General features: G+C 36.9%; 2 protein-coding genes across 2 annotated transcripts; one reads left to right on the top strand and one right to left on the bottom strand.

The window, feature by feature from the left end:
• Positions 1-935: 935 nt before the first annotated feature.
• Positions 936-10516, top strand: LOC110876917. The gene is made up of 15 exons (XM_035982126.1): positions 936-1106; positions 1778-2071; positions 2183-2515; positions 2594-2731; positions 3272-3385; positions 3498-3593; positions 3684-3801; positions 4841-4906; positions 5315-5566; positions 5663-5899; positions 6017-6455; positions 6535-6649; positions 6692-7478; positions 7549-8769; positions 8856-10516. The coding sequence occupies exons 1-15, from the start codon at positions 936-938 to the stop codon at positions 10514-10516; spliced, it is 6042 nt and encodes a 2013-aa protein (XP_035838019.1).
• Positions 10517-11051: 535 nt separating this feature from the next.
• Positions 11052-13038, bottom strand: LOC110876916. The gene is made up of 8 exons (XM_022125074.2): positions 12977-13038; positions 12610-12903; positions 12181-12507; positions 12063-12107; positions 11863-11979; positions 11627-11752; positions 11399-11530; positions 11052-11312 (listed from the first exon to the last, which is right to left on the bottom strand). Exons 1-8 carry the CDS (start codon positions 13025-13027, stop codon positions 11052-11054), a joined length of 1353 nt encoding a protein of 450 aa, XP_021980766.1. The 5' UTR covers positions 13028-13038.
• Positions 13039-61657: the final 48619 nt, after the last annotated feature.

Genomic DNA, 61657 nt, shown 5'->3' with positions numbered 1-61657 from the left:
GAACATTTGATTTCATCGGCTGTTTTTTCTTAAGTATTTGCTATTTTTTTTATTTTGACAATGGTTTTAACTGTGTGGTTGATTTTTATGAACATGGTTGTCTTATTGTTTAGTTGTTTGTTTTGAATATCAATTGTTATTTTGCTAATTTATTTTTCTAATCCCACTTTTTGTTTCTTATACATATGACATCATTATTCTTTTTGGTAACTAACATTTTAATATTATATTGTTTGAGTATTGATATTTTTATTTAAAATATAAGACTAATATCATTTTGTGTACATAACTCATTTTAAGAACGTATCATTTAATATTTATGTATTTATTAATCAGGTATTTAGAAAAAATTACACAGTAATATGATAACAACTTTTTAACGTTATTTAAATAATAAAAAAAATAATCCGTGCTTTAAATAATGAATCTTACTTAAAATTTAGTACCCAATATGATAATTCGTTAATATGGCACACTTAGATATCCATATTTTTTTATTATATAAAATTTTAATATTATTTGTTACTTTATGTAAATAAAACGTAAAATATAATTATTGGTTGATATTTGAATTCAATTTAATTATACATGTAATGTAATGTATTTAAGGAATGTAGTTAATACATTATCAATTTTTAATATAACAGTTACCATAAATTATTCTAAATATATATATTAATTAGAATAATATATATTGTTTATACTATTATTTTTATTTTTATATACATATTTTTACCAAGGAATTACCACAATTACTTAGCTGATTTCAACTGACCCTCTTCTTGTATGGGTAACAAATACATGGTAACAGTATTTAACCCTTAGTGGAACATAAAGGGTTGTTGTGGTAATTTATGTTTAAATCCATTTTATTTTTGTCAGAAATCAAACTATAGGGGATGTATATGTAAATTTCATTATGGCGGTTCTAAATAATGACTTTGTCCTTACCATACTCTACCATCAAATCATCCTTCTTATCATTCTTATCATCCCTAGGAGAACGCAAATCGGCGACCGGATCTTATCATCGGATTATCGCCGGAAGCATCCTTCATTTAGGTTTCCGGCAAACGAAACTAGGGTTTCTAAATCTTCACTTAAAGGTAACAACATTTATGTTTCCTGTGATCAGTCATAAACTTTACTTTTAATCGTTTATATATTTGATTTTAGACCACTACATTGATGTACTTCTAAAGTTAACCATTAATATTGTTGTTTTTTTGTAAGATTTGAGTCTTTAATTGTTTGAAAAATAGTGTTGTAGTTTAGTTTATTATGCTATGTCAAAAGGTGTTTATATACCGGTCCTAAATTTTTCATAAACGTTTGTTGATGAATCTGTATTTAATAGTTTACTTAAAATTTGTTAGATACTGGTATTAAACTTTAATTGCTGATGCATTAATTTATTTATAATATTGTATGTATATTCATATAAAATTTTAATTTGTTAAGCATATAACTTGGGGTTTTTCATTATTTAAGTCGTCGTTTTTTGTAGTCCAATCAGTGGTATGTATATATTGTTTTTTGTTGTATACTGTATATATTAGTGTTTGGTAAAGTATGAGAATTTGAAAAGAATTTATTGTTGCAGGTTTCAAAATGTATACTTCATTTGTAAAGTATCTTCTAAACCCATCTTCATTGAGTATAGTAGTATTCTTTATGTAATCTATAAATCCGCTTTTAGAGTAATATAATTTATAATTTTGATCTTTGAAACTTATAATACTAAATATAGTTAATATTAATATTAGTATATATACAGGATGTCCCTATCAGCTTTGTTACTCAATTCTACGGAGAGGATTGGGCCGATAGGAAGATGCGTATATATCACTCAAGTGGGAAAATTTGGGTCGTAATGTTGAAACGATTAAAATGTATGCCAGTCTTAACTGACGGCTGGGGAACAGTTGTTTCAGATCTCAAACTTCAGAAAGATTGTCTCCTGTCATTTCGTCCCATGAACCATTTTGGTCTCTATCTTTCATCTTATGTTAATGGCGTATGTGAGCAATCTTATTTCACGATTAATCGTCATCTAAGATTGGGTTTTACGGTACGTAATTTTATTTAAATTTCCTTAAAATTTATATGTAACATGTATTTCACTTTTTATAATATAACGTACATAGTCAACATTCAATTTGTTATGTTTCATATTATGTAGATGATTGAAGATTCTTTTGTCCAACAATGTTTTGGAGACGATGTAATGGCTGGCTCATATGAAGTTAATTATAAGGGTTCCCCGTGGACGGTGTCAACAAGTAAGGTTAATTCAAACTATGTATTTTCAGAAGGTTGGACTCAACTTTGCAACGATCTTGGCGTTCTAGAAGATGATTTATTGGTTTTTGAAAAACTTAATGATGTTATGTTTGGTTTAACGGTGTATCGAGACGAGGTTGAGATAAGGTTGAGCAAGAAGGTTGAATCTGATGATGATGATGATGATGTAATTCAGATATCTTGGGCCGATTACGATAAAGCGCTTTTTAAGGTTCGAATCTATTAGGTATTATACTTTGTATCCAGTTTTATTCTTCTTTTAATCTTTTTTTTAATATGATTTTTTCAGGACATAGAGGTAGATGATAACCAGCCCACATCTGTTAAAAGTCCATCAGGAACAGTCCTGACAAGTACACCGAAGAATGTTCATGTTAAAGAGACGTTGAAAGTAGGTGATGGTTTACATTTCACGACAAGACAAGATGTAAGTTTACAGACTCTATTATATTGTTATATTAATTTATTTATGACAATTGCCTATTATAACTCAATTTTTTTTAATTCAACCTACAATTAACCCATACGAGCATTAGTACTGATAATAAACCAATGGTTGCATCTATATTATTACTTTTATAGTTCTTTTGTTTGTTTGTTTGTACAAACACATAGTTTAATCAATTTGCCTTATCAGTAATACCATGGAATAGTTTCAATCATCATAATAGTTGTATTCGAGTTGTTGGAACTTCATTATTTATTTCTTTGGTTTACAAGTCAAATATTAATTAAATAAACATGACAATGTACAATTAATTTAACAACTTTATTATGTCTGAAAAATAACCTCCAACTTTATTAGATCAATTAGAAGGTGAGTCTTGGATGTATTTTTTCCTTTTTTTTTCTTAAAAATTAGTACATTTTGTATATGTAATTTGTTGTTGACAAATTTTTGCTTTAAATTTAAAAAACATATAAGATGTAAAATATTTCATGTGCTAACTCTTTTATTTCACAACAGCTCAAAGGAAAGGGAAAATGTAAACTTTCTGTCGACCGATCCGTCACATTTGATAATTTCAACAAACAATGCAAAGGCCGAAAACGTTATACAACATCTGATCAAACTGTCAAGGTATTAAATAATTTATGTATTTTATTTTAAGTGTACTAATATCCGTTTGTATTGTACATTATTTTCCTTATCAAAGGCAAAGAAATGCTTAACTGTTGTTAAAAATGGGTAGCATCCAAAGAAGGTTTCAAGGAATGCAAACAAAGTTTCCCGTATCGGCATTGATCCAGAATTTTTCGAATTTAGCCGTAAAGCTGAATATAGGCTGGTACTTTTTCTTTTATACCTGATCAACCATTAAAAATTTTATAATTGTTTATATTTGCTTATAGTTTTTTGTTATTTTCAACGCATTTAGCGGCTTCCGGTTGAGGTTGTTAATAGAGCCGGCCTGTCTGAAAGATTGCAACCTATATCTGTCCAGAACTTGAATGGTGATGTTGAAGTTTATGACACAAAGACAGAGTTAAACAGTGGTACGTTACGTTACGCTGTGGATGGATTGAGGAAATTTATGGATGATAACCAGTTGCAGTTTGGACACATGTTGCACTTCACATATGTAACTTCACAGAGGAAGATTGTGTTGAACGGTGTAACTTCAATCTAATGAAGACTGCTATAAAGTGTGTTTAAAACAGCTATGGTTTGGTTAGTTTGTTTGTTAGTCTTTTGAATAGATTAATTTTTTGGTTGTGGTTATGAACATGAAAAATTTGCGTCCTTTCCCATGGTTGACTTTATTTAGATCTTTTGTAATGATACTAATGTGACTTATTTTGTAATAGTTTTTAGATTTTGTTAGTGTTTTATATGTCTATTATAGTAAGTAATTACAATCTTCATATTTACACAGTTCATATCTTTTATGTATTTGGAAAGATGTTATAAATCTCAATTTCCTAAAAAAAATTTTAATACAAGGTAAGCAAATTCATTTATGGAAACATATATTACAATTTAAAAACTTATAAAATTAACGTATTACATAAATATATTTCCATTTTTTGTATATTCTATCTCTATATATTGTCATAGACTTCTTCCAATTTGTGATTTCTATATCCCCCTTTCATTTCGTATTGGATGATTCAATAAGAATTGATCAAAACACTCATTTTCCCTTGATAATTTCATCCTCGGTATTCAACCAAGCAACTCGGTTAGTTTGTTCAGTTTGTATTTTTATCTATTGTTATTTAATCATTTAGCCTTTTATTTGAATCTGTATGTATTTTTGGTTTTCACAATATTTGTTTTCGCATAGTATCATTCATTTAAGTTGTGCGCTGTCATTATAATGTATCTTTATATTTATATATTTATACATATATAATACACAAATTTTATGATTTAACACTCCGTATAAAATATAGACCATTGTACACAATTACGACCTTATTGTTTTGTTAAATTGTTTATATGAATCTTTATTGATGATTGATTAAATATTACTTAACATGTGTTCTAACATACCAACTATGTAATTTAACAATTCTTTTTCTAAATTCATAGCAATGCCTAAACGACCAAAAATTGTCTCCGTATACAATGACATTGATAAAGAAAACACTCAGGATGGTAAGTTATTTAAAGTTTTACAGTTTTTTTTACCTTCTTAGTTATTTGATTATATAGATAGAGATGTATATTTTTTTTTATCCGCAGTTCACCGGAATGAAAACACATCCTCCGACATTGTTAATGGTATAGCACTAATTATTTCATTGTCCATTTATATTATTTTAGACCTACTTACTTAGCTCACTATTACGCTAGAATTTTTTATTAATTCTTCCATTTTTTTTTTGTCTCTTTAAAGTTCGACGAGGCAGAAGACCTTTATCAAGCATAACGAATGGTATTATTTTAAGTATATATTTTTTTAACAAAATTAGAAATATTTTTTCCTTATCTACAACTAACTATTTTGATTTGTTATTGTTTGTTCATTATAATTTTTTCAATTTGTCTACGATTTTATAATAGCTGTCCTCCCAATTGTTACTCGAGACGAGGCATCTCATAGAAGAAAATTAAGAAAATTATACTTGGATAATAAGAAATCAAATGTGGGAACTACATCGTCATCCCTCAATATTGATTCCACTAATATTAATTCCACTTCCACTCCGTGTGTTACATCGGATAACATAGTCAACAAAATTGGTTTTCACAATTTTGAATCCACTCCTAAGGTGACTAATAATGTTAATCCAAGTCCTTCAAGTATTGTAACAAGTAAGTATTTCTTTATTTTAATGTTTATATATTTGGGAATATGTTCTTATTGTTTTGCATCGATATTTTTAATATGCTATTTGTCAATTGTAGCAGGTAACATTATTTGTAGTACCAGCAATCGTACAACGAGAAAAAATGATATTGGGAATAATATTTCAACTGGCATCACATCAACCACCTGCACATCATCATTGAACCGTAATTTGAAAAGGCTATCATCTGGGAAACGTAAGTTGGTATCCAAAGCACGTATTTCGTCTCCTATACCAATGATCGACTTGACCACAGACGAAACCGTAGAGCGAGATCCTTATAAAGGTGTTTCTACAGGTTAGGTTTGTTGATAAGTAGCGCTACATATTGTAAAAATACTAAGTCTTAAATACGTATATCTTATTATTGTAATGAATGTTGTATATATAACTATAATGTTGTATGTTTTAACAGATTATTTGGATTACGGTGATCAAGTTATTACTTGTGAAGTTTGTTATGCAAAGTTATGGGACGCAGAGAAAGGAAGCGGAAGAAAAGAGGGTGGCAAAATATGTCATATGTTATGTTGTGGTTATGCCAAAGTTGTCTTAACGGATTACAAAACCGCGACACCTTATTATAAAAGTCTATTCATGTCCAATGACAATGAAAGCAAGCACTTTTTGAAGAACATTCGACGTTACAATTCTATGTTCGCGTTTACCTCAATGGGTGGTAAGGTTGACCAAACCGTGAATACTGGTAATGCTCCTTTTTGCTACAGAATTAGTGGTGAAAATTACCATTCTATTGGTAGTCTTGTGCCACCAAACGGAGGGAAGCCTAAATTTTGTCAGTTATACATATACGATACTGAAAATGAGTTGGCAAACAAGCAATCAGTTTTTAGGTACCATTCATGAACTAATTTTATTAATAACATTTATTTTAAGTATATATTTACTTAATATTTCAATTTGATGAAACAGGTCTTCAGACAATGCTTCCTCATCATCCACTTCAGATGAAACTGATAATAAGCTGATACAACAAATCAAAGCAATGTTTGATGCCGAAAATGTGCTTGTGAAAATTTATAGGATGGTTAGAGATTGCTTCTAACAAAATCCTAATACCACTTTAAAGCTTCGCCTAATTGGCAAAAGAGAACAAGATGGTCGGACTTATAACTTACCTACTTCCTCAGAGGTTGCTGCTCTTATTGTTGGAGATATCGATAACGCACTTGAGAAAAGAGATATCGTTGTCGAGACACAAACAGGTTCATTAAAAAGAATAAGTGAATTGCATCCTTCCTATCTTGCACTTCAGTATCCTATTTTGTTCCCATATGGAGACGACGGTTACAGAATTGACATACCACATAGGGGTGTCATTGATGTTACTAACAAGAAACGTCCGAATTGTACAATGAGAGAGTTTTTTGCGTATCGTGTACAAGATCGTAGTAACCAGTTTTCATTGATTCTAAATTCTCGACGGTTATTCCAACAGTTCTTGGTTGATGCTTATACGATGATTGAGAGCGAGCGACTTAACTTTATAAGATTTCAGCAACAAGATCTCAGGTCTAATACATATGAGAATATCCGGAAACTAAGATATAACGGCCAACAAGATTTGTCTAAGGTTGGAAAACGTATTTTCCTTCCATCTTCCTATACAGGCGGGTCACGATATATGATGCAAAACTATCTTGACGCAATGGCAATTTGTAAATGGTATGGTTATCCAGACTTTTTTATAACCATTACCTGCAATCCCAAATGGCCGGAGGTTCAAAGGTTTCTTAAGGACACAAATCTTAATCCGGAGGATAGGCCTGATATTTTATCTCGAATTTTTAAAATAAAGCTGGATGCAATTTGTAAAGATTTGAAAGACCGTGATTTGTTTGGAAAAGCTTCTGCTGGTATGTTTATAAATTTACTTTTTAAAAATAACCTTAATTATAATTACAAGGTTCTTAATTTTTTTTGTAGTTGTTTACACTATTGAGTTTCAGAAGCGAGGATTGCCTCATGCGCATATGTGCTTATTCATGGAGAATGATTACAAACTTCCAACTGTAGACCATGTTGATCAGTTTATTTCTGCAGAAATCCCTGATTTAAACCAAGACCCGGAACTATATACGCTTGTGAAAGACCATATGATTCACGGTCCATGTGGTAATGCTAGAATGAGCTCTCCATGTATGGTTGATAGAAAATGTTCAAAAGGTTTTCCCAAGAAATTTCAAGATCACTCAACCTTGGATTCTAACGGATTTCCCTTATACAGAAGAAGAGATGACGGTTCCTTCGTTTTAAAAAATAAAATTGAGTTAGACAACAGAAGTGTTGTACCTTATAACAAAAAGCTTTTGAAAAGATATCGGGCGCATATAAACGTTGAATGGTGCAACCAAGCGGCGTCAATAAAGTATTTGTTCAAGTATATTAATAAAGGTCCTGATAGAGCAACAGTTGCTGTGGTTCCGAGCAATAATGAAAACGAGCAAGCAGAAAATGATGAAATTAAAGAGTATTATGACTGTAGGTATATATCTGCGTGTGAAGCCTCTTGGAGGATTTTTTCTAATGAAGTTAATTATAGGAGTCCTTCTGTTATGCGTCTTCCTTTCCATCTTCCTGGACAACAAACAGTTTGTTTCGGTCCTAATGAAGATATTAATCAAGTGCTAAACAAACCATCGGTGAACTCATCAATGTTTTTATCTTCGATGCAACATAATCAAGATCCTAACGACCATGTTGCACGTACACTAACATATGTACAGTTTCCGCGTTTTTATGTGTGGAAGCTTGACAAGCGTATATGGGTTCCGAGAATAAAAGGAAAAACAATTGGAAGAATTCATTCCGTTTCTCCTTCTACCGGTGAAGCGTACTATTTAAGAATTCTTCTTAACAAAGTTAAAGGACCAACATCGTTTGATGATATTAAAACAGTTAATGGTCGAGTGTACGATACTTTTAGAGATGCTTGCTATGCGCTTGGTTTGTTGGATGACGACTCGGAGTACATTGAGGCCATCAAAGAAGCAAATATATCAGGTAGTGCAGCTTATATTCGCAATTTATTCGCCACCATGTTACTGTCAAGCACATTATCTAGACCTGAAGTTGTCTGGGAAAGCACATGGAAGTATATGACAGATGATTTTCTGTACAGATTTTCAAAGTATCATCGTGTTTCAGGTAAAATTATAAATTTCATATTATGTTTTTGTGACAGTTACAAAAAATTTACCATTAAATTTATATGTGGTTTTGATTTTTCACAGGTTTATCAATTCCTGATGAGCAACTAAAGAACTACGTTTTATGCGAAATCGAGAAGTTTTTAACTCGGAATAATTCATCGCTTCGGAGATTTTTATCAATGCCTTACCCGGATACTTCATCTTTAGATAACTTTCGCTGCCGATTGATTAACGAAGAGCTTGCTTATGACAGAACAGAGTTACAAAATGTTTATCAAGGTCAGGTGAATTTGTTAACGGATGAACAACGTGCAGTATATGAAGAAATTATGAACGCAGTTCATGGAGACAATGGAGGAGTATTTTTTGTTTACGGTTATGGCGAGACCGGTAAAACATTTTTATGGAAAACATTGTCTGCTGCAATTAGGTCAAAAGGTGAGATTGTATTAAACGTTGCATCTAGCGGAATTGCATCATTGCTGTTGGAGGGAGGAAGAACGGCTCATTCTAGGTTTCATATACCTTTGAATCTTAATGAGGATTCCGTTTGTCATATCAAACCAGACGATGATGTAGCTAAATTACTACAGCAGACCAAACTCATTATATGGGATGAAGCTCCTATGGTTCATAAACATGCATTTGAGGCTTTGGATAGAACTATGCATGACATTTTCAATATATCTAATCCATCCAGGTCTGATGTTTTATTTGGAGGAAAGGTAATTGTATTTGGTGGTGATTTTAGGCAAATACTACCTGTTGTTCCAAACGGTGGACGTCAAGAAATTGTGAATGCCTCATTATGTTCTTCTTATTTGTGGAGTATGTGTAAGTTGTTGACGTTATCTAGAAACATGAGGTTAACTGTTGGAAGACCATCATCTGAAGTTGAAGAGATCAGTAATTTTGCAAAATGGTTGTTGGACGTTGGTGAGGGAAATGTTGGTGGTTCCAATGATGGAGAAGCAATAATTGAAATACCACCTGAGCTTTTAATTGATAGCATATCTGATCCAATTTCTAGCCTGATTGATTTTGTTTATCCGTTAATTTTGGAGAATTACAATGATCGTAATTACTTTAGTACCAGAGCTATACTTGCGCCTAAGAATGAGGTTGTTCACGAGATTAACGACAGACTGTTGGCAGTATTCCCTGGTGAAGAAAAAAAGTATCTTAGTTCTGACAGTCTATGCCCTACTGAAGATGGCAATGTTGATCAGCAAAAAATATACTCCCCCGACGTGCTCAATGGTCTCAAAGTGTCTGGTTTACCAAATCATAGGTTAGTGCTTAAAGTTGGTGTTCCAGTAATGTTGTTGCGAAATATTGACCAACGAAATGGTTTGTGTAACGGTACAAGGTTAAAGGTCACAAAACTTTACAGCCGTGTTATTGAAGCTGAGATAATTTCTGGTGGTAATATTGGTTCTCGGACATTCATACCTAGAATGAATTTGGTACATTCGGACCGAAAGATTCCTTTTGCATTTCAAAGGAGGCAATTTCCAATAACTGTATGTTTTGCAATGACGATTAACAAAAGCCAGGGACAGTCGCTATCTAAGGTTGGGTTGTACCTAAGACAACCAGTTTTCACACATGGTCAATTGTACGTAGCTTTATCCAGGGTTACAAGACGAGATGGAATCAAGTTACTAATACTTGACAATGATGGCAGGCCTACAAATAAAACAACCAATGTTGTATATAAAGAGATATTCAATGGATTGTGACTTTTTTATGTTTGTCATTTTTTTTTCGTACTTCATGTTATTTGTATCGTTTTTTATTATATGCGAAGAAACTTATAACGAAGTATTTACGCATTAAAGTATATTCACATTCTTATGTATTATTGAATCAATAGTTATTTCTGGTAATAATATTGGGACATGAACTTTTATTCCAAGGATCCATATTTCTCCGTCCGACAAATTAATTACTTTCAAATTATATAAAGTAACCGATTCACATATAAACAACAATAACTTATTATGTTAATATATATACATACACATATTAATCAACAACCTTTTATAGATGATACCAACATTACTTACATTCCAAAATATGGTTTTTTTTTTCATGATATATAACTAATTGTCCTTAAGGTTAACCACTTACTACATGTCCATAACAAAAGTAAACATAACATCATAACCACTGATTACATGTCCAAAACAAAAGTAAACATAACATAACTAGCATAATATAGTCCTGAATTCGAGTACACAAAAAACCTTCTTCATTAGCTTATACATTTACCTTTCAACCTGCATTAACTTCATCCACGTCTGATAAGATCAGCAGATTTCCTGTGCTTATGAATTTGAAATGCATTTTGTCACCCAGACGAAGCCCATTCTCTTTCATGAACATTGGCCAACCTTCGATTGCATACCTCACATCATATCCATTCTTTTGGCGCCTAACATTCATATCGACTGTTTTTCCCTTCATGTTCCTCACTTTTAACACATGCACTTTGTTTTTTAATCCGCCAATTCTTACAACATTAGCAGGCAATCTCTGCATGAATATGATAATTAACAATTAAACCAGCCTTATGAATGTTATAGTCTTACCGTTTATCAATTAGTGTTGAAAAAACATACCATTCTGTTACCTCCCTTTTGTGTAAATTCACAGTTACCATCTTTATCAACAGATTTCTTCCTTGCAACACGTTTTGGTGCAACATCTAATATCTTCAATTTACTGCCCGATATCTTTCTAATGTCTTTTTCCTAATTATTACAGAAACACATAATGTTTATAATAAAATATATATTATATATTTTAATCTCTTTGAGTTAATCATAAAAAAATGTTGTTATACGTACCAACCGACTGCGTGTTCTTTTTCCAACTGTTGAAACGGTTTGCATTTCCACTTCTGTTCCGCATATCAGCGCCTTACCTTCGTCTGCCTTACAATATCCCTCAATATGTTTTCCTTTTTTCTTAACCTGTTTACACAATTTCTTATTTTAGACATCAATAACCAAGAAGTAAAAAATAAATATGGCTATACATATTAAAAGTACTACTCATGTATTATTATGATTAAAATTCTTACATCTTCTTTTGGCAGTTGGTTTATCTCTTCTCTCATCACACACTTTGTTTCCACGTTCAAGACTTCTTCTCCACCAACGTTCTTACTCCCCTCATCTTTGTAACCACTTTCATTCATCTATTTATCATACATTTATACTTAGTAAAATCCCAAAAGCTAATTGTAATTTATATTTATCTACATAAATGGATGCTTATTACCTCACACATAAACAGATCAACTGAATCATCATCTTCACAGAAAGGCTGTCATACAATAGCATACGTAAGTAAGTCGGATTTTTTACTAAACTCTTATAATTTAGTATAAAATACTTACAAAGTCAACGTTTTTGTAGTATGTGTCTTTAGGTATTTCCAGCACAGATTCATCATCACTTTCTTCTTTGATGTTCACATCTAACTCAACTCCTCTACGATATATCTTTATCTCAAATGTGGCGTTGTCAGTTTTCGTCAACAACAGTAAATCATCCTCTTCTATTCCAAGATCATGAAATAACTTCGGACAACCTTTTGTAAAAACATAGTTATCATTTATTTTTTCCGTCTCAACTTTCCAACTATGACCTGCTGCATTTATGTTGTAACAGTCGTTCACTGGTACGTACGAGTAACATTTTGTGACATAAGCTTCTGGAAGCACCTAAAAAGTAATGTAACAGTTTATTGATATATATTTATGTAAATCATCTATATTTCAAGTATGACAAAATAAAAAATCATTAACAAATAATAGTATACTTACTATTATCTTTAAAACGTTGTAACGATTGAATGTTACAAAAGATTCACCACTTATGTTTTCAACGAAGCAACTGATTTCCATACTTTTGTCCTCCATTATCCTTAATCGCAATATCGTCCTCTTTGTCAATTCAAGATCCCTTACTAAATTACTCCATCCGTCGGTTATAACAGATTCCCCACTTACACTTCTTAAAGAAACTGGCCAACTTCTACGACTTTCATGATTTATCATTATTTTTTTCCTTTGCCAATATTCTCCGTATACATTCTTAACAAAATCAATTGGCAGCACCTGCGGTTAAAGTTAGTCTTTACATAATTTGTAATACAGGTTATATATATTATTTTTTAAGCTTTATACATACAAGTTTTAACGACGATGGCTCTTCTAAGATTGCAATGCATGAGGGACTCATTTTTTAAACCTGCATTATACCAACATATGGTATAAACATTTAGTGTTGAACTTCAATGGATACATATATGTTCATATCAATAAGAAAATAATTTTTTAAACAGATTTTCACACACATTTTGCTGATACAATTAATATCTACAATATACATATAAACAAGACTAAAGCAACTTTTCCTGATCATTACATTTATATAGATTATTAGAAATAAATAAATGAGTCAATTATTTTTTACCAAAAATTATCATTTTATAGTGTTCAAGATGAGTTAAATATAATCTTACTTTGAATACAATTCAACAAAAAAAATTCTGGATCATAAATTTAAGATGATAATCATATCTATTCAATCATCCAAATCACACTATTAACTAACATTTTTTCTTCATAACAATATCATCAAAATCTATCAACCAAATCAAAGTATTAACCGAAATTATATACACTCAAAGACATGCAATACATATACTCCTTCTTAAACACAGATAACATACAAAACTTTCGAATTAATGAAAACCTAACTCTGATTTCACGTCTAATTCTTCAATAATCGATGGAAATAAACACAATTCTTGAGTTGTTTGTAATACCGTTGATAATTTTAGTTGGTAAATGAAAGTAACCATGTTCTTACAACTGATCGGAGATGAAGTCGGAACTTACCTTTACCAATTTTTAGAACCGCCGGTGAAGTTTTTCTTGAAGCATGTGAAGAAGGTAAGCTTATTTTCAAGAAGTTGATTTGATATATTTGCAATGATGATGATGATTGTTTTGTTAAAAGATATTATCATATATTTTTGCCGAAAATATTTATTAAAAAAAAAGTAATTGGACGGTAACTTTGGTAAGAATTTTTTACTTTTATATATTTTACTCAAAAAATTTTAATACCTATTGTTTTGTTTATTTTAGGATATAAATTTCTTATTAGATTATTAGATGTTCAATTTTTTTACAACTAATTGTAAATAGATTTACAAGTTTAGTAATGTACAACTGATTGTTTTTTCAATTGGTCTAAACCGAATTTGAAGTTATTTGTTACGAAACTCCATGAACCATACGTTTTAGAGTAACAAATTTTAAATATATATTGACATCCGAGAATCATATTTCTTACATACACATCATCTATCCACTTTTTTTACATTTGTAGTACGATGAATATGTTCTTTTTTATATTATAACTTCAAATTGATATGATAACAACGTATTCTGTTTTCAAAAAGTAAGAAACATATCATTGTTCAACACTGCAATATTCGCGGGTATTATCAATAGGCATCATTGATCATAATGTTCTGAGGTACTAACTTTACATTTATGTAGATTAAAATACATCATAATATTCGAACGAAGCTGTAATAAAGAATTTACGTTTCAAAGTATAATTTATTTGTTCTTTAGTCACCCGTGTATTACACGGGTACTTAGACTAGTGTATATATATATATATATATATATATATATATATATATATATATAGGGGAGGTTCATTTGAGAAGAAAATTTAATTGGGAAGAAAAAGAACAAAGGGTATAATTGTAAAATGTTAAGTAGTTTTTCATTAATCTCATTTATTACTATCTTTAAATAATTAATTACTCATAAAGATTATTATTTCTTTACACTAATTGTTTTTTGCCTACACACATAAAAAGTTATCCTACACATTTCGAAATTTATCTTACACAACTTGTAATTTATCCTACACGCCTACTAATTTGTCCTACACTCTAAATTAATTTTTTTTTATTTTTGAAAAAATATATATTTTGAAAAATATATTACAAATTTAATGTAGTTAGCTATTAAAGAGGAAGACTACAAATTAATGATCTATGTAAGTTTACAAATATACCCTTATATTAAAATTAAATGAAAATATTAAATGAAATAAAATGAAGCATTCTTATTGGTTGAAACTTCTTTTTTATTCTTACAAAAAATTTCTTCTCATTTGAACCCACCACTATATATATATATATATATATATATATATATATATATATATATATATATATGTATATATATATATGTATATATATATATGTATATATATATATATATGTATATATATATATATGTAGGGAGCCGCTAGAATGAAAACCACCTCGAGTTGTAAGAACCGCGAGAACTACACCCCACGGAGCGCCGTTCGTCATGATTTTTTTTTTACAAGTAGATGTGTATATTATAAACACAGCCGTAAAAAATCATGGCGAACGGCGCTCCGTGGGGTGTAGTTTTTTACACCACAAGTTTGGTGAAAAAAAAAAGAAAAAAGAAAAAAAATTAAAAAACACCAAACTTGTGGTGTAAAAAACTACACCCCACGGAGCGCCGTTCGCCATGATTTTTTACGGCTGTGTTTATAATACACACATCTACTTGTAAAAAAAAATCATGGCGAACGGCGCTCCGTGGGGTGTAGTTCTCGCGATTCTTACAACTCGAGGTGGTTCTCATTCTAGCAGCCCCCTATATATGTATATATATATATATATATATATATATATATATATATTCATTCCTTTACGTTCCACATAAGCTACAACAGTATATTACCATATCATATACAAGATTACGAATACGCCACATCTTTACATATATATATATATACACACATATGTACATGAATATATACTTTTATCATACGTAAGCTACAACGAGACACACCTTTATTCGGTTACGTATTTCTATTCGCCACAACTAACACGACGCCGTTAGTATATTTATATTTAAACACACACACACACACACACACATATATATTCTCTAAACCATTTGAAAAGTAGTTTAATCCCGATTAAAAATGGGATCAAATAACCATAGATTCGTTATTCTAAGTCCAAATAACAACGCCTTCGTAGAGTCGTTTTATTTACGACTCGGTAGAGCTCGGACACGTAGTTTAGCTACGTTTAAATTAGAAAACTTATAAGTATTCATTCGTAGGAATGTCATAGTTGCACGCTAGCTAATTCACGTTCTTGGAACGGCACTACGGAATCACACTAAGCTACCTTTGCACAGGAATATCCAGGTGAGTTCATAACCCCCACTTTTTACGGTTTTACATTTTTATAAATATTTTCGGGAGTGGAAAGACATGCAAGTTTCACAAAGTAAACAACATTTCAATGAATGAAAAACTCGGATTTCTAAACCATGTTGCGAATGGATTTCAATGAACTCAAATGGTTTATGAAAGATCTATACTAAACATCCCGGCTTTACAAAACACACGCGTATTTTCAAAACGCGCATGAGTTTCACGACTAGTGACGGGAAGGTCCTAGTTATAATGGGACTGGTTGGTCCTACATACAAGTAAGAGGACTGGTTGGTCCTGATTACAGACTCAGGGACTGGGTTGTCCTACATACAAATAAGGGGACTAGTTGGTCATGCTTATAGACACAAACGGGCTAGGCCTATTCCACTTGTGTGAGGCACAAGGACTCTCATGGACTAGGCTCACACTTACTCGTGCGAGGCACGAAGAACTCAAGGAGTGGATTTTCCAACACTCAACTAAGGGTCGTAGGGTCGCTTACAATTGTACAATGAAGTCCTCGCTACTCATTGGAACTATAACCGCCTGCTAGTTTACCGCCTTGAGTAAGCGGTTTTGCGAGGCACTTTCTAGCACGGGGTGGGTTATAGGCTCATGCGGGCATGTTGTCTTTGTCGTACGTGGACATTAAGGGTTATACAATTTTTTTGCAAACACAAGGTTTTCATATAACATGCCAAAGAAAATGGTTTTATTACATCCTCTCAACATTACTTAAACCGGTTATAAAAAAAGATTCATTTTAAATCTTTTTCAAAATAAACTATGAAGTCGCTCAACTTTATGTTGATTTTGCTCGCATGTTCTTTCTCAGGTCACAATTTCAAACTATGGAACGGTTGGAGTAGGAGAACCCATGGGGATTCGAGTACTTAGTAGGCGTTCAACCTTCTAGAAGTCCTAGTTCAAATACTTCCGCTATGCAATGAAGATACCATTCGGATCACACCCGGCTCTGATGTAATGGATTTATCGGGGTGTGACAGATTGGTATCAGAGCTATAGGTTTCTGTAGAGATACCTAGGCTCTAACCTCACTTTCCTCTGGGAACTTAGATTATTAAGACTTGAACACATACAGAATGCCTAGGACTCGAATGTAGGTTCCAACCATTGTCGAAACAATGAGTCAACTGTTTTGATTTTGTGACACCCCAGGAAAACCAGTGAACTATACAGCTTACCTAGCTTCCTCAGTGAGTGCATACCAAATTTCGGGACGAAATTTCTAATTAGTTGGGGATAATGTGACAACTCGTACTTCGAACCCGTCTTTGTAACGTATGTAACGTATGTGAACTTAATTGACGTATGGAATGTTATGACATTACGATATGTGACTATGTGAATTTACGTGAACGTTATGTGATTATGTGCTATGTATAATAAGTGTTTGAATGTTAATCGAGCCCAACCTGAAACGCGCAACGTAGAACCCGATCGCACAAGCCCAAGTGGTCGTATGCTTGTAACCGAGCTTAGTGGACAGCCCAAATGGAGGATCGGCCCACTCCTCTCATTCGTTCAACCCACGCAATAGGAAGGGTTATTCCTCATTGTTACTAAACACAATACACACGCAAGTTGAAAACCCTAAAGCTCATACTCCCTCTCTAGAAGCCGGCGATAATCAGATTTTATCTCAAAGCCTTCCTTGATTTCGTTTCTCTTCTTAATCGGTTAGTGTGCTTACAATGTTTCATGATTGATTGGTTATGTAGTTAAATGATTTGTTATACTAATAAGTGGCCGCATGTATGTGTTGAATGATTTCTTGTAAATTGATTTGAATGACAGTCGGTCCAATCATGTTTGGGCGGCTATTTTTGTCTTCAGTGTATATGCATAGCCATATTTAATCATATAATTGAACTAAATGAGATCCATGGTAAATTACATACAAATGGTCGGCTAGATTGTTGGGAACCGATCACCTTTATATATATCGGTCCAATTAAAAATCATTCTCTGAATGTTCAAACAAGTCATCGGCCATTATTGTAATTATTGATAATGGTAAATTGATTAGCATGTGATGGATATGATGTCTAGTAGATGCTTGTGTCAGATCCACTAAGGAAGTGTAGGTCCAATAAGCATTAGAGCCTTTACTAATTGTTGCCATATCTATACATGATGATATGATGACCATGTGAGGATGTTTTATTTTCTTTTGTGAATTGAATGTTCCGATAAATGACGGTCATGATGGGCTATGAACTTATATGAGGTTTGTTAGATGATAATGAGTAATCGCACATGTTAACTGCCATTTAACTATTTTTATGACCACAAATGAATGAGAATTAAGTTTGTAGTTCCTATTTGTAACATGAACTAGTATTGGGCCGCACAGGTTTGAATTATCGGGGTGGGTTGATTTAGTTGTTGTTGGCCCTGTATGCTAGTGGTACGAGACTGTAGTTAGCCACATGAATATTGTGAATTAAGTGATGATTTTATGATTTACAATCGGCTGAGCAATAACTGTTAACGGTAGTGGACCCGGTTATAATCGGTTGGTTTGTGTATATTAAGGGAGAGGGCCATAAGCAGATCATGATGTGTATAATATTATCACAGGAGACACCATGCCTAGGAGAAACATTAACTTGTGAATTATGAATCTGATTAGTTGGCGTGTTCTTGTGTTGAAGAGTTAAGTGCTAAATGTCTTATGTGAGACCATGAGATGATTTCTCTTATGAACCGAGTTCGTGTTAAGTGATTAATTGTCGACACTAGATTGATAGATTAACAATTATGACACGAATTACACGTGTGTGCTACATGCAACTTAAATGACGTGTTATGTGAATAGGGGATGCATGAACTATTTGTACGCGTTGGGTGTGGAATATGGAGACCCGAAACTGATTGTGTCGGTAACTGTGCTAGGACGTGTTTGATCAACTGGTAAACAAGTAATTAATCACACCGAGCAAACCAAGGTGAGTTCACTACATTCGAGCATGCGTCCCAGTGGTTGGGGACAGTCAGTGGGTATTCCATGGGGGATAAGGCTTTGGGTAAAAACGGGTATATTGGTTAATAATCTCACCTATCATCTTTTGTAAGTCCCTCATCGGGTATTAGTTAGTAGCGCTACTTAGGTTTGGCACCCTCACCCCGTGCCTGTAGAGGACGGAGGTGAACTAATGACCCAGTCTGGCCCAGTACTAGATAGGAGTACGTGGGAAGGGCAGTCGTGTATTTCAGGAGCCGTCATTGTTCGGAAATGAGATATTAACAATATTACTTGCATTGGTTATGAACTGTTTTACATACAACTGGTAACAAACGTTTTCTAAAACTGTGAACTCGCCAGCTTTGTCTGATACACTTGTTACATGCTCGCAGGTCGTTAGGTACTTGGGAACAGGAACTTGCTGGCTGGAGAGCGTGAGTGGCCATGGTTGCATTGATGGGTTTATTTATCAAACATTTAATTACTAAGGTTGTTTGGAAAGTATTTACATTATGTTACGTTAACGCTTCCGCTGAACTTGATGATTTCTGAATTACTTATGTTCGGATTTTATTATTATTAAATGATGAAACTTTATCTTAAATTTATGGATTCAATGTAATTGGTGGCTCATTACTAGTGGTCACACGCCTAACAGGGACACTCCCTAGGTGGTAATTTGAGGGTCTGACAGTTTGGTATCAGAGCCACTGGTTATAGTGAACTTGGTTTTAAAACGTTTTCATAAAACGAGACTATAACCGGATAGTTCTGAGATCGACCATGACACTCAGCTCCAGACTGCAAGGTTAGTCTCTTGTATACTCATTGTACTGAATAACTAGTGAACGCTTACATATGATATTGCATGCGAACGCACGTTTAGCACAACAGTATGAATTCATGTATTAGTTGCATGTGTTATGTGACTGATAGGGTGATATTTCCCTAAACATTCATGACTTACGTTTCGTGATGCTCTTTGTTTGTTACTTAAGTTTGAGGAACCACTTGACATGAGTTAGGGGGAGCTGAGATGAGCATGCTAATCACAATATTATTGTGGGTGCACACATAATAATAATGTGGGGTGCATGCGAGTCCTAGCGAGGCTTAACAAGTGAAAAAGGGGTTCCGTTCCGTTATTTGATCGATGTGAAACATAACAGTCTATAGGAGTCATAGCAGTGATTGTTTCTTACTCGAACACGATCCTTTCACTCCTTTCTGAACCCTTACGAGTCTCGATGCTATCGAGTATTACTTGAACATACATCTGAACGCCTAGCGAAACGCGTAAAATGTTAGGTGCTTGCACGAACGTCTTTGAGTTGGTTTATACCTTTCTCGCTTCTCTTCGTTTGATGGAACTCTATGTATTGACGTCTTAGACTCCGAATTGTGATCACTTCTACAACACTCTCGTAGCATATCGCGTATTACTCAATCGACTTAATAGATCAATGGACAAAAGGGTGAGTGTAGTGTTTTACCGACCTCAGTAATTGGACAACCCTGATTACCGGCAACGAATGCCATCTAAGTGACTACAATCGAATCTCCAACCCTAGTCAGCGACTGATGGGAGTCAACCTTTACGAACAAATCAGGACATAAACAATGACAACTGACTGTAGAATGGAATGTGAAACTCCCCGCACAGTGGGTAGTGCCTTAGCACGTACCACGGGATGTGAAGAGGTGGACCCTGTTGGTGAAAGATCGTAGAGCACCGTTTCAAACAACAGCATTAGAGGCAACAGTCACAACAACATCAAGGTATATGTAAGGGTAAGCAACAGTATGGAAAATGAAGGTGCCTACGACATGGAGTGGCCGTTGTTAAATCAAATGACAACAACCAAGGGAACGGCGGCCGTACTAGAAATCCTCGCAACGAGTACAACAACACGGGAAATGATGCTCATGGAGGGACATTTAGGATTGGCGTGGGCGACGCCAGGATAGTAGCAACATGATAGCTTGTATGGGTAGCAAATTGCTTCGTCACCATTCTGCTTAACCCGGATGTTTATTGAAACCAAACCTGTTGTGGAATCAACTAAGGGCAGGACAAATGAAACCTTATATGTTCCTTGGGATGTAAACTCGACCTTATGGGACAAGTGTTCGATGTCGACCTTCTTTCTGCCATCTTCGATAGTTCGATGCAGTGGTTAGTATGAATTGGTTATCTAGATATCGCGCAGTTATGTGTGGTGTGAAGGTTAGCATCATATCAGCACAGGAAGGCCAGAAAGCGTCTACGGAGGGACTACCCCTCTATGTTGGCAACCGTTACTAATGTTTGGGCTAAGAACAGAGAATCGAGGATCCACCAATTGTTCATGATTCCACTCAGCATTCTACGGGAAGAATTATCTGGTTTACTTCCACAACTATTAAACAGACTCAGTTTGATCTCATGCCAGAGGCAGCCCTAATTCTTCGTATCTATTACCGTTTTGCACCAGGAGGGTTACTAGAGTTGTCAAATCAATAACAGGGACTGTTGGACGGGAGCTTTCTCGGACCTAGTTTTTATTTTACTTTGGGGAGCCCTAGTTATATCCAGGAAGATAGGTTGTATCGTTGGATATGTGTACTTATTATCGAGAACTTAACAAAGTGACAGTTAAGAACCGTTTGCCTCGACTATGTATTGACAACCTGTCGATTAGTTGCGAGGGACAAGCTTCCATTCGAGGATTGATTAACGAACCAGCTATTATCAGGTGGAAGTCCAAGGGGAGAATGTTCCTGGAACGTCATATCGAATGCAATATGGCCAGTGCAACTTTGTACACCATAATCATCGAGTTAATTAACACATCAGCAGCTTTATGGACCACATGAATCGATCGTATTTACTAACGACATTCGGATCATCACTAACTTACCAGGAGAAAGGAACAACATGGACGGCGTTTGTAACATATCTTATAGCTCCCGAGCGAGCGGCCACTACATGCGAAGTCTGGTGAAGTCTAACTTTTGGATTCGAGAGGTACATTTTGGTCAGGTAATCGACGAAGTGGGAATACACACGGATATCGCTAAGATCCATTTCATTTGAAACTGATCGACACCAAAGAGTCCTTCAGGGATACATCAATCCCTTGGGTTCGCTGGATACTATCGCAGATTCAACATGGGATTTTCGAAACCCAACCTCCTTAGCACAACGGGGAGCTGTGAATTCATGGGAAATAAAACAGGGGAACGTCTTTTCAACTTTTGAAACCCAACCCTGCAAAGCACTGAGCATCACTTCTATCCGAGTGTACCAATGATCTGGCGGTATATCATGATGGTTCGAATCAGAGTCCCAGTTACACAACGATGCAACATGAGAACGAGATAACTCACGTGGTGGACTTATAGGAACAACTGCACGAGTCATGACCTGCGGTGGAAGCCTTAGCTTTTGGATTTAAATTGGAGGCATTACTTGGACGGTACCGAATGCACCACTTAGATCAATCACAAGTGCCTCCCATGTACCCTTGTTCAAGAGGACTAAACATGTGATAGAAACGCTGGATGGAACTTTTGAAAGAATACAACCGTGAAACCTGGACGTGCACGAGCTTTGCAGCTCGCTATCCACTCTAACATACCTGATCAGATTCGCCTTTTTCAAACTGAAGAACTGAAGGAATAGAGTTCTCCAGATTGACCCATGCGGGGCATGGGGAAGCAACCATTATCGGACAATATTTGCTACTTCATGGAACAGATATGAACCTCACTATACAGCAACCTTACGGAACTTGTGCAGGCGAAGCACACGGGTCTCGATATCCTATTTATCGAAGTTTTGATAGGATGTACTAAAACCTGAAGACCATGTGTAGGTGACCGGGCCTGAAGGCCCACATAGGCACACATGGGGATGATGATTGACTTGTGCTAAAGTCAAGGTGGAATATCAGAAACCCTCGGGTCTACTTCAGCAGCCCAGGATACCACAGTGGAAATGGGAAGAAATTTCCATGGATTTCGTTACGGGCTTACCTAGATCTCAGCGTGGAAACGATACCATATGGGTGATCGTGGACCGACTCACTAAGTCTGCACACTTCCTACCTATAAAGGAAACGGATAAGTTCTCCACTCTCGCAGACATCTACCTTAGAGAAGTTGTTTCGAGGCACGGGGTGCCCATCTCCATCATTTCGGATCGCGATGCACGATTCACGTCAGAACTATGGCAAGCAATGCACAAATCTTTCGGCTCAAAGTTAGACATGAGCACGGCATATCACCCTCAGACGGATGGGCAGTCTGAACGCACGATCCAAACTCTCGAAGACATGCTTAGAGCATGCGTTATTGACTTCGGCAACGGCTGGGAAAAGCATCTCCCTTTGGTGGAGTTCTCTTACAATAATAGTTATCACACCAGCATTCAAGCCGCTCCATTCGAGGCATTGTACGGGCGTAAATGCCGGTCACCTCTCTGTTGGGCAGAGGTGGGGGATAGTCAGATCACGGGTCCAGAGATCGTAGTGGACGCCACGGAAAAGATTGCTCAGATACGACAACGTATGGCGGCAGCACGCGACCGTCAGAAAGCTTACGCGGATAAGCGTAAAAGGCCTTTGGAATTTCAGGTCGGGGACCGGGTATTGTTGAAAGTCTCACCCTGGAAGGGTGTGGTTCGTTTTGGCAAACGGGGCAAGCTAAACCCGCGATACGTCGGACCATTCGAAATTATAGAAAAGATTGGCAAGGTAGCATACAAGTTGAACCTACCAGCTGAACTCGGGGCAGTTCACAATGTCTTTCATATATCGAATTTAAAGAAGTGCCTATCGGATGAAAACCTCATTATTCCTTTTAAGGAGCTCACTATCGACGAGCGGTTGCAGTTCGTCGAGGAACCAGTAGAAATCACGGACCGGGAAGTGAAGGTCCTCAAACACAAGAGAATCCCTCTTGTTCGAGTTCGTTGGAACTCCAAACGTGGCCCAGAGTACACCTGGGAACGCGAAGACAGGATGACAGAAAAGTACCCCCAGTTATTCGAAACCAATGCTACCACTACTGAGGCTGAAGCTACTACTTCGGAATTTCGGGACGAAATTCCAGATCAACGGGGGGAGGATGTGACACCCCAGGAAAACCAGTGAACTATACAGCTTACCTAGCTTCCTCAGTGAGTGCATACCAAATTTCGGGACGAAATTTCTAATTAGTTGGGGATAATGTGACAACTCGTACTTCGAACCCGTCTTTGTAACGTATGTAACGTATGTGAACTTAATTGACGTATGGAATGTTATGACATTACGATATGTGACTATGTGAATTTACGTGAACGTTATGTGATTATGTGCTATGTATAATAAGTGTTTGAATGTTAATCGAGCCCAACCTGAAACGCGCAACGTAGAACCCGATCGCACAAGCCCAAGTGGTCGTATGCTTGTAACCGAGCTTAGTGGACAGCCCAAATGGAGGATCGGCCCACTCCTCTCATTCGTTCAACCCACGCAATAGGAAGGGTTATTCCTCATTGTTACTAAACACAATACACACGCAAGTTGAAAACCCTAAAGCTCATACTCCCTCTCTAGAAGCCGGCGATAATCAGATTTTATCTCAAAGCCTTCCTTGATTTCGTTTCTCTTCTTAATCGGTTAGTGTGCTTACAATGTTTCATGATTGATTGGTTATGTAGTTAAATGATTTGTTATACTAATAAGTGGCCGCATGTATGTGTTGAATGATTTCTTGTAAATTGATTTGAATGACAGTCGGTCCAATCATGTTTGGGCGGCTATTTTTGTCTTCAGTGTATATGCATAGCCATATTTAATCATATAATTGAACTAAATGAGATCCATGGTAAATTACATACAAATGGTCGGCTAGATTGTTGGGAACCGATCACCTTTATATATATCGGTCCAATTAAAAATCATTCTCTGAATGTTCAAACAAGTCATCGGCCATTATTGTAATTATTGATAATGGTAAATTGATTAGCATGTGATGGATATGATGTCTAGTAGATGCTTGTGTCAGATCCACTAAGGAAGTGTAGGTCCAATAAGCATTAGAGCCTTTACTAATTGTTGCCATATCTATACATGATGATATGATGACCATGTGAGGATGTTTTATTTTCTTTTGTGAATTGAATGTTCCGATAAATGACGGTCATGATGGGCTATGAACTTATATGAGGTTTGTTAGATGATAATGAGTAATCGCACATGTTAACTGCCATTTAACTATTTTTATGACCACAAATGAATGAGAATTAAGTTTGTAGTTCCTATTTGTAACATGAACTAGTATTGGGCCGCACAGGTTTGAATTATCGGGGTGGGTTGATTTAGTTGTTGTTGGCCCTGTATGCTAGTGGTACGAGACTGTAGTTAGCCACATGAATATTGTGAATTAAGTGATGATTTTATGATTTACAATCGGCTGAGCAATAACTGTTAACGGTAGTGGACCCGGTTATAATCGGTTGGTTTGTGTATATTAAGGGAGAGGGCCATAAGCAGATCATGATGTGTATAATATTATCACAGGAGACACCATGCCTAGGAGAAACATTAACTTGTGAATTATGAATCTGATTAGTTGGCGTGTTCTTGTGTTGAAGAGTTAAGTGCTAAATGTCTTATGTGAGACCATGAGATGATTTCTCTTATGAACCGAGTTCGTGTTAAGTGATTAATTGTCGACACTAGATTGATAGATTAACAATTATGACACGAATTACACGTGTGTGCTACATGCAACTTAAATGACGTGTTATGTGAATAGGGGATGCATGAACTATTTGTACGCGTTGGGTGTGGAATATGGAGACCCGAAACTGATTGTGTCGGTAACTGTGCTAGGACGTGTTTGATCAACTGGTAAACAAGTAATTAATCACACCGAGCAAACCAAGGTGAGTTCACTACATTCGAGCATGCGTCCCAGTGGTTGGGGACAGTCAGTGGGTATTCCATGGGGGATAAGGCTTTGGGTAAAAACGGGTATATTGGTTAATAATCTCACCTATCATCTTTTGTAAGTCCCTCATCGGGTATTAGTTAGTAGCGCTACTTAGGTTTGGCACCCTCACCCCGTGCCTGTAGAGGACGGAGGTGAACTAATGACCCAGTCTGGCCCAGTACTAGATAGGAGTACGTGGGAAGGGCAGTCGTGTATTTCAGGAGCCGTCATTGTTCGGAAATGAGATATTAACAATATTACTTGCATTGGTTATGAACTGTTTTACATACAACTGGTAACAAACGTTTTCTAAAACTGTGAACTCGCCAGCTTTGTCTGATACACTTGTTACATGCTCGCAGGTCGTTAGGTACTTGGGAACAGGAACTTGCTGGCTGGAGAGCGTGAGTGGCCATGGTTGCATTGATGGGTTTATTTATCAAACATTTAATTACTAAGGTTGTTTGGAAAGTATTTACATTATGTTACGTTAACGCTTCCGCTGAACTTGATGATTTCTGAATTACTTATGTTCGGATTTTATTATTATTAAATGATGAAACTTTATCTTAAATTTATGGATTCAATGTAATTGGTGGCTCATTACTAGTGGTCACACGCCTAACAGGGACACTCCCTAGGTGGTAATTTGAGGGTGTGACAGATTTTTAATGTACACAAGTGTTGTGTTGGATACACGGTACACGAAGCGATTACATACACTAAGCAAAACATTGAGAATTTTGATAACATGCATTTTGGACTTTGGAAAACTTATGTCGAAATTCATTAAAGGTCCTCCTGTAGGAGCCGCGACCATTACCTCGGGCACACACCATTACACTATCTCGACTATGCCATTTTACTTACCCGAGTAGGTAACCTACGCGGAACAAAATGCTAGTGCGTGAATACACGTGAAACTTAAACTATACGTCAGCGGACGTCGAAGTACATTACTCACAAATTTTGAGGCAAGCCCTTTGGAAAACATGATTGGACATGACAACAACGGTGCTAACCCCCTCAACGGGAGAACTACGGATCGAAATGCGGCAGTTTACCACGTGATCCTGCAAATGACATGAATCGCGCTAAGGTACGTTTAAACAAGATTTCATAACGGTCGGTACTTAGTCTGATGAGACTCACAAATTATTGGCGCTGCAAAAGAAGTCACATGTCTTCGCATTCCCCCTATTTCATTTACGGCGAATACGCTATGTACGACATTCCATGGTAATGCCATCTAACAACCGGTCATCACACGAAATTCCAGGTAAAGTCCTTAAATTTCTTTTATTGAAATTCTGACTTTTCCATATAGTGAGTGGATTTTCGCATTTCTACTCTCCCTAGTGGTCATTGTATCATGAAGGTTTTATTTCATGATAGCGAATAATCAATTGCTTCATTTCTTGACAGCTTCATAGGTTACGCATGTTTTGTTTGTTACACATGCGGTTAAATTGATTCGTGAAGACCATCGGTGGCTTCACTCTAAATCGTTGCTTTATCAACGTTCAATATTGTTTCGCTATGTTCGAATTTCACATTGTGAATTGATGACTACATTATTGCAAAGTGTTGACTCCTTGATATCGATTCAATGAAACTCATTGAAACTTCTTTCCTCTTTCAAGCTACACACATGGTTTTTCGTTGTAACCATGTCGAAATTTCGTATCGATACATGCATTCATTGTTGGAATGTGAATAAACCAAGTTCAATTGTTTGAACTTTCTCATGATATATATTCAATTGAAGGTCTAATATGATGGATTGAATTTATCATATTCAACATAATCCTAACAAGCACTTCATTTGTTTCGAACCGTAATAGGCTTGTTTGGTCTTCGACTTCATTGAATCGCTTCTTTGATCACGATCACCTTGTGGTGGCGTTTTCACAAATTTGAAGCTTGCGCTAATCTCGTTTGCACACATCATGTATGGATTTAATAAATTATTTATTTATTTATTTATATTAAATCCGCTTTATTGGTTTATCATATTAAAGCAATCTTAACACAATCATGTGTTAAGATAATAGTACACAAATTTAATTCATATTCCGGTGTACCTCTTAACGGGTCATTCAACATCGATCAAACGTTTTGCGATGTTTAGTGCTCCTTGATCTTCGATCGAAAAACATTATTTATTCGTTTCATTTTCAATTGAAAATCCATGGGATTTGTTTGGAACAAACATTCACATCTACTTCGTTTGAGCCTTCATTTGGTTTAAACACGGTGATGCTTGTTTGATCACCGCTATTATTGAATTATTTCACTCACTACGACACCTTGTGGTGTCGGTATAAACTTGTAGCTTGTGCTAATCATGATCGAGTGCTTCATGCAAAACACGGTGATACTTGTTTGGTCACCGCTATTACTGAATTATTTCAATCACTACGACACCTTGTGGTGTCAGTATAAACTTGTGGCTTGTGCTAATCATGATCAATCATTTCATGCAAAACTACGTACGCTCTGTGTTTGACTAATCATTTAAATAGTCGTAATACAACTATGTATTAAGACGATGATACACCAAGTTCATTTGTATTTCATTTCGGTGTATCCTTGTAACTCAATGATGTCAACACGTTGATTTTACTCATTTAAGGGTTCGATAGTTCACAAATCATTTTTATGATTCTATTTATTTGAGCTTGTTGAATTCGAGTTTCAATCATACAATAACCAACACAAGTTTCCGTTGGTAGTAAATTCTATTATTTCAAAAATTGATCGCATATTATGAACGTTCATTTGGAATCCTATTGGTCAAAATGCCTCTTTTGTGAACCCCGGTAAACTTAGTCGCATTGGTGATTGTATCACAACGCTTCGTTCACTTGACATCTATTTCTAGAACAAACCCAGTTGAACCGTTGGGTTCTTATCGATGCAAAAATGTCTTTACACTCACGTAATCCAAATTAGTCTTGATTCGATTACGCGGTCACTCACTTTGGTATTATTCAGACTTACCTAGGAACGACACAACTCTGAGGATATAACATAGTCTAATTTTCGAGGACGAAATTTCTGCAACAGGCGGAGAATGTGGCAACGGTAATTAACGGATTCTCATTACGTGGTTTGCAAAGGTTTAAGGCGATAATAAATAGTGTTTAAGGCACGAATTAACTCAGTTAGGCTATTGGAATGCCTAGGAACGCTTACATGACGTTAAAGTACGCGTATGGTGATTTTCGGGAAATCTGCTGAGCGTTAAACAATAACGAACTGATACCATAAAAAATGCTGACAACGCCGAAAAATACGAAGTTTATACATATAACTTATACTTAGGGATTTCGTCGTGTGAAATTATCACGCTTTCGAACGGCATAAAACGCAAACGTGAACGAAAAAAGCGGAAACAATATCGCACCAACAATCAACAATGAAACGTAAGTACCGGACTCGAGTTATGCCTCGACATTAATATAACATGATATTTTTGGCTTGTTTTCGAATATTCGTAGTTGAAATCAGATCGAAAAACGAAAAAGAAACGATAGACGAGGCCTTATGCGATTTAACGTGACTAATCTAACAAACGCGTCTATTAATAACTTACAGTGAAATTTTAAGGACATTTGACCCTAAAACAATATCTTACGACAATTTATGACAATTGGATTAAAAAAACGGGCTTCGTAAACGTACCGGGCCGTGCGAAACGGGCTTGTGGTTTGACAACTGTCAATTTTCCATGTAATTCCGTATATGTTAAACAGTAATTTGTGCTTTAATAAATCTGCTTGATTTAAATTAATGACATGAATGATTTTTGATTATTGTCATATACATACAAGTGCATTACATGTTGCATGATTATTTCTCATTATTGCATGCAACACAATATGATTTAATTAGTGCACAAAACCAAGTTAGCACAGTTATCATACACACTAGAAGTACTGACGAGAGTTTAGTACTCAGACAGACATAGTGTGTAGGGAAGTAAGGATCATAAAATTGCCTTCCTAGAGATAGTTTAAGTGCCGGAAAGTGCCTAAAACTCTCAAAAACTGCAGATTTCTGCATATTTCTGCAAAAATCAGCCCTTTAATAACAAAATACAATGCAGAATTATGGTTAAATGGTCCAGAATACCTTCCTAGGTGTCGGGAATCAAAACTGTCATAAAAGGGAACACAAAGCACACTAAACTGCGTAATTTAGCACCTTAACGAACCAGTAACCAACCGAACAACCAGACACTACCCGAAACACCAAATTTTCACTAGAAGCATTGTTTTAACATTTCCGAGCTAGTTATGGTCACCGAATATCATAATACATCTTATAAACATATAACACATATAACACTAAATCTTACACTTAGAATTCAACTAACTTAACTAACTAAGCATTTGAAATCCAACCATATACCCCCCCCCCCTAATCGACGGTTACAAGGGTGGACCCTCCTTGATTTTCTTGCAATTGTTTAATTGATTTGCTAATCCCTTTAGGAACATATTGTAACACCCGAAAACGGGTTTGGTAATCAAACCACGTTAATAATTTTGAACGGATAAAATACCGTTAGTGGTGAAATTAATCCGGTAAATATTAGGATTTAAATAAATAAACCTAATATTAAATAAAAAGGAGATAAAAGTTTTTGAGAAAACAAAGTATATAAAAGGCCCGAGTTAAAGGGACTTAAAAATAAACAAGATAAAATAACTAGGAAATAAATAACCTAGTTAATCACAAGTCTTGTAATTATGTGAAACTTTGGTTAAAACATGTTATATGCAACATGGGTAAAGTATAGGGGCCAAATATAGCAAACTTGAAACAAGATTTATTAAATAAAAATACCAAACACCAAAACACACACTTTAAGTGTGTGTTCTGGTCGAAACTTCCAGAGGAGCCAGGAGCTCTCATCTTCAAACCCTAAATTGCTCAAATTGATCAAATTGAAAGGCCAAATCAGTCCCAAATCAAAATCCAAGTTCATATTAGTGATCACCTAAGTGAAAGGATCACAAGGTATGTTAAATTTTGTCTTTTGATTACATCTTGAAATTTTGATGAATGTTAGAAATCGAAATTTGAGCTTGATTTATGAATGCTTTGATGAAATTAGTAAGGAAAACAAGTCTAGGAGTAAACCCTAGTCAAAAACTTGTTGAATTAGTGTTTAAATCATGAAGTTCATGATTATCCATCATGTAAGAGTTGTAGGCATAAACCTTGGAGGTCAAATGCCTATGAACGGGTCAATCACGTAAAATGACTATCCTAAGGGGTAAAATTAGGATAGCGGTCCATTATGTTAAATCCACCACAAAAATAGTTGGGGTGGAATATAAGAGGCTATTTAAAAATGAGAATATGAAGTGTAGAAAGAGAAGAGAGAGTTTGATGCTTAAATGTACATAATTCACTCTAAACGGGTCAAAAAGTGTCATAATTGAATTTCAAGCCGAGAGCTTGAAATCTAAAATTTTGAGAATACAGATGTCGGGCCTTTACTCCATGAGATGGAGAATTAAATTACGAACGCGTAGGAAAAAGAATCGCATAAAACGGACATCTAGATCAAAAGATATGAATCTTTGAAGTTAGAATTTCGACCGAAAATGGAGTTGGGCAAATGCAGCAGCAATTAAGCAACCTGCTGTCAAAAAAGGGGCTAGGTGTAGCGTCTAGCCCCTAGGCGTAGCGTCTAGCCCCTCCTGATTCCGAAAATTGTTTAATTTTTGTTTGTTTGACCCATATAACTTGTTTAAACTTGTTATTTAACTATCAAAGCTAACTTTTAAGTTGGTTTTGATTATAGGTGATAACCAAGAGTGCCCGGATGAAGATCAAGCTCGAAGAAAAATCGAACACACGAGATTAAAGCTTCCGCACGGCGTGACGTCGTAACTTTTAAACGACGAACTCAATTACATTATGTTGTACTATTTTTTTAAAATTGTAAAAGTTTTAGTAAACTCGTATTGTCATACGTATGTGTAATCGTATAAACATGTATTTATACGAAACTTATATAAAATATTGTATAAAACAAGCAAGGGTGTTACACATATGATCCACCAGACAATTTAATGTTGGAGAATTTGTTTTGAAGAACCACAAGTCCCTCACACTACTCATTTCATCGGTTCAAACACTCACTCTCCTCTCCTTCTTCTTCCTTGTCTACGGCCAACACACCACCACCATACTCCCACCATTTTCAATCATTCTCATACAATCCAAGGGTGCTAGGAGCTTAGTTAAGAAGCTTGAAGGCATTGGAACTTGAAGGACCACTCCATAGAGCTTTCATCCACCTTGTTCATCATCTTCTTCATCTTTGATTCTTCCCTTGCCTTTGTGCTAGTAGTAAGCCTCTTATAACTTGATTTTACTTCTCATTTTGTTGGTTAAAAGACTATGTAAGTTGTTAATCATAAGAATCATAAAGAAACAAGAAGATGAACTCTCGCATAAAGCTTAATAACATAAGAATCTATGTTGATTTAGTGTATGCATGATACTTGATTGTTGATTTCTTTTGTTTATGATGTTAATCATCATAAGAAGCTTGCTAGATTGTGATTAAACACATGATCTAGCAAGTGAGAGGATGAATCTTGTGAAAATTAAAATGATCATCCTTTATGTGAACATGGACTTGAAAAATGTAGATGTTTTTGTGCATGATGATGATGGATACATGTTATAAGACTTGTAAATGGATGATTACAAAACTAATTTTCTCAAGAAACCAAAGTTATTTACAATATTTACATAATCATGATTTTTAAAGAAACTAATCATGTTTTAAGTGTTAAATCAAGCTAGAAACATGGTAACAAGAAGAATACAAGAAAAATCATTTTTGGAAAATCTTCATGTAAGTTGTAAAGGACTAAATTTTACAAGAAAGGGATTTATAAACAAAGAGCTATGTTTTAAAGGGTAACTAAACCTACTAAATAACATATTAAGTTACTACAAACTTTTACAAAATTTCAAGTTCATGATGTAGTGTAAATTGCATGATTTTGGCTCATGGCAAGTCTTGATTGAATTGTTGATGATTGACGATGATTTTAAAAGAAAATGATTTGCTTTTTAAAGCATGGAAATCTCCATTTTTAAGGGGAAACTATGTCAAAATTTTTGTAGAATTTAAACACTTAGAAAAATATTTTTAAACAAGTATTTATAAGTAAATTTTGATCATGGTTTTCAAATAAAATTTGCCATAATTTTTGTTACAAAAATTACAAATTTTGGAGGTTGATTTTCGATAAATAAAAGTGACTAAGTATATATTTAGGAAAATATATATTTAGATGTCACCATTTGTGTGTTACTTGTATATTATGTGTATTAGTTATATTATTTTTTTAGGAACTTGAAAATAATATAACTTACCAAAATACCAAAAATTATAATATAAAATAATACCAAAATTCCAAGAAAACAAATATATAATTTATACCCAAATATTGGACAATCGGACAAACGGACAGGACCACACTTATATATATTCCGGAATTAAATTCATATATATTTTGATAAATGAGTTAAACGGTATTTTGGAAACCAAAGAAACGGAAAATATGATTTTTACAAGTATTACAAAATATATTATATTTTGTCAATTAGAAAATATATTATTTTTGAGTGGAGAAAAATATATATATATATATATTTTCTTGAACAATTAGAAAATATACTATTTTTGAGGAAAATATATATTTTCTTAAACAAATTAAGAATATATTATTTTATGTGAAAAATGGAATTATAAATTTTTTCTAAGTTAATCTTGAAAATAGATTATTTTGAGGTTTATATGAAGGTATAATTATTTTTGCCAAGAGAGATTTATAGATAATTTCCTATAAAAGTTTTCTTAAAATATATACATTTTAAGAATATAAATTGGTGGTTTATATTTGATTAAAAATAATATTCCAGAAAATTAAATACAACATTGAGTATACAAATACACACCGGAATACGCCACTAATACTTGGCAACATACACAAGCCTACAAATACAAAAGTATAATCATGTCCATCCTTGGGGAAATATTCATGAAGGATTACAAACAAAATAAGTTAAAATATATTATTTTAACAAATATTCCAAATAATTGGTAAATATAATTTAAGTTAAAATATTATTATTTTAACTAATAATTATATACTTTGGAATAATATTTAGTACATCAAAAATGTAGCTCAAAGGATAATAAGTCTTAACAAAGCAACTAAGACTAAGAGTCGTTACACAACCTAACCGTTTAATAAACCATAGCACGTGTGTAGGTAGTCGTACGACCCGAGGAGAAGCTTTGAGTTACTTGGTTGAAGAACGCAAGATTGTGAGTTCATGTGCCCCTTTTCTTTTAATTGTTTTCAGTTTTATAACTTCAGGGGTGAAATACATGTTACAAATGTGTACAAACGTTTACAAGTGGTATGGTTAGCTAAGGAATGAACTGTTAGATCATGTGAATGGGTAGGCGCACACTTAAGACCATTAATCCTCGTATAAGGACCGAGGGACATGAGTGATAGATCTATTTGGGTGTTTCGAGCCCTACCCCTGGGCCGGAAGTGGCTGAAGGTGGTGACTATGTCTTACAGCCGGAGGCCCGGTACAAAATCCGCTAGGTTTGAGCCTTCCTGCACCATTGAACACATATTAATGACCTTGCAAATCATTAATCGATCTGTTCATAGACACTTTCATACCGGTTTACAAATATATACTTACAAATGTTTACAAGGTTATTCGTGCACACATACAAACACGTGAACTCGCTCAACTTTTGTTGATGTTTTCAAACTACATGTATTTCAGGGAATTGGTGGATCTGGCGAAGTCTGAAAGTTTTCAAGATGTGTTTATAAGACATGATGTCATCCCGTTTTGAAGGGTTTGAGTTGTGTATCTTATCCTCGATGAGATACATGAATCAAAGCCTTGTTTTTATCTATATCTTTTGTTAAAGTCCTTTATGGAACTTAAAACATTTGGTTGGTCTGTATGTAAAACCTGAAGTCTTTGGTTGGTACTAAAACAATGTGGTTTGTATTATTCTGAATCGTATCAATGGATGAACATCATGGTTTAATCATACGGTTGTTTGTTATAATTGAATGCAAAGATATTAAGCAAGTCACACATCATACGCTTCTGCAAAAGTCAGGGTGTGACATGTGGGGCTGAGGCCCAAGTCCAATCTAAAAACCCTACTATAAATAGTTTGTTATAAAGTTCAAAACCTCATTTACCCTATTTCACTTCAGCCGCATGTCCCTGGTCTCTCTAAAATGTCCGGTCACCGGAGATCGGGATTCCGACGACCGGTTATCTTCGTCAATCAACCATCCTCATGCACCCAACCACCCTCCTCCTCTTTCTCACGCAGCCGCACACACCAAACAGCACCCTTGCTTCCTTCATTTCAGAGGAGACTAGCCGGTACCGGCCGAAATTCCGGCCACCAACGCCCCTGTTGTTGCTGGCAGGTCACTCGCACAACCCCCACACCCTCTCATTCTGTTTCCTTCCTAAAAGCTCGACCGGACTCCGGCCGGTGAAACCGACGGAGCCGGTGACGCTGACAGTGATACGACGAGGATGATGATGACATGAAGACAGAGATGAGCGAGAGAAAGGGAGAGAGCTACAGGGGGAAGGGGAGCCGGCCGCTGTCACTCCAACAATCGGAATCGAGTGGCGACAAACCACCATTTAGCTGGTAACTTCCCGAACCCTTCTCCTTCTATTCTTTTCTTTTGAAACTTTTCAAGTTCCAAGTGCGTCGATAGGGGTGGTTTACCGACGATAACTGATGTTGAACATTATGATGATGACGGTGGTCCGACGGCGGCGCGGTGTTGGGATTGAACCCAATCAGAGGAACAGATAATTAGAGCCAAAACTGGATCAGGTCAGTGGATCCAGAATAAGCAGATGTTATGCATACAAGTCTCTCCCCTTGAAAGTGGTTTCAACATCTGCTGACCTCCTATCTACTGATCATACAAACTGCTGACCTACAACTGCTGATCTAGTCAAAGACTGATGAAGAACTAAAGCCCTGCTGCCCAATCTACTGCCTTGAGTCAAGCACTGCTGATCATGACAAGTACTGTTGGGTTCACAGCAGTGGAAGGATGCAGCAGTAGTTTTGTTTACTTTATGTAATGTATTGTAATATCAGTAGTTAGCATAGCAGAGGCTGTATAGATCAGAGGTTAGAGTTTGTTAGGAGGTTAGATGTCACGTTCATGGTGACGTCAGCTTAGATGCTTCAGTGGTTTGCTCATGCCTATAAATAGAACAGTGCTCTGTACTGTTCTATTAGCTCTTTCACCATTTTCTTCCTGCACGAACAAATACTGTGAGCTCAGGCTGAGGGGGAGTTTGTATTCATTCATGCATTGTAATCGTTATTGAAATAAATTCAATATTTCGGTTCTTTGTTGAAAATGTTTGATTAAAGCAATTCTCCTGTTTGATTGTATACAAAGTTTGTTTCCATTATAATTCCGCTGCATAACTCATTCATTTTCATCTTTATTCAAACGTAAAACACAATCAAAACCAAACTCATATCCTAACAATTGGTATCAGAGCTTGGACAGTCAAATTTGATTTAACAATCATTTTGACATAAATAGTTCAGCTCGAAATCGTTGATACTGATAGTTTGTTCATTTTGTTGAAAACAGAGCAAGGTTTAATCACCATTAAAGTTGATTAATCAGTGCCTGTAAAACAACCAGGATGACGTCACAATCACAAGATGATAAAAACAACATTGGCTCTCTTTTCAAACCACCCATGCTTAAACGTAATGAATATGGTATATGGGAGAGAAGGATGGGCCACATCTTTGCTCAACAGAACACTGGATGTTGGAAGTCTGTTGTTTTTGGTCCCCATGTTCCTATGGTGCCAAGTGCTAAGGATACAAAGAAGTTCGTACCTAAACCAACTGAAACTGATTTTCAAAAGTTCGAACTCGATGCCAAAGCATTTAGCATCATAGCATCTGCATTACCCAATGAAATCTATGTTGGGCTGTTACATTGTAACAGTGCAAAGAATTGTGGGATGCATTGAAGGAACAATTTGGGGGAACGGAAAAGGTCATTGAAAACAACAGGGAAATTCTGAATCAGCAGTATCAAACATTCTGTCACATTAAGGGTGAATCATTAACCCAACAGTTTGAATGTTTTAGCTGTCTCATTAGTGAACTAAGGCTTGTTAAAGTTACATTTCCAAATGCAACTCAAAATTGCCGGTTTCTTAGATCACTACCTGAAAAATGGGACACGATTGCTTTTGTCACTAGAAATTCAGCTGAGTTCAAAGATCTGACCCTGACCCAACTTCATGGTAGACTCCTGACTTATGAAAGGGAGTTAAACCAGAAAAAGAGGTTGCAAGAGTTTGGAAAAGTTGCAGATGACTATTCATTTGGCAGCACAGCTCTTTTTGGTCAGGAAGAATCTGGTAGCAGTAGTAAGGATCAGAGTTTTGATCATTTTATTGACATAACTGCTGGTTTTAACAACTCTGATCCTCACTCTGCAAATTATGCTTTCACTGCAAATTGTGAATACCAGATGTCAGATAACTTGTGCTTTGAACTCAATGATTTGCAACATTTTGATCCCACTGACTTAGAAGAGATGGACATTTTGCATCAATTGACTTTGCTTAGTGTTAGAACAAGCAAATTCTACAAAAGAACAGGGAGAAAATTCCCAGGGCTTCATGGGAATTTAAGGGTAGGGTTGGATAAGTCAAAAATTAAGTGTTACAAGTGTAATAGGCTAGGTCATTTTGCTAGGGAATGCAGGAGTCAAACCACTGGTCCAATAATTACTCATCCTAGCTCAAACCCTAGACCACAACAACAAAACACTGTGCACTATACCAAATATACCCCTACAGCACATGTTAACACTACTCACTATGCTGCAACCCCTGTGTCTGTGCATTATGTTCAAACCACTGTTCCACAAACACTGTGCACTATACCAAATATACCCCTACAGCAAAGCTTTTTCACACAAGGCTTTGTTGATTGGAGCAGCATGCCTGATGAACTTGGTGATGAAAATTTTGCTCTCTATGCTTCTAATGATACTTTTGATGATGAATTTTGTTTGATGGCATTAGAGTCAATACTAGAAGGGGTAGAAACTGAAGGTGAACAGCTAAGTGCTGAAACAGTGGATGAAGTTGCTGAAGCAGTGGTTACTGCAGTTGCTGGTGAACTACATCTGGGAGAAAATTCAGAAACCCTGATTGAACCACTGTCTGACCCTTGGTCCAAAGAAGACAAACAGAAAGAAGAAGTGAAGAAAGCTGGTGAGGAAGAAGGGAGAGCTGATGAAGAAAGTGATCATCAATGTAATTGTGCCATGATGGTTGCTGCCAAGGTAACACCTCAAGTTCTTGAAAAACTGTGTTCAGACAAATGTATTATTGCATTTGCTAACATTAAAGAGGTAAATGAAAACCTTAGGGATAAAGTCTTGTCTGATGAAGTCAAATTTGAAAAGTCATTAAAAGAACTTAGAAACAAATTGGCTGAAAAAGATAAAGTGATCAGCAGTCTCAAAGAAGAGCAGAGCATAACCAAAACTCAACTCCAAACTATGGTAGAAAAATACCAAGTTTGCAAAAAGGAGTTGGAGTCCACCCAGATCACCTGTGAAAGATGGGTGGAATCTTGTAAAGGGTATGAGGTTATGCTTGCAAAACAGCTTGAAAGCAATGTCAAGTTTGGTATAGGACATAGAAAATATGATGATCTTGAAAACACTGGTGGAAAACAAGCTGGTTCAACTGAAATAATACCAACCAACAAGAATGGCTAAGAGGTTAAAATAACTGACAAACTTGGTAACAAAATTACTCTGGAAAGATCTGTGGGATCCTCAACTTTTGAGGAGATTGAGAAATATCAATTTAAACCCACATGGTCTGATGAGTGTGACATCCTGGAAAACTTCAAACCAATGGATTTCACAACCACTAATGGTGTTAAAGCTCCAAAAGCGAATGTTATTCCTATCAAAGATATCCCAACAGTGGTTCAAAACTCTGTTGCAAAAGAATCTGAGAAAAGGAAGAAGAGAGAAAAGATTAAAAACCTGTTTTTTGATTTTTGTGAAAAAAAGAATCATCTAACAAAAGACCGTTTTCATCTAAAAGCACATGATCTAAACAAAACAAGTGTCATTGTATCTACTAAAAGTTGCACCATCTGTGGAAAAAATAACCACAAAACTAAGGAATGTGTGTATCTCAAAAAATTTGATGAGAAAAAGAATGAGTACATTGCAAAAACATCCTTAAGTTCATCAGCATCATCTGTCAAATTCACCAAGAAATAACCACTATTTTTCCCAGTCCAAACAGTTGTCACGAAACAGCTGAATCAAACATCTGTTCAAAGAGATGTTCAAGTGACTGATGCATGTTCAAGTGACTGATGCACCTCCTACAAATCAATTCAGGAGAGGTAAAGGACAACCATCATACCAAACGATCCCACATGTTTATGAGGCTTACAAAAGGCCCTCTAAACCAAGAGTGAACAGGCATCCTTTTGGTTATCAACAGGTGATTGGCCAAGACCCCCAACAGTGGTTAGAGAAAAACATTCCCAAAAATGTTCAAACCCCTGAGCTAACCACTGTCCATGCATTTGCCACCGTCCCAGACACTGTTGAGACCCCATCCAAAGCCTTATTGGCTTTGGAGACCTTAATGAACTAATCCTTTTACTTCATGTGCAGGGAGCTTCTGCATGCTTAGATAGTCTTTGGTATGTAGATAGTGGAGGCTTCAGGCACATGACATGATGTAAAGCCCTACTCAAAGATTTCAAAATCCATGGAGGGGGTGATATATCCTTTGGGAATAATAGTAAAGGGAAAGTTTTGGGGTCTGGTACAGTTCAGTCTGGAAATGTAAAATTTGAAAATGTCAATCTGATAGACAATCTGAAATTCAACCTCCTGAGTGTCTCACAAATGAGTGATAATGGGTATGTGTCATTCTTCACAAAGGAGGGTTGTAGGATTGTTGGACCAGAAATGGTTGAAAAGATTGAAACAATAATAAAAAGTGGAAAAACAAAACTTGTTGCTCAAAGAAGTGGCAATGTTTATATTGTTGATATGTCAAAAGAGTGTCCCAGAACTGATGCCTGTCTGTTCTCAGCTGCCTCTAACAAAGAGACAGAACTTTGGCACAGAAGACTGGGGCACACAAATCTCAAGACAATCACTGAAGTTTCAAAAAATGGCCTAGTAAGAGGCTTACCACAAAAATTGTTTTCATGTCCTGAGCATCGTGTTTCCTGTTTAAAAGGAAAACAACATAAAAGCTCTTTTAAGTCCATTGAAGAGTCCAAAACAACCCAGTGTTTGCAAATGCTGCACATGGATTTGTTTAGCCCAGTTCAAGTCATGAGTCTCAAAAAGAAGAGATATTGTTTGGTTATTATTGATGACTTTTCTAGGTTTACATGGACTTTCTTTTTACACTTAAAAGATAAGACTGCAGGCATTTTACAAGACTTTGTGACATAGGTTGAAAAGCAATTTGACCTTCCAGTAAAAGTCTTCAGAAGTGACAATGGCACAGAATTAAAAAATAAGGAGTTGGATGCCTTCTGTGTGAAGAAAGGGATTGTAAGGCAGTACAGCATCCCTAGAACACCAGAGCAAAATGGGGTAGTTGAAAGAAAGAATAGGACACTGATAGAAGCTGCTAGGACCATGCTTGCTGACTCAGGTTTACCTTTGACCTTCTGGGCAGAGGCAGTAAACACTGCTTGCTATGTCCAAAATAGAGTTTTAATCAACCCAAGGCACAAAAAGACTGCTTATGAAATTCTGTATAAAATCAAACCACTGATCTCATACTTTAAAGTATTTGGCTGCCCATGTTTTATTTGAATTTAAAAGATTCCATCTCAAAATTTGTAGCCAAAGTAGATTGTGGGTATCACCTGGGATACTCAACCACTGCCAAGGCCTACAAAGTGTTTAATACACGGACCAAGGCAGTGGAGGAGACTTTGAATGTAAAGTTCAATGAAGTTTCATCAATGAAAATCCCAGCAAATCCTGCTGATTTGTTTGATCTTGATAAATTCACTTTTGAAAACACTGCTATCAAGACTAACAGTGCAGGTCCATCAGAGGATTCAACACCAGACTATGGGTATGAAATCATCATCCCTCAAAAGTCTGTCAAAATAGGAAGAGCAGCAGGTGTTCAAAACAGCTGTCAAAGCTCAACCACTGCTACCTCAACAGTTGTTGACCAAAGTAGCCCATTAACCCCTGCTTCCACATCATCAAACACTGTTGATAAAAGTCCTCAAACAATTGATCAAAGTCAGCATGTGTCCACGCCTTTACCTCCTATTCCACCACCTTTTGAAGCCACTGCTGGATCATCAAAGTCACCAGCAGTGGTTAGCTCAGATGATACACATCTGCAGCCTTCACCAACAAATGCCATCATCCCATACCAAGGAGATTTAATCTTCTTGAGATCTCATCCACCTGACCAAATCATTGGCAACATCAATGAAGGAGTGCTCACAAGAAGCCAAACCCAAAACATTTGTCTTTTTGTTGGTTTAATATCACTCCATCAGCCAGTCAAGTACCAAGAGGCACTAAAAGACAATAGCTGGGTAGAAGCCATGCAAGAAGAGCTCCAACAGTTTAAAAGACAACAAGTATGGGAGCTTGTACCACTGCCAGAGAATGTAAGTCCTATTGGCACAAAGTGGGTCTTCAAAAACAAAACTGATGAAAGGGGCATTGTTGTCAAGAATAAAGCCAGGCTTGTGGTTCAAGGGTACAGACAAGATAAGAAGAGGGCATTGACTATGATGAAACATTTGCCCCTGTAGCTAGACTTGAAGCTATCAGATTCTTTCTGGCCTTTGCTGTCAACCACAACATCAAGGTGTATCAAATGGACATTAAATGTGCATTCCTCTACGGTAAGATTCAAGAAGAGGTTTATGTTTGTCAACCTCCAGGCTTTGAGGATCCATTTAATCCAGATCATGTCTACAAGTTAAATAAAGCTTTGTATGGCTTGAAACAAGCACCAAGGGCCTGGTATGAAACTCTTTCCACCTTTCTACTTTCCATTGGTTTCACCAGAGGCAGAATTGATAAAACACTGTTTTTAAAATGGAGAGGGAAGGATTTGATGATTGTCCAAATTTATGTGGATGACATCATCTTTGGAAGCACATGTAACAAAATGTGTGAGGAGTTCAGACAACTCATGACAGCTGAATTTGAAATGAGTGCAATGGGTGAACTCCAGTGTTTTCTTGGTCTCCAAGTAAAACAACTGCAAAATGGCACTTTTATCCATCAAGGCAAATATGCCAAAGAACTTTTAAAGAAATTTGATATGGATGATTGTAAGCCATGCAGTACACCCGTTGCAACCAATAAATTAGTCATGTCTGATGAGAAGGATGATTTGGTTGATCAGACCTTATATAGAAGCATGATTGGGTCTTTAATGTACCTGACTGCAACTAGGCCAGATATCATGTTTGCAACATGTGTCTGTGCAAGATCCCAATCAGCCCCTAGAAAGTCAAACCTTATTGCTGTAAAAAGGATATTCAGATACCTAAAAGGTGCTCCCACACTTGGTATCTGGTATCCAGCTGATGGTAAAATTGAGCTTTCAGGTTTCTCAGATAGTGACTTTACTGGATGTGACAAAACAAGGAAGTCCACTTTAGGAGGGTGCCAATTCCTAGGCAATTGCTTAGTGTCTTGGCAAAGCAAAAAGCAAGCAGCTGTTTCCACATCCACTGCTGAGGCAGAATATATAGTTGCTGCAAGCTGTACAACCCAACTGCTCTGGCTTCAAAATCAGTTGCTAGAATTTGGTATCACTCCACTCATGTTGGACAGCCAAGCAACAGAAAATATCATCAAAAATCCAGTTTCTCATTCAACCACTAAAAACATCGACATCAGGCATCACTTTGTGAGGGATTGCTATGAAAAAGGTTTGATTTCTCTGCATCATGTTCCAACTAAAGATCAACTGGCAGATGTGCTAACCAAAGCATTAGACACATCCACCTTTGAAAGCTTGATCTCTAGGATTGGCATGCTAAACATGGAATAACAGGCAAAATCCTGTTTTTCTATGAATAAAAGCATTAAAATGTTTTCAGAAAATCAAAAATCCTTCCTTAAAAATAGCTAAAAATGAATTTTTCATTAAAATCCTAAAAGTCTGCCATAACCACTGATGAGTTCAAAAGTCTGCTCTACTTCAAAAGTCTGTCCACTGCTGAAAGTCATCCCCTGTTCCCATATTCCTTTGATAAGCACTGTTGTTCAAAATCAGTGTTGTATCCACTGATAGTAAAAATCATCCACTTTCTTCATTACCGTTGCAACCACTACCTTCATCAGTAGTTTTCACAAAAGTACTGTCCTTCGCCTCATCAGGGGATGGCACGTGGACAGTACATAGTGGTCAGACCTTTTGTAACCGCTGCCACGTCAGCATTCACTTTTTCTCTTTAAAACCCCCTTTCAAAACCCCAAATAGGGTTTTACTGTCGAATTGAATTCTTAAAAATTCTCTTCTCAAAGCAGTTTTCATCACATTTCATCAAAATCCTTTCACAAATTTCTTCAATCGTCTTCTCCAAAATGACTAAATCAAAGTCTTTCGCAAAATCATCTTCCAAAGAAGCCTCTCAAAAGGCCAAAACCACAGAAATTCCACACAAACCTTCTCACAATCTTCTGGGTATTCTCACAAAACCCGGCACCACAGATGCTTTCGATTCCATCCTCGATATGATCACTGCTTCAAAGTATAAAACTTTGTTAACAGTAGATGCACCAATTTACTTGACGACCCAAAGAGAGTTTTGAAAAAATGCAACCCTTGAAAAACAAGGTAAGACTGTCACTACCATTAACTCTTCCTTAAAGGGCAAAGCTGTCAAAATCACACCACAATCTATCTCTGAAGTCTTTGCACTCAATGATCAAGAAGGTAAAACTTCCTTTCCCAAAAGTGAGTTAAAAATTGACTTCATTGAAAGAGTGTATGCTGATACAATGTTGAAGAGGGATACCTTACAAAAAGGTTTCTTCCCTCTTGCAACAAGATTTTTATTCCATACCCTGCTAATGTGTGCTTCAAATAAAACAACTTCTTTTAATGAAATACCATTAAAGATTCAAAACCTGGGGTATGCTATTCTTCAAGTAGAAAATTTTAATTATTCCCAGGTAATCTTTAATGATATGATTAAAAATGTTGAAACAAAATCATTCTTACTGTTTCCAAGATTTCTAAGCTATTATTTTGAAAAGAAATTCAGTAAGGATGATATTTCTGTAATAAACTAAGGTGAATCTTTTCAAATGCACAGCTTAACTGCTGAAACTTTTACAAGAATGTCAACACCTTGTAAAACACAAGCAGAGGTACTTGAGCAGAATTTAGCAGCAAACACTGCTCCTCACGTATCTGCTGCTGAGCCCACTGCTCAAGGTGATCAAAGTGGCAAAACATCTGCTTTGAAACCGACACCTACAATCACCAAAAAGCCACAGAAAAAGAAAACTCAAAAACCCCCCAAACCTATCAAAAAGGCAACTCTGGAAGATGAGATACCAGAGCAACTGCCTGTGACAACACAAAAGTCACAACACACCACTGCTGCTACTTCCTCACAGCAGTTGGTAGAAATATCTCACACCACGGCTGAAACTCCTCCTGTTTCTTCTCAAAAAGAATAGGTTGTACAACAAGGGACACCACTTTATGATGCTCTGGAATCACTCGTTTCCATCATCCAAAGCCTAATGCCCGGGGCAAATTCTCTTTCTACACCCAGCCTCACATCCACAATTCCCACACCAACTAAACTATTGTTGGATGCTATTGATTAGTACCAGGCACAAACCAGTCCTTCTCAATCAGCTGCCAATGAGAATATACTTCAACAAATGACTGGGTCTGATGTATCAATCATAGTTAACCCACCAACAATGCCTGAGGAGGTTACACCCCTTGAGTTACAAGTAACTCTTGGTGGTAATCCAAGTGAAGCAGCCACTACAAGTGCTGAACCCACTGGTTTGCATTTGGACAGTGGTTACATCCATAAGACTTCCTTGGAGGCAATTCCTTCCATAGCACCTCTGACATCCACCAGTGGATTTGTTTTGACCACTGGCAACATCAAAAGGTTGTCAAGTGTTGAAGGAAGAAGACCCCAGTACCAAGAAAAAAGGGCATCAGTTGTTGATGTTTGGACTACACTCCCTACCTCAACCTCTGATAAAACCACTGCTAGTGGGAAAATCAGATGATCCCATTAAATTGGGTGATGGTTTAAAGTACCTCGAATTGACGGAACGTGTTAAAAAACTGGATACTTCGGTTGCAGAGATCAAAGAAATGTTGCAACAGTTGTTAACAGTGCCAAAGGTGCAATCCACTGCTGTTCCACCTCAAGCACCTACTCCGCCACAAGCATCTGCTACAGATGAGATATGGAACTTCTTCCAACCTTTTCTCCAACAACAACAACAAATGGCTACTCAGCAACATGAAAAACATGTCCAAGAGCTGAGAAACACAATGGAGTCTAGGTTCAGAAACACACAAGCTGACATCAAGGCTATAAAGGCCCATCTATTGACAACACTGGCACTGCTCCTCCAACTGTTCTATTCATTGATCAACTGCCCCCAGATAATGCCAAAAAGGGGAAGAAAATTCAGGAGTGGAAGAAGAAAGGGATTGATGATGGTTTGTATATTGAGCCAGAAAAGGATGCTATGCTCAGAAAATTCCCCTTGCCAGATGGCAGTAAGAAGGTTGATGTTACCCAAAATGCACTTGATGAAGGAGTAGCAATGGTAAAAAGGGACAGAGCGGCAAAGGATATGTCAAGGTGGAATGAGGAGAAAAGAGCTTACATGGAGCTGAATGCCCAGGGTTGTTCTGGGCTAAAGGATGTTCAAAATCCTGTGCCAAAAAGAAATCCTACTAGAAAAGTAAGGGAACCAAAGTCCACACCATCCAGACTCACAAAGCATACTCAAAACCACAGTCCAAAAGCCTCCAACATCAAACCTCCACCAAAACAGTTGTTGTAACTCCTGCTGTATCAACATCTGCTGGTATTTCAGTTGTTTCAACATCTGATATCACTTCAACACACACTACTTCAACACACACCACAACCACTACCTTACCACCACCACCATCACCACCAAAAACAACATCTTCACCATCACCTCCTGCAAAAAAGAAGAAGACAGCAGATGTTACAACATCTGTTGTAATGACAACAGTGGTTGAAACACCAGTTGTTTCAACAGCTGTTAGTCAATCACAAATCACTGCCACTCATATCACCACCACTGTTCCACCCAAAACATCATCTGCCTCTCCTAAAATAAAAAGGAGAAGGATTATCATACCAGATGATGATTCTCCATCACCACCACCAACATCTTCAAAACCTTTAGCACTTGTCACAATTCCAAATCCCATTCCTCTCTCTTCAGCTCAAATTCAAAAGCCATTACCTCCTGCAGGTGTTTTATTTCCTCTGGAACTCATAGCAGTTAGGGAAGAAATCAAATCTTTCTATTATGAGGATAACCCTGCTAAAAGGAGTTTGTCATCAGTTGAAGGATATCCCAGGCCAAACAATATTGAAGAATATTTGAAAGTCAAGGCTAAGCAAGCAGAGGATATCTCAAATAGAAATAAACAAGGGAAATCTGATAGAGAATTTCAGCAAAATTATCAGTTTCTACTTTCACAAGTCAGTGCTTTGGAGCGATTTGCTAAAAATGTATGTCAACAAATCTCCGAAAGGGCAGATGAGACCCTGAGAAAAGACTACATTGATAACATAATGACTTACAAGAAATACAAAGGAGAGAAATACATGTACAAAGACTGGACCATTCCTGAGCTGGAAAATGAAGCAGCCAGGATTCAAGAAATGATTAAAAATAAGGTCAAACATACTCCTCCTGAAAAATTCAAAAAGATTGTATCTGACAAAGCTTTAGAGTTGAAGAGAATGAAAGGGGAGCTGATAGCAGCTGATTATGGGTCAAAGAATTCTGTGTCAAAGTGGGGAGAAGATAGGGTCAAGGCCACCTACAAAAGGCTGGAGGAACTAAGAAAGAAAGATCCAAACGTTCCACAAAAGCCTGACTATCCTGAAGCAGAGGTTTCAAAAGAGCCATCAAAACTGCAAATCAGGAGAAACAATGCTCCAGCTGGTGCAGCCATCTTTAAAAGAAGGCCACAAAAACAGTTGGGTGCTGAAACAATCCAAGATCTAATGGCTGGTGATGCCCTTGTAAAAGAGGGTATTAAGATAATGATTAAAGAAGATCTTGGATTGGAACAATCTGTAAACACTGTTCAGGCAGCCATGAATAGGACTGCATCACCAAACACCTCATCCAATAAAAATCTCCCAAGAAACCCACCAGACTCAAAAGTACTAAAGTGTAAAACTGACAAACAGACCCACGTACTGACATTGCTCAAGTCTAGTGGAGAAGTGAAGAATATATCAAGGGAACAAGCTCTTGGCCTGAGTCCTGAAGATTTGCAGGATCTACTTGATCTTCCACTTAGCAGGGATGATGACTACTCAGATGCCTTAGCCTTTGAACTTCAACTCAAAGGGCAAATAAGGGAACTGCTGATGAGGCAATAAAGATCTACGATAATGAAGAGTTTTGGCATTATCTGTTCCAGGGGGAGATTGTTGGGATTGAACCCTATCAGAGGAACAGATAATTAGAGCCAAAACTGGATCAGGTCAGTGGATCCAGAATAAGCAGATGTTATGCATACAAGTCTCTCCCCTTGAAAGTGGTTTCAACATCTGCTGACCTCCTATCTACTGATCATACAAACTGCTGACCTACAACTGCTGATCTAGTCAAAGACTGATGAAGAACTAAAGCCCTGCTGCCCAATCTACTGCCTTGAGTCAAGCACTGCTGATCATGACAAGTACAGCTGGGTTCACAGCAGTGGAAGGATGCAGCAGTAGTTTTGTTTACTTTATGTAACGTATTGTAATATCAGTAGTTGGCATAGCAGAGGTTGTATAGATCAGAGGTTAGAGTTTGTTAGGAGGTTAGATGTCACTTTCATGGTAACGTTAGCTTAGATGCTTCAGTGGTTTGCTCATGCCTATAAATAGAACAATGCTCTGTACTGTTCTATTAGCTCTTTCACCATTTCCTTCCTGCGCGAACAAATACTGTGAGCTCAGGCTGAGAGGGAGTTTGTATTCATTCATGCATTGTAATCGTTATTGAAATAAATTTAATCTTTCGGTTCTTTGTTGAAAATGTTTGATTAAAGCAATTCTCCTGTTTGATTGTGTACAAAGTTTGTTTCCATTATAATTCCGCTGCACAACTCATTCATTTTCATCTTTATTCAAACGTAAAACACAATCAAAACCAAACTCAGATCCTAACACGCGGCCGCCGGAGCCAAGCCGTCTACGGTAGCACTAGTGGTGGGTTATCAGTTTCAAATCAGATATAGACTCGGGTTGATGTTGGATGTTGCGATATTTGGTGGGTTGGTTCAAGATACTTCAGGATTGACAGGATTCTAGTGTTGTTCATGTTCAGGTTCGGGTTAAACCCGAGTCAACTCGGGTCAACACGGTCAAAGGGGGGTCAACTCTGTTTCGATTCGATGTTAGGATTAACAGCTGGTCAAACGTCAGTTACGGTTTGATGTGCGGGTCAACTCAGCCAACTGCGGTAAAACAAAGTCAACTCCGAGATCCGGTAACAGTTAAACGACACGAATATTTATTACATAGTTGATATATTTTATAGTTGTCGTGAAACCGAGCTCGAACCGAATATATTTAGTGGCTTGTTTTTTATATTTTTACAATACTTGACGAAAAGTTTTGATATATTTTGATTGAATATATTGTTTGCGACATTGTTGAATTTTGACAAAATGACAACAACTTGAGTTGTCGGGGTTATTCCAAAAACAGAGGAAACTCTGCCCGTTTTTCGTAAAAAAATCGAAATATGAAACATTTTTATTTTACAAATGACATGTATCGGAAGCAAACCATATTTGTGAAATAAGTATAAAGTATATTTTTTTTGGCGACGTTGTATAACTTATAAAACAAGATTATAACATTTCGACACACACGAGTTACTAACTAACGAAGCCCGAATACTTTTATAAAATAAATGTGATATTTACATTTGTTCCGAACGCCGAGATTCCGAGTATTTCTATAAGATAAATATAATGTGTGTACTTATTTCAAACGACGGAATTTGGAACATGTATTTCAAACGTTTAGTATTCGAAATACATATAAAATAAATATAATTATTTATAATTTTTTCGATCGTTTAGAACCCGAATATTCTTATAAAATGAGCATAATTGTTTGTATTCGTTTCAAATATCAAGATATCATATACATATATATATATATATATATATATTCATTTCTTTATGTTCTACGTAAGCTACAACTGTATATTCCCGTATCATATACAAGATTTCGAATACGCCACGTCTTTACATACATATATATATATATACATATGTACGTGAATATATACTTTTATCATACGTAAACTACAACGAGACACACCTTTATTCAATTACGTATTTCTATTCGCGACAACTAACACGAAGCTGTAAGTATATTTATAATTAAACACACACACACATATATATATCCTCTAAACCATTCGAAAACTAAGTCGTTTTCGAGACTTAGTTTTATCCCGTTTAAAAATGGGATCAAATAACCATAGATTGGTTATTCTAAGTCAAAATAACAATGCCTTCGTAGATTCGTTTTATTTACGACTCGTTAGAGCTGGACACGTAGTTTAGCTACGTTTAAATTAGAAAACTTATAAGTATTCCTTCATAGGAATGTCATAGTTGCATGCTAGCTAATTCACGTTCTTAGAACGGCACTACGAACACTAAGCTAGCTTTGCACAAGAATATCCAGGTGAGTTAATAACCCCCACTTTTCACGGTTTTACATTTTTATAAATATTTTCGGCGGTGGAAAGACATGCAAGTTTCACAAAAGCAAACAACATTTCAATGAATGAAAAACTCGGATTTCTAAACCATGTTACGAATGGATTTCAATGAACTCAAATGGTTTACGAAAGATCTATACTAAACATACTGGTTTTACAAAACACACGCGTATTTTCGAAACGTTCATGAGTTTCACGACTAATGACAGGAAGGTCCTAGTTATAACGGGACTGGTTGGTCCTACAAACAAGTAAGAGGACTGGTTGGTCCTGCTTACAGACTCAGAGACTGGGTTGTCCTACATACAAATAAGGGGACTGGTTGGTCCTGCTTACAAACACAAACGGGCTAGGCCAATTCTCAATTGTGCGAGCACAAGGACTCTCGTGGGCTAGGCTCACACTTGCTCGTGCGAGGCATGAAGAACTCAAGGACTGGATTGTCCACTACTCAACTAAGGGTCGTAGGGTCGCTTAAAACTGTACAGTGAAGTCCTCGCTACTCATTTGAACTATAAACGCCTGCTAGTCTACCGCCTTGAGTAAGCAGTTTGGCGAGGCACTTTCTAGCACGGGGTGGGTTATAGGCTCATGCGGGCATGTTGTCTTTGTCGTACGCGGACATTGACGGTTATACAACTTTTTTGCAAACACAAGGTTTTCATATAACATGCCAAAGAAATTGGTTTTGTTACATCCTCTCAACATTACTTCAACCGGTTATAAAAAAGATTCATTTTAAATCTTTTTCAAAACAAACTATGAACTCGCTCAACTTTATGTTGATTTTTCTCGCATATTCTTTCTCAGGTCAAAATTTCAAACTATGGAACGGTTAGAATAGGAGAACCACTGGGGATTTGAGTACTTAGTAGGCATTCAACTTTCTAGAAGTCCTAGCTCAAATACTTCTGCTGTGCATTGAAGATACCATTCGGATCACACCCGGCTCTGATGTAATCGATTTATCAGGTTTGACAGATTGGCTGATCAATTGATGATGGTGAAAGCACTTGAGGTAGATACCAAATCTGCATCTGAGTCTGAGTCATCTAACAAGGTCAGTTCAGTCGGTCATAATCTCGAAATAGGTAAGAGTCGGGATACTAAAACTGAGAGTGATTGTAGAAATTGCATGAAGTCATGCAAAGTCTGTATTACAAATGAGTTTGTGTTGAAATCCAACATCCAGGAGTTAACTGGTAAAATCAACAACTTAAAAAATGATATGGTTTTGAAAGATAGAATTGTGAAAAGCTCAAAAGAGAGAATTGATTCTTTGACCGAAAAGATAAAAGATGATGAAAAAGATGTTGAGCATTTTCGAAAAGAAAATGAAAAACTTGCTCTTGAAGACGGACAATTAACCGAGGCTTTTGAAAATTTGAAAAAGACAATCAAAGATTCTGATTCAAGAGATTTTTAAACCCGTCAAGAAAACATAAAGCTAACAACTGTCATTCAAGAAAAAGAGAAACAAATTAACACTCAACTGGATGGGATTGAAAACTTGAAACTTCAAATTAAAGAAGTTAAGATTGAGAAAGAATGAATCAATTTGAAATTGAAGAGTTATCATTCCGCCAGCTTTGTTCTTCAATACATTGTCCCGAAACCTATCGGGAAGAACAAAGATGGTGAAGATAATTATCAGAATGGAATAGGGGTCGGGTATCATACTGTTCCACCACCCATGAACAATAAGTTTACAAAGAAACATTTTGGGGTGGAAAAAGAATTAAACATGAATGTTAAGGGTGAAGTTGACAATCTGCCTAAAAACATAGATGTCATATTTAGTGAACCATCCGATGAGGATAGTGTTGATTCTGAGGTTGTAAAAAATGTGGTTGAAAATGTTTTGAAAACTGACAATGACTCCACGAAATCCATAGTTTCAAATGAGGATGATGATTGTTTTCTAAACTATTATATTCCAAAATCCAAATCCAAAAATAACTTAAAGGATGAACCTACCCTGGTCATGTACCAGGTGTGTGGCTCTGATAAGTTGTATTCGGATGAGGAATTTCCGATACAAAATGTTAATGTGGATAAGCTGGAAAAAGTTTTTAAACTTGTGGAGGTCAATTTGTCAGAGGTTGATAAGTTGTCAAGTTCCGAACGATTTCTGAATTTCCAAAAGGATAAATCTTACTATAACAAGCCCAAAAAATCCGCCACGTTTTCAGAACAACAATCAGAACAAAGGGTACAATGGGCAGTGGGCTGGTAAGCAACAACAGAGAAGAAATTTTCAGAAGTCGAAATTTGTTAAGAAAACTACATTTGTGAAAAGTTTGAGTTCTATGAATGATTAAGAATATGAAATCTTTTCGAAATCGAATGAATAATTCTTTGCGAAGAAAGCATCACAAACACAGACTGAAGGTCCAAGTCAGGTTACTAATAACCGGACATGCTTTAAATGCAATGAAGTTGGACATATTGGACGAAAGTGCACCAACTCCAAACCTAAGTCCGTGGTTGTTGAAAACAAAAAGAAACCGAATGATGTGAAAGGCAAGGCGCCAATGTTTGTTGAAAAGAAGATGCAACAACCTAAAAATGCTAAAATCAATGTTAAACCAGTAAAACAACCTGTTAAGAAAAATGGTGAATCTTCAAAACATTTTGTTCCATAACAACAAACTTGGAAGCCTTCTGAAGCCAAGACATCTGAACTAGAAGTGAAACAAACTGCTTCACTGCACAAGTCAAGAAGTTTTATCAAAAGATTTCTGAGACTGAAACTCAAAAGAAACAGACTACTTCAACCGCTTAGGTAAAGAAGTTTGTTCCTAAGAGTTCAGCAAGTGATAAGAAGAAACAGACTTCTTCGACCCCTCCGGTCAAGAAGTATGTTCCTAAAACTGTTCAACCAACCAAAGAGGAATTATTCTTATACAAATAGGTTGAGGTTGGAACAGAAAAAGATCTGGATGTAAATGATAAGAATTTTCCTGTCCTATCCACAATTCATCTCAAAGTCAAGCTACCCGAGTCAAAGGAGGCTTGGGTTGCTTCATTTCACTGATCGTGTTTGAAATGTGTAGGAGCTCCCGATATCAATCTCTAAATGGATAATAGATAGCGGAGCATCCAGGCACATGACAGGGAGAAAAACCCCTGTTGTACGACGTTCGAGGTTTTAATGGTGGTTACGTGGGTTTTCTTGGAAACCAGGGAGGTAGAATAATCGAGGAAGGGATGTTATAAAATGGTCTAGTGTCCTTTGAAAGAGTAAATTACATTCCAGATCTAGAGAACAATCTACTTAGCATTTCTCAGATCTATGACAGAATGTACACTACTCACTTCACCGATAAGGAATGTCTGATCTTGAAGCCAGGATTTGTTGTCCCCGATGAGTGGATCTTAATGCGAGCACTGAGAGAGAACGGTCTTTATGTTCTGGACATGAGTGTGGCAACTACAGCAAATGGTCAACCTCAGTGCTTCGTATCTAAGGCTACCGAAAAGGAGTCGATTCTTTGGCACCGCAAAATGGGTCATATTCACTTACGAAAGATGAATCATTTGGTCCACAACGATCTAGTGAGAGGTGTAAATTTGAAGAGTTTCCACTTAGAAGGTGAGTGCATTAGTTGCAAGAAAGGAAAACAAACCAAGAAATCTCACCCGAGGAAGCTTCAAAATTCGATCACTAAACCTTTAGAAAGGCTACACATGGATCTTTTCAGTCCTGTTAATGTGAAGAGTCTTACCGGAGATCTTTATTGCCTTGTGGTGACTGATGATTATTTGAGGTTCTCGTGGGTAACATTTCTGAAGTCCAAAGATGAAACATTCCTGAGTTTGTTCCGAAAGTTAGAGAATCTGTAACATCGGCCTATTTGTCGTATTCGCAGCGATAATGGTACAGAATTCAAGAACAACCAAATGTTATAGTTCTGCAATAGAATAGGTATTTTGCAAGAATTCAGTGCTCCGTACACTCCGCAATAAAATGGAGTGGCAGAAAGAAAGAATCGGACACTGATTGAAGAGGCGCGTAGTATGTTGGCTGATTCAAAACTCCCTGTGAGTTTTTGGGCTGAAGTCGTGTCAGCTGCGTGCTATACCTTAAATCGAGTGCTGACCGTGAAACGATATAACAAGACATGTTTTGAGTTGCTAAACAATCAGAAGTCGAACCTTGAATATCTTGAGCCGTTTGGGTCACCCTGCACGGTTATAGATCCTGACGGGAAGTTCGGTGCAAAATGTTTGGAGGGATTCTTTGTGGGATACGCTAGTCCGCTCAGACGAGTTTATCTTCCAAGTCTCAACAAAAGTGATTGAAGCTCAACATTTGGAGTGCCAAGGTCATACTATGCCAATATAAAAACCTAGTGACTCGTGGTTATTCAACTATGAAAAGCTATGGGAATCATTTCATCTTCCTGAAGAACCATCTTTTGTAGATCAGATAAGGCTATATCCAGATTATGAGTCTTCTCAAGTGAACAAAGGTCTGACCAAGACTTCAAAAAGACATCAAACTTCTAATGATCATGAAGCTGGTCCAAGTCACACTCGTCAAGATGATGCAGAAGTACAACAAACTCAGACTTCAGTACAAGATGAACCTGTTCAAGATAATCAAACAGCGGTGTTCGATGAATCAGGAGAATCTGACTCAGATAGTCCAACCTTTGATAGAGGAGATTCAGAATCTGACGGGAAGCAGGTCCAATCTGAAGGTCAGACAAACAAATCGATGATCAGAGTTGTTTTGGTCCAAAATTATTGAAGCAATTTAGTGATCAAATTAGTTAAGTGAGGTAGTGTGCTAGTAACACTTGTGAAAAATATGTTGGTTTGTTAGTTTGCAAAAACAGTTTCAGGATATAGCTCAGGATACCGAGCTATATCTACAATCAAACAATGAGCAGAAAAGTAAAGGGTGACACGAGATGTACGAGGAAAGCCCTTGATCAATCTAGATCACCGGCACAAAACCTCGGGAGCTGACAATCTCAGCTGCCTTGTTTTTCTTATTACTTCAAACTTCAGGATACAATGCAGGATATGATACGGATCAACTAAGTGTTACAATGAGATTCGAGTGCAAGTGTTGGTGATTGAGAGTGGTTGTAGCTAGTAGAAGCAGAAGTGTGTGTGAAAAAATTTGTGTACCTATTGATCCGTACATTCCTTTATATAGTAAAAGAAATAACAAACTATCCTAAAAATAGGGGATGCTTCGAATATTTCCCTTTGAACGTTGGAGACCTCTTCTTTGTGGCTTCAATGTTCTCTTCTCAACAGTTTAGTCCGAGTCTTCAGGAGAAGCAGTCCACTTGAACGTTATAGGCGAGCCTTGCTAATCTGCGCGTGAACAATTAGTTATTACCAGGATACTGCATCGGGATGTTACTAATATTCTGATCCGGTATCCTGATCACAATCAAAAGTAATAGAGTCAGAATATAATTCAGGATATATGTGCAGAAAACCACCCATAACAATTATCCCTAAAATATATCTGTTGGATACTAAATTCTAATGGATATATTTGAAAACTTATCGCATATTTCGAGGTAATTAAGATGAAGAGATGCTTGAAGTGACAGAGTGCAACCTCCCACGCGGTTTATACTTAATGCCTATCTATTTCGCCCTTATATCTTCTCACTTTCTTATTGATAATCATCTACCCTCCTCAGAATTCTCAGGTATTTCCTCTTCCCTTTTCTTTCAAAATTCTCTCTACTTTAGTTCTTCGATGGCCACTAGAACCCGATCACACTCCGGTGAATCCACCTCATCGTTCACTAACCAGAATCTACTCAAACGTCCTGAGAAGGAGGTATGCTCTTTCGACAACGCTGACATCGCCGCACTGAGAGCTTCCAACGCTTTTTTCGATAGGGCGGTGATTCGTCCGTTCGACCGGAGCATCCGATCAGACATATCATTTGAAGAATGGATCTGCTTTTCAGCATACCCTTTCTCTCTTGGCCTTCGCTATCTCTTTCCAGAATTCATCATGCAATTTTTTTGAACCACCGGTCTCTGTTTTGCCCAAACAATGCCCATGATCTAGAGAGTACTCATCGTGCTTAACCAGATCAAAACCCTTCATGTCCCTGACCTTTGCATCGAAGATATTCTGATTTCTTATCGTCTCTGATCACACAGCAACAACCGTTTCTTGCTTTTTTTCAACCTCCAGCAACCCCCTCATCCTTAAAGTAACAAGGAACGAGGATGGGTGGGAATGAAATTTTTTCTTTGTAAGACGGGACTCCATTGCCGAAGGTGATAGCCTTCCGGTGAAATGGTTGACCTCCGGTAGGTTTTAGGGTTTTAAGATATCCCTAAATATATCCTAATGATATATCCTAATGATATATCCTGTACTAATATCCTTATATTTCTGTGCAGCAAACTTCAAAGAGTTGGCTCCTCCCACTGAAGAATCCGAAGAGAGAATTAACAGGGTCTACCAGTTGCCTGATAGTGATAGAACCTTTTCATTGCACCTTCCAAGTTCAAGCCAATATTCCTCATCTGACATGTCTGGTAAGGATCATATAACTTTCTACATATTTAATTAGTTAAATATAAAATAAGGGTAGAGATTTAGATATTTTCCATGTGATGTAGCACCAGCCAAGATTCTAGAAGTCTTCGACCTTGAAGAGTTGGACAGCTAGTCTGGCCCTGTCCAACTGAAGAAAGAACCCAACAAACCTTCTACCGCTTCCAAACCGGTAACCAGCTCCAAAGCAGCAGCCGTTCCTAAGCCTTCTCCTGTTACAAAACCGCGTGCCTCAAGCTCCGGCAAGAGAAAGGAGACTGACTCTCCAACTTCATCCGAAACCTTCCCCTATGAAAACCATGGGTTCCTTGAATCCAGTGGGTTTATGACCAGCATCCTTAACCAGGTACATATCCTCATCCTATATCCTGCACTCATATGCTGACCATATATGTTATTATATATTGATACCTGTATCCTTTGTTTGTAGGGTCTTGAACGCCTGACAAGCCTTTACGAGGAAAGCTGTGGATTGAATAAGATGCTGGAAGTAAAGCTGAAGAAAGCAGAGACCACCATCGCTGATCAAGGAGTGATAGCCGCCACCAAGTCACAACATTATGAAGACAAATATAAAGCTGTGACCCATGAAGCTAAGGTCACTATCAACAAGGCCAACCAGGACGCTCAAGCCAAGCTCGATGCCGCCCGTCTTCAATATGAGCAGGATATGACCATCTACCGAGAGGGCCTTAAAGGGTCTGTTGTAATTTCCCTCCTTCAAGCCAGGCTAAAGATGGCTTATGAAGCCAAAGCCATGGGCTTCGAATGCCCCTCCTGGAATGTTAATGCTTGGGAGGTGAAGTTGAAGGATCTCGGGGGTAATCCTGTGGAGTATCCTGCTAAGCCTACAGTTGAGGAGCCTTCCAAGGCGACAGAGGAGGCGGCTGATGCTGGTGACGATGCTGGGAAGAATCCTAACGGTGATGCTGGTGTAGGTGTTGGAGGAGACGCTGTGATTGAAGAAGGTGCTGCTCCTTGAAAGCAGCAAAGTGGGCAATGATGGATATTCATGCCTAGGCCGGAGCCCACTTTTTTTTTTAAATTTCGATGGTTATGGTTAAACAAACAATTTACTTTCTGTCTTTTGAACAATATAAATTCCTGCACTTAGAACAATTTGATGGCCAAAGATGGAGGGATCCTGGGTTTCAGGACGAAGCCCTTGGTCATCAATCTTTAGTATGTTTTATTTTGAATAGTTTAATAACTGAAGGTGGAGGGATCTAGGGTTTCAAGACGAAGCCTTCAATTGTCTAAGTAAATATGTTTAAGACTAATTGTGTTTCTGGTGGATGGATCTCGGTTTGAGATGAAGCCAAAAACACAATCTTTTGCTATGTTAATAAACTAATCTTTCAGCCTTATCTGTTGTCCATTTTTACTTTGTAAATTTTGTTTGATTTGAATGTAGTTCGAATTTTTAATCTTAGTATAACATTTCAAATATTCTGACCAAATATCCTGAGAATATATCCTGGTCAGGATACTCTTAATAAATATTCTATAAAGATTTTTGTCAAACACAATCCCAAAAACTTAGATAATTTAGATAAGGCTTCTAAAGGATAAAAAAAGAGAGATCATAACAAAGATAGAATATATCTCAATCCTTAAACTTCAATCCTCTTGCAATCATCCCATCGAAGATGTCCCCAGTCTGGAGACTTAGTAAACCAAGTCCAACTTTGATCCTTTGAGCTTTTCACGATGCCTTAGGAGGAATGTCCCCTGTGCATGTTGTTTTTAAATACTTAGGAATTTTTGTGCATCAACCCGACTAGAACTGATGTCATACTTGTATATAACTTTAGTATTACAGGGGATAAACCCTAAATATCCTGGAGATAAATCCTCAATATTCTAGGGATATTCCCTAAGTATACTGGGGATAATCCCAAATTTTCGTGCGCTACAGGCGGGAGTGTATAAACTCCAAGACTTAGAAAGGTGAAAACCTTTAATCCTTAGAGAGTATGAAATACCCTTTCGTGAGAGAGGGTGATCAATCCTCATATACCTTTAGGATCCAGGATATAGCCAATAATAACGAAATTGTCAGCCACTTTTACATGGATTGGTCCCGCTATCTTGAACTATTCCTAGACAACTGGCACTCCAGGCGGGGTGTTTAAACCCAGTTCAAGAGAAAGGTGAATACCTTTAAACCTTTGAAGGGATTAGAATCCCTTAAACGTGAGAGAGGGGGCCAATCCTCTAATCTTTGCTAACACCCCTCAGATGCTTAAGTCAGTATTGGGTTAAAAAGGAATAAAATAAAATTATATTTAAAAGAGATAGAATTCATACCATCCTGAGTTAGAAATCAAATTCTAAACTCACTTGAAATAGGCTTTGAGGTGTATAGCATTCCAGGATCTTGGCAATATATCCCCTTCCATATTCTTAAGCTGGTATGCTCCTTTCCCAAATTCCGATTCAATCTCATATGGTCCTTCCCACTTTGGAGCTAACTTTCCATCAACAGGATTAGTAGTGTTCTGAAAAGCCTTCCTTAATACCGAATCTCCAACTTGAAACCTTCTAGTCCTTATGTTTTTGTTATATGCTCTGGATATCCTCTGTTGGTATGCTGCCATCCTTAACTTTGCCGCATCCCTTGTCTCATCGACAATATCCAATTCTTGGCATAAAGCTTCAGGATTCTTCTCAGGATCCCGGAGGTTGGATCTTGCTGTAGGTATCACCATCTCCGTTGGGATTACCGCTTCTGCTCCAAACACTAAGGAAAATGGGGTTTGCCTAGCTACACTTTTTACTGTTGTCCTATCAGCCCATAAAACAAAGGGTAACTCTTCTGCCCATCTTCCTTTCTTAGCTCTTAGTCTTTTCTTCAAATTGTTTACAATTATCTTGTTCGAGGATTCTGCCTGTCCATTTGCTTGAGGATGTACCGGAGTGGATGTGATCATCTTGATTCCCCAATTCTTGCAAAAATCGGTAGTCCTCTTACTGATAAACTGAGATCCATTATCACAAATTATCTCAGCTGGTACCCCAAACCTAGTCAGGATATTCCTCTTTATGAAGGATACTACTTCTTGGTCTCTTACTTGAACAAATGCCTCAGCTTCAACCCATTTGGAGAAATAATCTGTCATTGCCAGCATAAAAACTTTTCCTCCTGGAGCTTTTGGCAATTTCCCCACTATGTCCATACCCCATTTCATGAATGGCCAAGGGGAAGCAATAGGATATAGTGGCTCAGTAGGTTGATGCAGTATATTACTGTTCCTTTGACATGCATCACATCTTCGAGCATATTCTGCAGCATCTTTCCTCATCGTCGGCCAATAGTATCCTATTCTTAACACCTTTAAGAATAACAATCTACCCCCAGTATGGTTGCCACAATCTCCTTCATGTAAATCCTGAAGTACTTCCTTAGTTTCGGGATCCTCCAAGCAGCTCAGGTATGGTCCTGCAAGAGACTTCTTATACAAAACATTATTTATAATAGTGAATCGAGATACCTTCATCCTGAAAGCCTTAGGATTCTCATCCTTTGTGTGACAGCCCTAAATCTCAAGGTTCTATTCTAGGTACAACTTGTTGTCACGATTCGTTCTGTGGCGTAACATGAGTGCGATATGTGAATGATTGAAATAGTTATTGTGTTTGGACTGCTTAGTGAGTTGTTAGATGTTTGTAGTAACATTTACTCGCAGCATGGCCCTGACAATGATGATTAATCAATAAGGTCTCATTGGGCCGCTTTAATGTTATGATTCTCACATGGTGAACCACTAACTATTATTCACATGCAAACACTGAATTAATACAATGGATGAGTTCTTGAGTTGATTAATGAGCCGTCAAAACAAAATCTTCACGGGGTGATCTATGGTTAAATTGTGCCAAGATATTTGACTAAAATAGAGTTATATCAAATGCTAGTGGCCGGTAACTCTTGAATGATTATTATTTTGAGCCGCGCACACAAACTACTTGGTCAAAGGGCCCCTCTTATGTCGGCCACACACTCTCACACCTTGGGTGTTTATTTGGACTCATGGCCCGATCACGTGCAGCCCAAATTGAACGCGGTCCACCTCCTTTTATTATTTGTATACGAGTTGCATGGGAGGTGCAAACTCATTCTTTAAAAAAAAAAAAAAGATTACAAATGCAAACCCTAAACCCACTTGTCTATTCTAAGCCGACAACAGCCATTTCTCCCTTTCGTTCTTGAATCTGACGATTCCTCCAGCCAGCGATGGGATTCCGACGAAACTTACAGCCCTTGCTCCCTGTCCCTCCTTCACGTTTGGTGATCGGAGACTCCCGCACACCTCGCTCCGACCACCACACACACCCAGTTCGACCTTTTCTCCACGACCTCGACGGCAGTAGTAACAGAAGACGGAAGACGATGGTGGCGGGGTTAGGGAGCAGGGATGGAGACAGACGGAGGAGCTGTCAAAACCGAAAACCGGAGCCGGGATGCAGGTGGAGGCGGAGCCGACGACTGCCGGAGTGACGGCTCGTGCGAAGCAGCAGCAACATCGGGCAGTCCTCTTCTTGTTGCCCTCAACATCCCTCGGTCAGTTTGTTTACATTCAGTGTTTTGATCTTGTAATTTGGGAATATTGTGTGTGGTGCGAATAAACGGTTCTTATCGATATCGAACAGAATAAATAATAAAGGAGATTGCATGCTAATAAGTTAGTGGTATAGAGTTATATACGTGCAAGATTTGTGTGATGATAAAGATTTGATGTATTATGAATTGCTTGTATCTATAAACTGTTAATACAAAACATAGATGAGATTTATGTTTGGTGAAACCGGTTGGTTAGAATTCATACGAGATAGGGTTCTTTTGAGGTGTTGAAATGATTAAACTGCTTACGTGAATATGGAACCTTCATAAAGTC

The sequence above is a fragment of the Helianthus annuus genome, chromosome 13 (genome assembly GCF_002127325.2).
Source record: "Helianthus annuus cultivar XRQ/B chromosome 13, HanXRQr2.0-SUNRISE, whole genome shotgun sequence".
In the NCBI taxonomy this organism is placed as follows: Eukaryota; Viridiplantae; Streptophyta; class Magnoliopsida; order Asterales; family Asteraceae; genus Helianthus; species Helianthus annuus.
This window is presented reverse-complemented; position numbering and strand designations above follow the sequence as displayed.

Bases quoted from the DNA above. Each gene is read 5' to 3' on its own strand.
- LOC110876917 (XM_035982126.1), top strand. From the start codon at position 936: ATGACTTTGTCCTTACCATACTCTACCATCAAATCATCCTTCTTATCA. The intron at 1,107-1,777 runs GTAACAACATTT...GTATATATACAG, and splicing joins TTCTAAATCTTCACTTAAAG to GATGTCCCTATCAGCTTTGT. The intron at 6,456-6,534 runs GTACCATTCATG...TTGATGAAACAG, and splicing joins AACAAGCAATCAGTTTTTAG to GTCTTCAGACAATGCTTCCT.
- LOC110876916 (XM_022125074.2), bottom strand. From the start codon at position 13,027: ATGAGTCCCTCATGCATTGCAATCTTAGAAGAGCCATCGTCGTTAAAA. The intron at 12,904-12,976 runs GTATGTATAAAG...CTTTAACCGCAG, and splicing joins AGCCATCGTCGTTAAAACTT to GTGCTGCCAATTGATTTTGT. The intron at 12,508-12,609 runs GTAAGTATACTA...ATTACTTTTTAG, and splicing joins ACAACGTTTTAAAGATAATA to GTGCTTCCAGAAGCTTATGT.